Source organism: Zingiber officinale, chromosome 6B (genome assembly GCF_018446385.1).
Source record: "Zingiber officinale cultivar Zhangliang chromosome 6B, Zo_v1.1, whole genome shotgun sequence".
Lineage (NCBI taxonomy): Eukaryota > Viridiplantae > Streptophyta > Magnoliopsida > Zingiberales > Zingiberaceae > Zingiber > Zingiber officinale.
The window spans coordinates 56,535,196-56,607,284 of record NC_055996.1 but is presented as its reverse complement, the minus strand read 5'-3'; the positions used below and the strand labels follow the sequence as shown (position 1 = coordinate 56,607,284).

General features: G+C 38.6%; 5 protein-coding genes across 6 annotated transcripts; 3 read left to right on the top strand and 2 right to left on the bottom strand.

Annotated features, from left to right (window-relative positions):
• Window positions 1-23,643: 23,643 nt before the first annotated feature.
• LOC121992465 (nuclear transport factor 2-like) lies at window positions 23,644-32,284 on the top strand. 2 transcript variants are annotated; one of them, XM_042546876.1, is made up of 9 exons: window positions 23,644-23,855; window positions 23,949-24,086; window positions 24,199-24,484; window positions 24,569-24,801; window positions 27,484-27,658; window positions 27,750-27,871; window positions 27,971-28,036; window positions 31,514-31,580; window positions 31,676-32,284. In XM_042546876.1, the coding sequence occupies exons 1-9, from the start codon at window positions 23,805-23,807 to the stop codon at window positions 31,933-31,935; spliced, it is 1,398 nt and encodes a 465-aa protein (XP_042402810.1). In that variant the 5' UTR covers window positions 23,644-23,804; the 3' UTR covers window positions 31,936-32,284. The 2 variants fall into 2 exon arrangements, with proteins under 2 accessions (XP_042402810.1, XP_042402809.1); XM_042546875.1 differs by having other exon boundaries at window positions 27,484-27,661.
• A 1,714-nt stretch (window positions 32,285-33,998) lies between these two features.
• Window positions 33,999-36,618, bottom strand: LOC121990992 (cation/H(+) antiporter 15-like). Its single transcript, XM_042545028.1, has 2 exons — window positions 36,400-36,618; window positions 33,999-36,308 (listed from the first exon to the last, which is right to left on the bottom strand). Exons 1-2 carry the CDS (start codon window positions 36,616-36,618, stop codon window positions 33,999-34,001), a joined length of 2,529 nt encoding a protein of 842 aa, XP_042400962.1.
• A 282-nt stretch (window positions 36,619-36,900) lies between these two features.
• On the top strand, window positions 36,901-39,405 carry LOC121992464 (60S ribosomal protein L32-1-like). Its single transcript, XM_042546874.1, has 4 exons — window positions 36,901-37,029; window positions 37,303-37,397; window positions 38,793-38,974; window positions 39,085-39,405. The coding sequence occupies exons 2-4, from the start codon at window positions 37,308-37,310 to the stop codon at window positions 39,212-39,214; spliced, it is 402 nt and encodes a 133-aa protein (XP_042402808.1). The 5' UTR covers window positions 36,901-37,029; window positions 37,303-37,307; the 3' UTR covers window positions 39,215-39,405.
• A 21,460-nt stretch (window positions 39,406-60,865) lies between these two features.
• Window positions 60,866-61,373, top strand: LOC121990201. The gene has a single exon (XM_042544395.1). It carries the CDS (start codon window positions 60,973-60,975, stop codon window positions 61,360-61,362), a length of 390 nt encoding a protein of 129 aa, XP_042400329.1. The 5' UTR covers window positions 60,866-60,972; the 3' UTR covers window positions 61,363-61,373.
• Window positions 61,374-62,273: 900 nt separating this feature from the next.
• LOC121990200 (GDSL esterase/lipase At5g45910-like) lies at window positions 62,274-71,556 on the bottom strand. The gene is made up of 5 exons (XM_042544393.1): window positions 71,295-71,556; window positions 70,999-71,211; window positions 70,776-70,924; window positions 70,412-70,688; window positions 62,274-62,762 (listed from the first exon to the last, which is right to left on the bottom strand). Exons 1-5 carry the CDS (start codon window positions 71,548-71,550, stop codon window positions 62,533-62,535), a joined length of 1,125 nt encoding a protein of 374 aa, XP_042400327.1. The 5' UTR covers window positions 71,551-71,556; the 3' UTR covers window positions 62,274-62,532.
• Window positions 71,557-72,089: the final 533 nt, after the last annotated feature.

Sequence of the window (72,089 nt, the reverse complement as noted above, 5' to 3'; positions counted from 1 at the left end):
CCAAATGCCCCTCTAACCCTCCACCTCCTAAATGACGCATATGCCCCCTCTTTTCTCCCTAATCCCCTCTATGCCCTCTCCTGTGATCCGGATCACAAGCCTCCCCCTCAAGTCCAGTCGAAGGAGGCGTGAGTCCGACTGACTGGACAGTCAATCGCAAAGAGCTGAACCGCTCTCGATGTCAAAGCCAAATCGCTGAATATAATATCCCTTGAGCGATCGCTATAATAATGGTGTCATAGGAGATGGTAATGATACAGAGCGGACCAAGTCTGTAATCACACTGATGTTGAGTGCACAGCCGCGAAGATACTGACCGGACGATCGAAGTGATGACGATCGGGTGGATAGACGATCAAGCGTGTGGCCGAACGGACGATCGGAAAGATGTCGATCGAGTGAGTAGATGGCGAGCGGACAATACCGAACGGGCGACAGAGAAAATGACGATCAGTCGCTCATGAAATGCTGGCCTGACATGCTGAATGAGCAGCATCGAGAATGGTCAACGTGCGAACATAAAATGCTGGACCGGCAGTCGAGTAGCGAGGAGTTGGCCATGCTGAACGAGCGATCGGAATGATGCTGAACGAGCGATCGGAATGATGCCGATCGGATGGATAGATGTCGGACGAATGCTGTCGTGCGAACGATCGTAATGTTGCCGATTGGATGTATAGATGTCGGACGGACGATGCCATGTCTGGTGACGTCGATCGGTCAGATAGATGCCGGGCGGACGATGCCGCGCATGCGACCGTGGTGACGCCGATCGGTCAGATAGATGCCGGACGGACAATGCCATGCGTGGTGACGTCGATCGGTCAGATAGATGCCGGGCCGCGAGGACTGCTCGACCCCGAACGGGGGAGATAGATGCTCGCGACGGCTACTCGACCCCAAACGGGGGAGATAGATGTATGATATACTGGTCCGATATACTGGTCCTCCCGGCCGAACGGCTCGGGGGCCTTCGGTGATAACTCGACCCCGAACGGGGGAGATAGAATATATGATATGCTGGTCCGTGCAGAGGTCTTCAGCCCGGGAGGTTTATAGTCGCCGGCCCGACTCTCGATTTTTAACGACGGTGCTCGTCGGTCTCCAAGTGAGACTACACACCCGGCCGAACGGCTCGGGCCTTCGTCGTCGAGCGCTTGGCTCGGAAAACCATATACCCGGCCGACCGGCTCGGGCCTTCACATCGAGCGCTTGGCTCGCATATCATCCTCCCCGAGGTAGTCTCGGCTATAATGTACCTGGCCGAGCGGCTCAGGCCTTCGCTCCCTGAGGTAGTACTCAGCTAAAATGTACCTGGCCGAGCGGCTCAGGCCTTCGCTCCCTGAGGTAGTACTCAGCTATAATGTACCTGGCCGAGCGGCTCAGGCCTTCGCTCCCTGAGGTAGTACTCAGCTATAATGTACCTGGCCGAGCGGCTCAGGCCTTCGCTCCCTGAGGTAGTACTCAGCTATAATGTACCTGGCCGAGCGGCTCAGGCCTTCGGGTACTCGAGCCCCTGGCTCAGGCCTTCGCTCCCTGAGGTAGTACTCAGCTATAATGTACCTGGCCGAGCGGCTCAGGCCTTCGCTCCCTGAGGTAGTACTCATCTATAATGTACCTGGCCGAGCGGCTCAGGCCTTCGCTCCTAGGCAATAACCTCCCTCTATCATCCTGAACAGCGCAGGGGTTTGGTTTCCCATCCTGCCATAATAGTATGCAGCCCCGCCGAACGGCTCGGGGTCTTTGTGTTCGAGCCTGTGGCTCGGATATAAACCTCCCGGCCGATCGGCACGGGGGCCTTCATCTTCGAGCATGTGGCTCGGATATAAACCTCCCTGCCGATCGGCTCGGGGGCCTTCGTCTTCGAGCCCGTGGCTCGGGTATAAACCTCTTCGAGCCCGTGGCTCGGATATAAACCTCTTCGAGCCTGTGGCTCGGATATAAACCTCCCGGGCGATCAGCTCGGGGGCCTTCGGCTGTGGCCCGGTCGAACGGCTCGGGGCCTTCGTTCGAGCCTGTGGCTCGGATATAAACCTCTTCGAGCCTGTGGCTCGGATATAAACCTCCCGGCCGATCGGCTCAGGGGCCTTCGTCATCGAGCCCGTGGCTCGGATATAAACCTCTTCGAGCCTGTGGCTCGGATATAAACCTCTTCGAGCCTGTGGCTCGGATATAAACCTCCCGGCCGATCGGCACGGGGGCCTTCGTCATCGAGCCCCTGGCTCGGATATAAACCTCCCGGCCGAACGGCTCGGGGGCCTTCATCTTCGAGCCTGTGGCTCGGATATAAACCTCCCGGCCGATCGGCTCGGGGCCGCCGAGCCCTTGGCTCGCTATAAACCTCCCCGATCGGCTGGGGCCTTGACCGAGCCCTTGGCTCGGCTATAAACCTCCGACCGATCGGCTTGACCGAGCCCTTGGCTGGATATAAACCTCTTGAGCGTGGCTCGGATATAAACCTCCGGCCGATCGGCTCGGGGCCTTGACCGAGCCCTTGGCTCGCTATAAACCTCCGATCGACTGGGGCCGAGCCCTTGGCTCGGATATAAACCTCCCATCGGGGGGCCTCACCGAGCCCTTGGCTCAGATATAAACCTCCCGGCCGATCGGCTCGGGGCCCTTGACCGAGCCCTTGGCTCGGATATAAACCTCCCGATCGGCTTGGGCTTCGAGCCCTTGGCTCGGATATAAACCTCCCGGCCGATCGGCTCGGGGGCCTTCGGCTTCGAGCCCTTGGCTCGGATATAAACCTCTTCGAGCCTGTGGCTCGGATATAAACCTCCCGGCCGATCGGCTCGGGGGCCTTCGGCTTCGAGCCCTTGGCTCGGATATAAACCTCCCGGCCGATCGGCTCGGGGGCCTTCGGCTTCGAGCCCTTGGCTCGGATATAAACCTCCCGGCCGATCGGCTCGGGGGCTTCGGCTTCGAGCCCTTGGCTCGGATATAAACCTCCCGGTCGATCGGCTCGGGGGCCTTCGGCTTCGAGCCCTTGGCTCGGCTATAAACCTCCCGGCCGATCGGCTCGGGGGCCTTCGGCTTCGAGCCCTTGGCTCGGCTATAAACCTCCCGGCCAATCGACTTGGGGGCCTTCGGCTTTGAGCCCTTGGCTCGGCTATAAACCTCCCGGTCGATCGGCTCGGGGGCCTTCGGCTTCGAGCCCTTGGCTCGGCTATAAACCTCCCGGCCGATCAGCTCGGGGGCCTTCGGCTTCGAGCCCGTGGCTCGGATATAAACCTCTTCGAGCCTGTGGCTCAGATATAAACCTCCCGGCCGATCGGCACGGGGGCTTTCGGGACTAATACAGATCATATAACTGACAGGATAAATACCAGAAAAACTGACCGTGATCATGAGGATGGCAGAACTATCTGGCGTCGTTCATCTTCACGTTCCAGATCAGGCGCGTTCCCACAGACGGCGCCATTTTGATCCTGTCTGGAAGCTGAGAAAACGAACCTGCCGGTATGACGTGTCTGGAAGGTTGACCGCATCCCCATGACCTGGTGGATGATCTGTCCGCTACGTTGACCGAGTCGTCTGGAGTCCTCCTCCGGTCAACTGTACCTGTATCCATCGACCGGGTTGCCCCGGCCTCTGGTACCTCGGTGCTCGAGGCGAATTCCACAAATATATGAGTATCCAGATAATAATAGAAGAGTGCAACAAATGCAAGAAGAACGAGCAGGATGACGTACCCTGGCCCAGGGGGGCGCCCTCGGATGGATGAGTGAGCTGGTCGTGAAACTGACCGAGTCGTCGTGACCCGGAAGGGTGGATGCCTCTGAACCGACCGAAGAGGAGCTGGGTCCGGAGGTGACAACGCGGAGCCGAATGTGGCATGGATCTGAAAGGTGACACACAATCGGAATACAACGGCGACACGACCGGCGTACGACATCGGCTCGCAGGCCGGAATGTGACAACGGCGCGTAGGCCGGAACACTAGGCAAAGTCGGCACCAGGACTGCCGGTAAGTGCCGGAGGAGGGCTGCTCTGCGCGCGGAGGCTGCCGGCGAGGGGGGCGCTGTGCGCGCGGAGGCTGCCGGCGAGGGGGCTGCTATGCGCGCGGAGGCTGCCGGCGCGAGCCAAGCCGCCGTCGGCGGAGGCCCGTTGCCGCCGCGAGGAAGGCACCTCATGTCCTCCTCCTTTGCCGGTCGTCACCTGCCGGCGAGGGAGGCGCTGTGCGCGCGGAGGCTGCCGGCGAGGGAGCTGCTGTGCGCGCGGAGGCTGCCGGCGAGGGAGGCGCTGTGCGCGCGGAGGCTGCCGGCGAGGGAGGCGCTGTGCGCGCGGAGGCTGCCGGCGAGGGAGGCGCTGTGCGCGCGGAGGCTGCCGGCGAGGGAGGAGAGGAGGAGAAGAAGGGAGCGCCGGCGGCTTCGTCGGCGCCGGCGGAGAGCTGGAGAAGGAGAGAGAGTCTCCTTGATGGCTGGCTGCGGCAAAAATCACGAACCCCCCTCCCCCGTTTCTCTCTAGCGGCGCCCCCCCTACAAACGCGAGCCCTCTTGCCTTTTTCACGAACCGGCTCCCAAATGCCCCTCTAACCCTCCACCTCCTAAATGACGCATATGCCCCCTCTTTTCTCCCTAATCCCCTCTATGCCCTCTCCTGTGATCCGGATCAGACGATATATTGCTTGGGAGCAATAATAAGGATCTACTGTTTCAAATTAAGTCATTTCTATCTGATAATTTTGAAATGAAAGATTTTGGTGAAGCATCATTTGTTTTAGGCATACAGATCTATCGTGATCGTTCAAGAGGTATTCTTGGACTTTCACAATATGCCTATATTGAAAAGGTGCTTATAAGGTATGGTATGTAGAACTTTACACCCGGTGACACACCTGTGTTAAGAGGTAACAAATTCAGTTTGCAGCAGTGTCCACAGCTTGAACTTGAAATAAAGGAGATGGAGCAATTCCCATATGCGTCAGCATTGGGAAGTCTCATGTATGCACAAATTTATACTCGACTAGATATAGCATTTATAGTGAGGATGTTAGGCAGATATATTAGTAACCCATGATCATTACACTGGAAAGCGGTAAAGAGAGTGATGCAGTATTTGCAAAGAACTAAAGGACATATGCTCACGTATCGGAGATCAGATCATCTGGAGGTATTGGATATTCAGACTCTGATTTATTGAATACTTGGATAGTAGAAGATCTACTTTAGGCTATATTTCATGCTTGTTGGAGGGGCTATATCTTGGAAGAGCATCAAGCAGACGCTAGTAGCTATTTCTACTATGGAGGTAGAGTTGGTAGCATGATATGAAACATCCAATCACGGGATTTGGCTGTGGAACTTTATCACAGCATTACAGATAGTTGATGGCATTAACAGACCACTGAGGATCTACTGTAATAATAAAGCCGTAGAACTTTATGCCAAAAACAACCGCAGTTCGTCGAAATCCAAGTACATCGACATCAAGTTTCTAGTGGTTAAAGAAAGAGTTCAGAGTTGTCAGATTATGATAGAGCACATCAACACAGATTCCATGTTGGTCGATCCACTCACCAAAGGCTTGGTGCCTAAGGTGTTTCATGCGTAGGTTGTGGATATGGGAGTCCTTCTTATGGAAGAAGAACTCATCTAGTGATAGTCTATATTTATCTTATTGCTCTATATTTGATAATAAAGACAAACATTTTGTTTTGATTATTGTACGTACTTAAAGTACAAAACATTAATGGGAATTTATATATTTGTTTGACACTCTAATTGTGATATCATCATTTACTACTGTTGTTTAGCATTTAGTGTTTGTAAATATGATACAGATTTCTTTTGGAATCATAAAGTGGATCATGATTTGCTATTACAGTTTAGCATAAAGTATTTTACAAATATGATCTGACCTCTTTTGAGATCATCTTAGGACCAGTTGAAAATTAACATGTACTAATCACATTTCATGTAAATTTTACTCTACACATCTACATCTTTATCTATGTCATTAATGACATTGGTATTGTGATTACTGTTGGAGCTTGTTATGATCATATATAGTAGTCATGACTTCTTTAGTCTTATACTAATAAAGTTAATAGACCAGATTATTTGCAAGGGTATCTTATACCCATAAAATTTGATATCAACTAAAGTTTACTTGTATTTCACATACAACTCATATATAGCTCAAGTGGGAGATTGTTGGATATAATTATCTCTATCAGGTGGGCTTATTTGTAAGTTGCATATGTGAATACTATCTGAACCCTTTAAAGTGATCTAACTTATGCTTATTGGGTTCGATTGTTGGATGTAGATCTTGTATGTGTAGAACCTTTAGTCCCGCATCTATTATCATCTATATGCTGATAATAGATGTTCAGTATATATGTAGACTTATAGTTTCACATCTATGATTATCTATGGGTTGATAATAGATGTGCACTATATAATAGGTTGATCCCCAAAGGATTAAGGAATCTTTGAGACGTCTCTTTGTTCCCCATTGACGAAGAAGACTCGACACCGTCAACCCTAACTCCTCCGGAAGGACAACCTTCTTCTCCTTCTTCTTCTTCCGCAGGATTGTTGGATCGACGAGCTCTACACGAAGAACAATGACAATTCTGTCGCATTCATGTTCTTTATAATTACAGTATTTACTTTCTTATGTCATGTTCTTGATGAAACGAAGATCCATTCTCATATGTTCTTTTTTTTCCTATTCGAATTCTTATTTTGATTGTCTAGAATTCATGCGGCTTAGGTTTTTACAAGAACAATCAAATCACCCTTCTACTATGGAACCACTCCTTCTCGGAACTATGCCGAAGGTGGAGAAACCTTACAAGATTTGCAACTCTCTCTCTTAAAAGAAATAGCTCACAACAAGGAAGAAGAAGAAGAAGAGAAGATTACAAACTTTGAAATAGCTTCTTCTTCTTTGAGTAGCTTGAAAATCTAGAAAGGAGGAGAGCTTGAGTTGATCTTGAGCACTTGAGAGCAATAAAACAATATTCGCAAGAGTGATGCATGTTTTTCCGTTGAAAAGCTCTTTTAAACGTCTTCAAAATATAATTGTTTCTCACGGAGATGTCGTCTCCAATCGATTTTGAATTATTTGTTGAGCGCCACCAACTACAGATTATTTTATTTGAATCCTAATCGATTGGGCTAAAGCCTTAATCGATTGAACTCATCAATCGATCCACTAATCGATTAGAGCTTCATTTTCATTTTACGAAGAAGGCTGCACAATCGATCGACTAATCGATCCAAGAGTACACTTTGCTTTCGCGTAAAAGTCTGGTCAATCAATCGGTTGATCGATTGGTTACCCCCAATTGATTAGTTGATCGATCCAGGAGTGCACTGTGCTTTCACGTAAAAGCTTGTTCAATCGATTAGCTAATCGATTGGTTACCCCTAATCGATTAGCTGATTGATCCAGGAGCGCTATGTGCTTTCAAGTAAAAGTCTAGTCAATCGATCGACTGATCGATTAGTTACCCCCTAATCGATTGGCTGATTTATCCAGGAGCACTCTATTCTTATAAAGGTGCTTCTCAATTGATTAAACAATCAATTATTGGCTTCCCAATCAATCAGTCAATTGATTGATACATATTTTAGCTCACAATTCAATTTATACCTAAACCCAAATCATTTCAAGTACCTTATGTCAGGCGAACCTTCTATCCCCTAGACTTTGTGCCTGGAGCTTCCTCATCTCCAGGTCTTCATGTCAAGAATTCGGTTCTCAACCTTCTTGGATTTCTATTACCTTGCATATGATCTTCCGACCTACAAGAGCTTCTCTTGCCAAGAATCTGGTCCTCGACCTCCTTGTGTTTGTATAGTTGGCACAAATAATCAAACCTGAGTTTTGATAAATGACAAGTGGATTAAAGTTAGATATTTTGTTGGTGCATGATGCACCAGAATCAACCTAAGTGTTGATGTTGTTAAAAGTTCAAGTTAAGTCTTGTTGTGATCTAATAAGTTGACTGAGTGTGCAGGCTGCTTACTCAACCGAAAAAGCCCTAGTCGTGATTAGGTAGGAAAGACTTAGCATATTATGGAAGGCAGGCGGAAAGACCAAGTGGGTTGAGAGGACTCGATACTTGGCAGGGAAGCTCGATAGCTTTGGAGGACCGAAGATCGAGGGAAAGTCCTAGTGGGCCGATCCGATGCTGAGAGGCAAAGTACAAACAGGTTTGGAGGACCAAGGTTTGACAGGTAGATTGAGGTAAGCACCCGAAGGAACGACAGTAAGGTCATGTTTCGAGAAGGAACAAACCCTAGGTTGCTGATCCTGTTGAATCGTGGAAGTCGCTAGAGGGGGGAGTGAATAGCGATCGAAAATTCGTAGCGAGTATGTAGCGGAAAAATAGAAATCACAATGCTAACACGAATCAGTTTTACTTGGTTCGGAACCTTCGTCGACCCCTACTCCAAGGCCCGCACTCATTGAGTGCTTTCGTTGGGTAATCACTAATAGTTCACAAACAAGATTACACCAGTAGGTACAAGAACTATAAAAATGAAATACCGACAACAATAAAAAAAACTTGAACCTCAAGTTGTCGGAGTAGCTTCGCAGCGTTGCAGGGGCAGAGCACAACAGAGCAGTCGTAGCAAGAGGTGTTGTTTTGATGCTCCATGGAGGCCTTCTTTTATAGGCATGTTCCGAGCGCCCGGATCCCTTTCGTGCGCTCGGACCGTGACGTAGGTCCGGTGATAACCATGATTTTGCTATATTATTTTGAATCATAATGCATGTTTTTATTGGCCTATTCATAACTTAAACTCATATTTACATTACATTTCATAATTGCATTTGATTTTGAACACAATTACAAATTAACCTATTTTCATGGTATTTGATACTAATATTTGTTTATTATTTTGTATGCATCAAAAGGGTCATTGACCCGATCATATCAGGCCACATTTGGGCTCAAATCTAGGGCTAAACGAAGCGATGAAGCCTTGAAGTGTTTTGGACCATCCATTGAAGATTAAGTAGATCTGAGCCATCCGTCAAGCATCTGGCCCATCCGACCTAATGAGGAGTACATCTGGATCGTAGATGAAGATCAGTACTGTTGGATCGGATTTTAGGCTATTTTCCACCGTTGATCAAGCTCCAATGATTCTCAGCCATTCGATCGGATTTGGGAGGATTTAAAAGCCGTGTGAGGAACTACAGTGTTCTCTGAGCTCGGTTCGCGATTTATGCTACAGTGTGTGTGTCTTCTTCTTCGCGGCTGCAGCTCCCATTCCTCAAATCAAATCCAGTTCTTCTTCTTCTTCAACGACAACGATCTCCAGCTGCCGGCATTCAACCTCCGGTGATCAGAGAGCGATCGAGGGAGGTTTCCAGATCGCGACTTGGGTTCTGCTTCATCGTCGCATACCCGATCGAGGGAGGTTCCAGATCGTCGTTATTCGCTTCCACCAGAGCTTCAAGGGAGGTTTCCGGGAGTTACTGATCTCTTTTCGATCTTCATTCCATAGTAAGGCTGTGTCGATTTGGCCATTCGATCCGGTTTGCAAATTCACAAATTCTCCTCTGTTCTTCGGATGGTGAGGTTACCAGTCGAATGTGAGCTTTGAGGGAGGTTTCCAAGAGCTATGGGCATCCCCTGGTAATAGAAGGAAGCTTGGTTGATTGTAGTTGGATGCTTGAAGGGAGGTTTCCAATGGCATCACTGTTCACAGCAGATTGAGGGGAGTTGAGCTTGGATCCAGATTGTGGAATGTTCTAGGTTTTGGTTTTTCTTTATCTTTGATTTGGTTTTATCCTTGAATTTGCTCAGATCTGAAGATCTGATAGATAATTTGCTTATGATTCCTTGTTTAGCAATTCTTATTTCAGTTTCAGTTTTCATTTAAATCTCTACAATCCGAATCTTGTGCAGCTACTTAATTGTTGCAATTTATATTTAGTTTGAATCTGAAATTCTGTTCATCGCTAGATAGTTAGTTTGTCTATTTAGTTAGAAATTCCTTGCTCTATATAAAATTGATCTAGTGACTGTTAACTTGTTAGTGTGATGAATGCTCAACTTGTGATTTAAATTGCTACTGTGAATGAGAGCTTTGAATGTTTGAATGCTTTGTACTGTGAATTTGAATGAAAGGTATATTCATTGACTCATTTTATTAGATGAAGTTTAATAACAAATTTACTTGTGGATAATTTGATGAAGTGAAATTTAATCATGTTCAGATGAGAATGACTTTCTTTGTTATTAATTCTGATTGAAGAATGATTTAATTTGCAATGTGAGTCAAATGGAGAAGTTTCATTGATCTTATTAAGGTAAGAATTTGATTGGAACCCCTTCTAGAATTTTCACACATTTATTAGTTAACCTTGGAAAAATACGACTTGGGACTCCTTACTATAACACTTGTCTTAATTTTAATGAGTTTCAATCTTTATTAATTTGGAGTGCCTCGTGACATGTGAAAAGGCCGACACCAAATTTTGACGTCGTTGCCGGAGAACAACTAATTAGTAGTGTGTGTTTAATTTTAGATTGACATTGATTGGTTTATTTTGTTAGCATGTTGATTGATTTGATTGCTTATTTCTTTTTGTATTTTCATGTTGGTTTGTTCTTGAATTATTAAATGTTTTTACTGTTCATATTTTCATGTGATGGAAACTTTATGCTCTTGAGTCTTCTAATCTTGATTTTAAGTGTTGTAGTGAAGAACAGGAGATTTCTTTAGCATGGATCCATATTTTCAGAATTTTGGAGGTGGAATGGAGAATCAGTATTTTCAGCTTGAGAATCAATATTACCCAAACATGGATCAACAAAATTGGTATGAGTCATTTTCAAATGGTTTTAATTCTAATTGGGTGGATAATTCATGTTTCATGTATGAAAGTGCACAAGGACCATTTATTGAGCCATATCCAGCTTACTAGAGTTCATATGAGTTCCAAGAGGTTTCAACATCTTTTATGCAACAACCTTTTCAACAGAACAATTCTCAAATGGATGAGTCAACATGGAAACTCAGAGAGATTATGCAACAAATGAGTGAGTATCAAGAGCAACAATTTTCAAGGATACAGAACATACAGTTACAATTAGATCAAATTGCATCATCCATTAATCAGTTGCAAGCACGAAATTCCAGTGGAGAGATGGAAAGTAGTGATTCTGTCAGGCCTGGCCCTACTCCCATTACTTCACATGATTTTTCTAGTATTTTTTGTGATAATGATGTAATTATGCAAATTTCTGATCCTAATGATTTTGTTGTTGAAGATGTTGATCGTGATTCAGGTTCTGAACATGTTTTTGAAGATGATTTAAGTGTAGGGGAATGCTTACTGGAAGCATTACCTCAAGAATCACCAAGAATTGAAGATGTAAGTGTAGGGACTTGTGCTATGGAGCCAAACACCCAAGAATCACTACATGAGGATGTACAGTCAACAGAACCAGAGCTTGAGCCATATCTTGATGAAGAGGAGGTAACAATCACCACTCCAGGTACCTTTCAAAATGACAAGGTGAGTATTTCTTGTGATTTATCAAAAAATTCAATAGAGGTACCATTTGTTGATTTTATTAGTTGTGATTCATTTCTTGACAAATCTTCTATCAAAACTAATATTCTCCTATTTTCTTTTAATTCCACATGTGTATGGGAGTTCTTGTCTTTTATTGATGTTGTAGGAGTATACAAGCTTCCGGAGTGGATGCTTGAACTGAACTGCCTAAGACCTCCAGAAAGAATTTGCAATGGAAAAATGGTCAATAAAAATAAGTTAATCGCAATCAAGGATACTCCACTTCCGGCGTGGATTCTTTTACTAAATCTTCTTCAACCACCCGAAGTTAAGGAGAGTTTGTTCCTTGCTTTTATTTCTTTTTGCTTTATACATTTCTTTAGTTTCATTTTCCTATATTTGCATTTTACTTCCACACTTTGCTTCCACACTTTTGCATTTAGTTTGGTATACATGGCATGTCATTTGAATAAAATTCTCCATGGAATTGTTTTAGTAATACTTTTAAGATGGTAAAAGTTTCTTAAATTTGATCATCAAGTTTAGGTCACTTGGCATGATTGGATGTTCTACTTACATGATATTGGTTAACATAGTGTTGGATTTCAATTTGATCAATTGAGCTTCGTTGCATGAAAATACCTAGTAAGGACCACCACAAGCCTAAACTCTATTATTTTCTTTGTGTGGCATGCACTTACAACAATTGAAACTCTAGAACTTGCTTAGCTTATTTTCAAGGTCACAATAGCATATGTATGCGTGGACATAAAGGATATTCGTCATTCTTATTCTCTCACAATTTCCAATTCCTTTCTCCATAATTTTCTTAAAAGATTCTTATCTAGCATTTTAATTCTTGATCACTTTGCCTTGCCTTCATTCCATTAGAAGTTTTGGTTGAATTCTTGATGAGTTGGGTTGACTAGATGAACAAAGATTGAAGTGTGGGGGAGGTGCTGAGTGTGAGTTGGGCAAATGGATGAATTTTCAAATTTTGTCCTTGTTAAAGGAAACCTTTCAAGATCAAAACTTACATTTTTGAATTCAATTAGCTGTACAAATTGGTGATGTGTTTGTGAACAGTACGTTTCTGAATTCAAGTTCTCAAGATTGCAGTGTCAAACAAAATGCAAGAAGCAAGATGGAATTGTTGTAGATTTTGAGAATTGTAACTATTGGATGGTTGGAAAATCTGTACACAATAGATTTGTTCAGAATTGGAAAGTAGTGCTGAATTTGTAATGCAAGAGGAGAATGAACAAGGTCTATATTTGAATATTTCTTTGGTTCACGAACATGTCAGTGAGCTTGGAGTCAAGATATATCAGTTGCAAGGATGTCAAAGGAGCTGAAAATTTTAGTAATTTTAATGGAAGCTAAGATCATTTCTGTGCAAAAGTGGAAAATTATATGAAATGCTATTTTTATTGAATCCACTAATGAAACAGTCAGATTGAGACATTAGTTATGAAGGAATGAAGACAATTTCGGCTACTTGATACCATAGCAATCATCAAGAAAGGGAGAAGCTCAGATGAAATTTTGTAAAGTGAAGAAACAAATGGTATTCTTGCATTATTGACCTCTATAAATTCTGATTCCAATTACTGGAAGATGAAACAATGAACTTCAGTGCAGCTTAAGGAAATCAGTTTTGAAGAATGTTGGAACTTTATATAATCTGTAGAACCCAATCTGAAACTAAGGAGCTACTGATTTCTGGAATTGCTGCAAATTCTTTACATCTGATACTTGAATTAATTTCTTAAGATTACTGGAAATTCTGGAAGTTTAAGAAGAAAATAAATATAAGGGAAGAGATGCTGAAGTGTGCAGAAGTGGGACTCAACAACAGTGACAAGTCTGGGAAATGTGTGTTAGGGCAGTTTGTGCCAAGTTTCTTGTGCAACTCCCTAATTAATGAAGGATTCAGGTTAAAGTCTCATTTAATCATTGACAAATGTGGTTTTTAATTGTCTAAGTGTTTCACAGATTTAAAATTGAATCAACTTAAATTCTGAAATATAGAAATTGCAGCTAAATCAAATTGCAGGAGTTGAAATTCAAGAGCTGCAACCAATTGTCATTGAAATATTTGATAACAATAACTTCAAGAGGATGCTCTTACACTTCTATACGACGTAAAGTCACTAAACTCCTTCAGGAAGTATCCATAGGAATTATGGAATATGATACATAATTTGGACAGTTATAAATTGCTCAGAAATTAAAACTGATTTCAAAATTAATTGAGGAGTTGAATTATGTGTTGGATTGTAATTGTTGTGTGCCTTATGTTTGTTACAAGTTATTGATTATTATGAATTTGAATGAGAATTTGCTTGCTGATTGCAACTAAATTTTAGAATCCAGAATACAGTCTAGTTGAATCTGATGTTGGGTATTTTGAAACTTTGTACAACTACAAATTGGATTGGAATTCTTGAAAATTTTAATTTCTAAATTGCTGAAATACAGAAACTTGAATTAAGGTGTCCTGGAATTGCAAATTTTAATTTCTGCACGAATAAGATTAGGATCTTCATCAATGTAGTACTGGGAATTGCAGTATTCAAATCTGTGTGTTGGTTCACAATTTCTGTGATTAGAATTTAAAGCAATAGATTTCAGAAGTCAATTTCAGAATTTGAAATTCTGAAGTACATTCATACTCAACCTCAAATCTGATATCAACCTCAAATTGCAAATAATAGGAGTTGATTTCTGAATTTCTAGCTTCCACACTAATTCAATTTGTTTCCCAGTAACTTCTTTCATTTTTGCATTCTTCTTTTGTCCAAGTAACTGAGGGCTTCTTATTGATCACTGAATTAACAAGGGTTAAACTTAAGTTGCTATTGTCTAGAAATTGCTTGAACTGTACAGAATGCAGGAATGGAAAGGAATGAGCAGAGTACAGAAATTCAGAATTACAGAATTCTGCAAAATAAGAAATGTTGCATTGTTGTGCCAAGTTAGGAAATGAATTATAACTAGCTAGAGTTGTTTAAATCTGAAAGCCTTTGAGTATGCATTGATAAGGTTCTTAAGTAGCAAGATGAAGAAGCAATGAGATCTTTGGTGGTTAAACAATGCAAAGTTGATACAAAGGCAGGATTTTGTATAAGAATCTAAATTTGAATTTAGCTGTGCTACATGGTTTTAGACTCATGCCATTGAATGGAAATGTGATTAAGCCTTTCTTTAGATCAAATATCAATTGAACTAATTTCCAAGGTTTACTTGCTGAAGAATTTTGCTAAAATATCATGGTGGAAAGATCTGAAAAATTAAAGGACAGATTCATGTTTTCACTTTACAGAATATGAAAAGTGGTCAGTGATGAGCTGTTATCTATCAAACTGAAACTTAAACACTGAGTTAGATGTGAGAATTAGAAGAAAGGAAATAGGATTGGGATTGTAATTGAAGAAGTACAAGTGCATTCGAAGAGTATCAAAATGTATTTTAAGCTTTAGAAGATAGTGATGAAGATAAAGGTGATCATTTGGCACAAGGAAATAGTAGTAATGAAGGTAGATTTGCTGAATCTGGTTTGATGAAAAAGAGTGCTGAACTTGAATTCTAAATTCATATTGCTGGAAATGAATTCTGGGCTACTGAAATTGGATTTCTTGAGCTGAATGTAATATCTGTAATTCTGTGAAATGTTTTGGGGGTAGCTACAATGTTCTGGAATCAAATTTTGAATACAAACTGTGAAGCAGAATTGAGAAGTGTAACTTTGAATTGTTGTTGCGGGTTAGCATGAATTTTAATTGGTTTTTCACTAGTATAGAACTGGAACATTGCAGTATCAATGCTGAAACTTAAGCCTTAATTCTAAAATTCTGATTTTGAATTTTGAGTTCTGAAGCTTGAAATTGTAGATATACTGTAAGATTTTTGGAACTAATCTATGGAATATGGAAATGCATCAATTCTTTGCGCTGGAGCCAAAGAATCTGAAACCCTAGAATTCTGGGAGCTGCAACTCTTTAATTTCTTACTGAATTCTGATTCATATTCCAGCAACTGAATTCTGAAACTGCTGCTATGCTTGGAGTTGTTGGAGAGATTGAAGCAATGATAGGAAGCAATAATTGACAAGACTGCACTATTTAGTGCCAAGCTTATTTGCTGATTTTGAAGAGCAGGAATTTTTGCATCTTAGAGGCTGAGGGGAGCAAGAAATTTGTTCTCCCTGTTGATGCAGTGTCGAATGATGTTCGTGTTTATGCTTAGTTTTTCATGATTCCGGGCTAGATTTTTTTTGAAAACCAGATTCTGAACTAAGGTTCAGAAATCCAGAATTCAAAAAGGGCACCACAGAAAAATTCTGAGCTATGACAAGAGAAAAAATTTTCGTGCCAACTGGAGTTCACTTTCTAAATGAAGTTGTAATACATTGGACTGAAGTTATAGTAGAATTCCATTTCTGAAATTAAAAACTAGAGTGAAAGAATTCAGAACTGGCTTCATTTGGTTTTAAACTTGTATTTGCAGAAATTTGTAGAAGTTGAGTTCTGAGGTTCTGAGATAATGGTTGCTTGATACAAACACTTTAGCATTCAGTTTTTGTAGCAACAGCAATTTCAGAAACCAGGGCTTTCTGTGCTGTTGTCACTGCCCCATGATTCAGAAGTTAGTCAACCTTTCAACCATTTGCTGATCAGGATCAAGGAGAAATGCAAGAAGCAGAATGTTGCTGAACTGTACTCTACTTCTGGATTGTTGCAAACATGTGAGAGCTGGGATAAGATAGAAACTTTTCTTCCAATGAAGGATACTTTATAAGCAAAGTACAATCAGCTATATTTCTGAGTTGCTGATATTTGAGCTGAAATTCTGCTATTAACAGAACAACAGTTTCTACTCTGCTGTTACTAGTGCATAAAGTTTGAATTGGTACTTCGTGGATTATGTGACAATGTGTGTCTCAAAAGCTGCATTGATACATTACCTTGACAGTAACAATACTGCACAGATTTGAGTTTCAGAAAAGCTGAGAGATGTGCAAAATGATTCTTTGGAAGTTTCAGCTGATAGCTGTAAATTATTGAGAAGGAATTGGATGATGGCTATGGAATTCTAGATAGAAATTGGATGATCTCTATTTACAATGAATTTGAATATGACAATTTAGAAATAGAGAATGGAAGAAAAATAAATTCTGCAAAAAGGGAAACAGTGACTAGAAGAAAATTAAGCATTTTGATTCCATGAGGAGTTGCATTGTCCGAGACGGCCAAGATTTTAAGTGTGGGGGAGGGAACTCTTCTCCATCTTGGTAATTCAAGATTGTTTTAGCTTCTAAGTGATAGAATTAATGTGGAAAAATAGTGAAACAGGAAAAAAAAAATGGCACATCAAGAGAGTATCAAGTGTGGAGATAGAGTATCAAGAATCTTGGATTTTCATTAAATTGAAGGAGATGTTAGCTTGATATGTTAAATTGGTAATGACAAATGGTATTCATTTCTTTTTACATCAAAATGGTCAACTCATCAAGTATATTCCTCCAATACTCTCATCTTCTCATTTTCTTCATTAATGCCTTTTCTTTTGCTACTACATTCATTTCAATTGCTCTTTTTGCTTCCATTTCAATTCTTCATGATAAAATCCTTTTGATTCATGTATACTATGTTTTATAGTGGTAGAGAATTAGAAAATAAGTAAGTTTATGGTAGTGAAATGTTGTGAGTGACATTGAATGAGCCCCACTAATATATATTTTGAGTGTGAGAGCTAGAATAGGTAAATCTTTTGTGAGATTGCATCTTGCTTAAATTTTCAATTGGATTGAAACCATCATACTTACTGATTATTGTTTGAATTGTATTCATGATTGTTTGTGATCTTTAAGATGACCTTAGTTAATTACCTTTTACTATCTTCTAGGTATTGCTAGGGAAATTGTGTGGAGATGATTTTTAGTTTTTCTTGACTTGAACGGGACGTCCAAGACTAAATGTGGGGGATTTGATAACCATGATTTTTCTATATTATTTTGAATCATAATGCATGTTTTTATTGGTCTATTCATAGTTTAAACTCATATTTGCATTACATTTCATAATTACATTTAATTTTGGACCTAATTACAAATTAGCCTATTTTCATGGTATTTGATGCTAATATTTGATTATTATTTTGTAGGCATCAAAAGGGTCATTGACCTGATTAGATCATGCCACATTTGGGCTCAAATCTAGGGCTAAACGAAGCGATCAAGCCTTGAAGTGTTTTGGACCGCCCATTGAAGATTAAGTAGATCTGAGTTATCCGTCAAGCATCTGGCCCATCCGACCTAATGAGGAGTACATTTGGACCGTAGATGAAGATTAGTACTGTTGGATCGGATTTTAGGTTATTTTCCACCGCTGATCAAGCTCCAATGATTCTTAGCCGTCCGATCAGATTTGGGAGGATTTAAAAGCCGTGTGAGGAACTATTGTGTTCTCTGAGCTCGATTTGCAATTTGTGCTACAGTGCGTGCGTCTTCTTCTTCGCGGCTGCAGCTCCCATTCCTCAAATCAAATCCAGTTCTTCTTCTTCTTCAATGACAACGATCTCCAGCTGCCGGCATTTAACCTCCGGTGATCAGAGGGCGATCGAGAGAGGTTTCCAGATCGTGACTTGGGTTCTGCTTCATCACTACATACCCGATCGAGGGAGGTTCTAGATCGGCGTTATTCGCTTCCACCAGAGCTTCAAGGGAGGTTTTCGGGAGTTACTGATCTCTTTCCGATCTTCATTCCATAGCAAGGTTGTGTCGATTTGGCCATTCGATCTGATTTGCAAATTCACAGAATTATCCTCTGTTCTTCGGATGGTGAGGTTACCAGTCAGATGTGAGCTTTGAGAGAGGTTTCCAAGAGCTGTGGGCATCCCCTGGTAATAGAAGGAAGCTTGGTTGATTATAGTTGGATGCTTGAAGGGAGGTTTCCAATGGCATCACTGTTCACAGCAGATTGAGGGGAGTTGAGCTTGGATCCGGATTGTGGAATGTTCTAGGTTTTGGTTTTTCTTTATATTTGATTTGGTTTTATCCTTGAATTTGCTTAGATCTGAAGATCTGATAGATAGTTTGCATATGATTCATGATTCCTTGTTTAGCAATTCTTATTTCAGTTTCACTTTTCATTTAAGTCTCTACAATCCGAATCTTGTGCAGCTACTTAATTGTTGCAATTTATGTCCAGTTTGAATCTGAAATTCTGTTCATCGCTAGATAGTTAGTTTGTCTATTTAGTTAGAAACTCCTTGCTCTATATAAAATTGATCTAGTGACTGTTAACTTGTTAGTGTGATGAATGCTCAACTTGTGATTTAAATTGCTATTGTGAATGAGAGCTTTGAATGTTTGAATGCTTTGCACTGTGAATTTGAATGAAAGGTATATTCTTTGACTCATTTTATTAGATGAAGTTTAATAACAAATTTACTTGTGGATAATTTGATGAAGTGAAATTTAATCATGTTCAGATGAGAATGACTTTCTTTGTTATTAATTCTGATTAAAGAAGGATTTAATGTGCAATGTGAGTCAAATGGAGAAGTTTCATTGATCTTGTTAAGGTAAGAATTTGATTGGAACCACTTCTAGAATTTTCACACATTTATTAGTTAACCTTGGAAAAATACGACTTGGGACTCCTTACTACAACACTTGCCTTAATTTTAATGAGTTTCAATATTTATTAATTTGGAGTGCCTCGTGACATGTGAAAAGGCCGACACCATCCGGCCAGTCAACGCGCTCCTTATCTGCGACGAGATGAGTTTTGCCTTCCGAGGGCCTGAACCACCTCCGGGCGCTCGGACCACCATTTTCCAGAAATTCCTTTTCCTGCAAGAAAATGTTAGTCTAAGGTAAAATAAATATTAAACTATCCTGCAAAACAAAAGTTAGCACAAATATAATAAAACAGGGTAATAATTAGATTCCGTCTCATCGAGACTGGAATCTAGTCACGATTTCAACTTAGACTTTCGAAATGGATTTAAGTTGGATTGACGCCTAAGTTCCCTAACTAGGAACACGTCCTCACCAAGTCACTCGCTCCAGTGACTTACCTTAACTTACCTGCCAGACGTCCGGTCTTCCCGTTGACCCGTCTGGACTTCGTGCCAACTATCAGGTCAGCCCGTCGACCTAGCTGGACTTCGTGCCAGACATCCGATCATCCCGTCGACTAGTCTGGACTTCATGTTAGCTATCAGGTCAGCCAATCAACCTAGCTGGGCTTTGTACCAGCTATCCACTCGGTTCATAGACCTAGTTGGGCTTCGTGCCAACTATCCGGTCGGTCCGTCGACCTAGCTGAGCTTCTCTTGTACACTTCATCAAAGTGTTAGATCACAACGAAACTAACTTAATCTATTTTATCATTCATCAAAACCTGAGTTAGACTGTCAGTGCTAACCACACCAACAGATCCAACTGAAGAAACCGGGAAGGTTTCTAAGTTGAGATCAAGACAGTTCTACTGTCAAATACTACTCATACATCTTACTATATTATTGTGCTAACCTTTGTTTTACAAGGATATATTGTTTAACTCTGTTTTGCAGGAAATGACTTTATCAGACGACCAAACCCGAGGATCGCTCGACAAAACAAGGCTAACTCAGACCAGAGACTAGTTCAGACCAAAGCAGGGTAGAGTTTGATCGAAGCCTAATCAATCGACCGAACTAGAAGATCGGTCGACAGAACCTTGATGATGTGCCACAGATCAGACCAAACAAAAGAAGAGAAGGAAATCTGGCAGATCAGTCGACTGAACCAGAGGATTAGTTGATCAAAAAATCATCTCATTAAAGCAACATTAAGTGTGAATCTCGATGAACAGGGAAATTCATTGTTCGGTCAACCGAACAAGGTGATCGGTCAACCGAACAAGGTGATCGGTCGACTGAACCATTAAAGATCATAAATGTTCAAAGATTGGATCTTAGCGTAGAAGGAAGGGAGATATTCAGTCGACCCAACCCGAGGATCGGTCGACTGAACGGTGACGATGCTTATAAAAAGGGAGCTCGAGATCCGAGGCGGGATAGAAGTTTCCAGTTCACCTCTATACTAAATCCTTATTCATGCAACTGCTTTGCAACACTTCTTCAAGCAAGCTACTACTCTGATAAAGTGCCAACGATTTGCAACGCTTCTTAATTGTTTAGTATATTTTTTATTAGCTTGCATTGTACTAATTTACTAGTAAGATAGTGGGCTGTTACTATCTTACATCTTTCATTATATGAATTGCTTCTTTCTGGATATTTTAGAAAGAAGAATTATAGTGGATTGTCCAACGGTGTGATCAAGAGATCACGGGTCTTGGAGTAGGAGTCGACCTAGACTCTGAACCAAGTAACTAAAATGAGTCATTTATTTTTTGCTGCACTGCTCTCATTTTTACGTTATGAAAAGAAAAGTTTTTAACGTGCAATATTCACCCCCCCCCCCCCTCTATTGTATCTTTTGATCTTTCAATTTGTTGATCTAACCTTATTACCGAGTGCATAAAGTTGACTAACTTGATGAGTCAAGAGGACTAAATACCAGACACGAAGTCCAGATGTGAGATTTTGATAGGAGATCGGGATGTTTGATTCCCGATGGGTTAATGTCCGGATGTGCGATTCCAGTAAGAGATTAGTATGTACGATTCCAGATTGGTGAAGTCCGGATGTGCGATTCCGACAGGAAGACCTAGTGGGTCAGATTGATGTCAAGAAGGTAACTTAACACTTGGTAAGTGAAGGTAAGTCACTAAATGAGAGTGACTCAGTGAGAACACGTCCTAGTTGAGGGAACAATAGACATCGATCCAATTTAGGTCTATTTCAGAAACCTAAATTGAGACCTTGATTAGTTCCTGGTCTTGGAAGAACAGGAACTAATTATTACTACTTATTTTATTGTATTAACTTTGTCTTGCAGAGTATATTTTGTTTGTGTTGGACTAACATATTTTGGCAAAAGAGCACAGCATGCCTCGGGTGAACAGTACCTGAGGCACCTTTCAAGCGATGGAAGGCGCCTTGAGTATTGTTCATGGAAGACGCTTTCGAGAGCTTGAAAAGCACCTTTAGTTGAATAAGGCAGAAGGCTTCGTTGACGATAATGAGTAAATTTGTTGGGATAAAAGCTTGCCTATGGAAGGCGTCATCCATCCCTTATAAAAGAGGCATTCGACCAAGGCTTTCATATCATTTCTTCTACAAGCTTCTATGTGTTCGTTTGGCATTCCGACTGCTCCGGGTTCCTACTGTTGTGCTCGATCACTGCTAAAGAGTCATCCAACATCGAGCCTAATCTGATCATCTATGAAGGTGTTGGGTAACGAACTTTAATGTTGTATTTAAATTGTTGTATAAAAGAAAGTGTAGCGTGTTACACTTTTCTGATTCTTCTTTTGTACTCGATCCCCTCTTCTGACAGTTCCGGAAGAAGCTATTAGTTGATTACCTATCGATAGGTCCGCGGGATCTTGGTATTAGAGTAGGAGTCCCCGAAGACTCTGAACCAAATAAAACTGCTTGCGTTCTTGTACCTTTCTATTTTTGTTTTTTTCTGCTGCGCATACATACTTTGTTTTTAAAAGAAAATTTTGAAAACCACGTGATTCACCCTCTTCCCCTCATGTGCGTCTCGATCCAACACCATATACTTCTTTTGCCTTGCATTCGATCTTCCGACCTACAAGGACTTCTCCTATAAATTTGTAACTCATGTTCGATCCAACGTATTAATCTAAACTTAAATAATTGTCAACACATTGAAACCTCCAATGCATGATTGCACTAACAATTAATACATATTCTTGCATAAACAACATAAAAGTTGCAACTCTAAAAAGATAACCGCCAAAACTCATTTTACCACCCTCACCAAACCAAAAAAGGGTTAGAATTTTAAATTGATGAACTAAAATCACTCTTACTTTATTGTATTGCACATTTGATGATGATGATGATGATGATGATGATGAGATTTTTAATGATGAACTTTATTCTATTTTCATTTAATTTTGATTCATCAATTTAGAATTTTGTTTTTTTTTAGTTTGGTGAGGATGATAGAATGAGTTTTTGGTTGATATCCTTTTCAGAGTTACTATTTTTTTTATTATTTATGCCCATGTGTGTATAATTTTATGAGGATTTTTATTGAAAAATATAATAGTCATTTTAATATATTTTCTCTTTTATTATTATTAAAAAATAATTCAAAAAAAGATAAGAATATAATTATCTTTTATAAAATTTATCACATATGACTTTTAATTAAAGAGGAGTTAAATATTATTTTTTAGATAGAGGAGAGTAAAATATTACTTGATAAAAAATAGGATTAATATAATAGTTAATTTAATATACCTTTTTTCTTTATTATTATTATTAAAAAATAATAAAAGAGTCCTTTTATAAGTTTTTCACATCTAACTTTTAATAAGGAAGATTAAATATTTTTTTTAAATATAGGAGAATAAAATATTACTGGATTACAGACTTTGTCATATCAATTCTAATTAAACTGATGACATGCATATGATTTTAGAAATTAGTTTTTTATTCACTCAAAAAAATATATTTTATAATCTTCCACGTATTAAATTTGAAATAAATAAGATTTTCTAACATATATTTGATATTATCAAAACATATAATATATTTTAACGAATCAACAATCACGCAATGCACACTATTTATTATTAAAATGCTGTCCTATTTAATATTCGTCATGCTATAAATTCATTATGACATATTGATTCTCTTCTACTGCATTTACACCTTTCTTAATTTAAAATTATCTGCATACAGTAACTATTTTTTCTAAATATTTATTTCTATAATTATTATATCATAAACTTATAGTATTTATGATGTCATCATATCAACAGTAATTTTCTAATTATGTTGAATTTGTAGTATGTTACCGGCCAATAATAGAAATACATATTTACTACAATGAAAATAAATATCTCTTTTTAACGTAATCTCGGATCGTAAATAGACCACGTGTCGTGCTTGGCATGAAGGTAAATAATAGCTCCACCGCGTGCGTGGGAGTAGCATGTGATTTCGCACGTGCCTATTTTCGTCCCGTCGTGTTAAAACTCCGCGACCCTCGGTTTGCTTCCCCTTCGGTCCTAGATCGCGAGCTCCAGATCAAAACCCTAGAACAGGGAGGCAGCCACCAACTGATCTCTTCCGACCACCTGAGTCGTCCTCGGCTTGGCTTCCCTTCGGATCCGTTTCTAGGGCTTTACCGGACCTCCGCCTCAAGCCAAATGGCAGCACAGCCGACCGGTGTTGAAAGATCTCCGCTTCCTGCTGAAGTGGTAGCGGATTCGTTTGCGCCGTTCTGTCTCTTTTGATTTTTTCGATTTTCTTTTTGTTGTTGCGATCGTCTGATATGATGGCTGGTGATCCAGGTGGGCAACGCGTTCGTGGATCAGTACTATCATATCCTTCAGCATTCGCCTGATATGCTGCACCGGTTCTACCAGGAAAGCAGCAAGCTTGGCAGGCTAGATTCTCATGGCGCCATGGTTTTGGTCACCACCACTGAGGTGATTGCATCCAACTCAATTTTTTTCTTCTTCCCGTTATGCTCACCTTAGATTCTTTTCTTCTTCTAATAAACTTTTTCTTCTCTTGTATTTATTGTTGAACGGGATGCAGGCGATCAACCAGAAGCTGTTGTTGTCGACTGGTCATGTTGGAGCTGAGATGAAGACTGTGGATGCACAAGAATCTCTTGGTGATGGGGTGTCTGTTCTTGTGACTGGGTACCTCACAGGGGAGGACAATGTCAAGAGAAGCTTCATCCAGTCTTTCTTCCTTGCTCCCCAGGATAATGGCTTTTTTGTGCTGAACGACATATTCAGATTTGTGGAAGAGGCTGAACACCAGCAGGTGAATCAGGGCCTGGCGAATGGTAATGCTGAACCTCATGCTGCAGAGGAAGGTCTATCTTGATAACTCTCTAGTCTTGCTGTAGATTTTATCGGTTTATTAAAACAAAAATCTTGCTGTTGCTTTTGACCTGCAGCTTTACCTCCACAACAAGAGGAACAAGCTCTAGATCAAACTGTCTCAGTAGAGGATGAGGTGTTGAACAAGGAGGAAGTCTATAAGCCTTCAGAAAATGGCCTCGTTGTGGAAGAGGAAGAACCTATTGCAAAGGTGATTAACGAAGTTCCATCTGTTAGCCCGGTGGTGGTAGTTGAATCAAGTCCTGTCACTGCCCAAGAAGACATGCCAAAGAAATCATATGCTTCCATTGTGAGTACTAAAGGTCAACCTTATTGTTGATCTTTTTGTCATAACCTCATTTCATGTTTTTTTTAGAATTATACATTCTATTTGCTACATTGATTCTATGTTTGCCATTCATTTTGTGCTAGGCATGTTTTCCCTAGTTATTTGTTCCACCACATTGAACTTATCCTTCATTGATCTCTATTGAGGCATTATTACTAGTAATGTTCAAAATATATGAATGTTTTTTAAATGCATTATCTAGAAAGTATTCTTTTTATTTTCCTTAATGCATCTCACTTCCACTCTAATATTCAACTCTTATAATTAGTGTCTATTAATTGCTTTGCTCATATCTTTGCCATTTTATTTATTTTGTCATCTATTTGCTTTCAAATGTTTATTTTTCTAGTTGTATCGTATCGTGTAACGTCACCTTTCATTTAATATCATTGAACATGTATAGCTGATGTTTTCTAGCACATTTCCCACTTATGAATTAAACTAAATAAATAGATATAATGGTCTTTTTTATTTGTTAAACAATATTCTTTAGCAATGTAATTTTGTGATAATTCTTTTTAGAAGCTAATTGGTAACTTGCGAGACTTCCCATTTGATGAACAATTTTAGTAGCAATTTATCCCATCTTTCATTGTCATTCACTTTTTAGTTTTAACTCACAGCATCATAAATTGATAGAAAGTAGATTAACTTGATGATTGGTTAGTAGATTAACTTGATGATTGACAAGCCAAATGGTAATAATATAAAATTTAAGCAAGCAGGTCTTGGGTTTTAGGGTTTTTAGTGTTTAGGGCTGATATAAATGCTTGAAAATTTTCTATTGTGAGCTTGTTCACGTAATTTTAGAACTTACAAAACAATTTAAATAAAATAGATTAGTTCCAAGATCCCAATTATCATAATTTTGTTTGCTAATTTTAATTAAATTTGGTCTATATTTGCCTAAGCATTAGTAATAGTCATGATTCCAAGTCTTAACTAGATTGGGTTTATTATAAAACCTATACAAGGGATTTAGGGTTGTTGTAAGGGTTATAATTTGATAACCAGTAACAATTCTCTTTGATTATATGCGAGGTGTTTGATTGAAATATGTGCCTTTATCATGAAATTGATAAAAGTAGAGAATGATCTTATATCCTCGTTTGTTTTTGTTATATGTAACCTGTTTTATGTCTGGTGGTATCATCTATAGCTCGAAACATATTTTTTTTATTTATACCAACTGGTTTTATTTTATAGTATTCTATCTGCATCGACGAGTTTGATTTTGACAAGTTGAAATGGAATATCTTTTTGGTTGAAACAAATAGGGAAGTTGTGGTGGAAAGCAGTAGTGGAGGAAGTTGTAGTAGGGATCAGATATGTAGAAGGCCTTTTAGCTCTGACACCACTGGGTGATACCAGATGGGATGAAGTAGAATATGAGATAGCATTGTTAGCCTTGGTCATTCTAATTGAAACTTATGCAAAGTAGACTAAAAATAATCAGAAAATCAATAAAATTAAAATGTTGTGTTGGATCTTCTAATCACATTGAATTATTTTATATGAACCATTTTCTAGCTCCAGAGTTTTATATTATTTTATTTTCTGTACATTTTTTTTTCAATTTACCTTATGTATCTTGACTGAGCCTAAATTAGGTTGATTTTTTGTTTTTATTTATTTATTTATTTAAAACCTATATCATTGTTACTTTTATTACTGAAGAGTCCTCAAAATTTTATTTTCCCATAGTGAATAAAAGTTCCATTTGCTTTTCCTTGAGACCATCAATTGAGCTGCTCTCTTCTGCCTTGAGATAGTCAAACTAGGCCCACAATCTTGTCTCATCTACTTTCTTATTCTATTTTGATTTGCATCAAGAAACATGAAATCTGAAAAATTAGCTCTAAATTTGGATGCTACTTTTGCAGCATCCACCAACATTGTCTTTCGCTGTGCCTTGTTCATGAACTGTTTTTCATCCAATGACCATCACCATCATCCCAATACTTGTCATTATTTGTCCATCCCACATGCCCTCATCATTCGCCTCCCTGTGGTATCACCCTGACACTTATCACCCACTGTGTCAAAGGTCTGAAAATTTAGATCTCGTCTAACACATTGCATAATAAATAGTATAAGCTGTTGTACAAAATCCAATATAAGGACAATTTAAAAATTACAGAGAAGAAAGAAGTATTGGAATCTGGTATATCAATTAAGCACTATTTCTATATAAAAACTATGCTTAACTGATTAATTAGCTATTGATAAGTCCTTAAGAGGTCCTAGAGCTGAGTACATCTCTTAACAAGTTGTGTCTTTTCAATATATTTGAACCAGTTTTAGAGGAGTGTTAGGCACTTATGTATAATATTATACAGAGACTTAGATGTGAATATATAGCCTCCATGAGTGTAATTGTAAAGTTATAAGAAGAACAATGCATTTACATAGTAGAGGGGACTATCTAGGGATTAATACATTTCCCTAAAACATACTTATTGAAAAAAGGAAAAGAAAAAAGGACTATGTTTGATATCAAATGGCCATTTTTTGAATACAAATATATGTATGTATGTTGTCTTTCTATGGATCAAAAGTTCCAATGAAACTACATATGTAAATGCCTGTTAGCTTACCTGTATCTTAGCATACCTCTTGTAAGGATCTAGAGTGTGGATGCAGGTAAAGATTATGAAAGATAGTACTGCTGTATCAGTCCCGGCACGCATTCCTCATAGGCAACCAACAGTTAAAGCAGAACCAGTGCCTGTCCCTGCTCCTTCAGCAGTTCCTACAACTGATGCACCTACTACCAATTCTAGTACTGCAGAAAGAAGCAATGTTATTGAGGCAGAAGGTGGTAATGATCTTTTCATTTAGCTAAAATTTCCTTTTGCGAGTAACTTCAGAAATTCTCTTGATACTTATACATGGTATGCTTTTTTTAGCTGATGGCCATTCCATATTTGTGAAAAGTTTGCCATTGGATGCAACACCTGAGCAACTTGAACAAGAGTTTAATAAATTTGGTCCAATTAAGGCTGATGGAATACAAGTTAGAAGTCACAAGGTTTGTTTTTTTTTAAAGCCTTCCAGTATTTAATTTTTGATTTCCTTTGACTTTTGGTTTACCCTAATACAGAAGTATACATTTTGATTTTGTCCATAGCTACAAGGTTTCTGTTATGGATTTGTAGAGTTTGAGGCTGCGAATTCTGTCCAGAAAGCACTAGAGGTACTTCTATTATACTTGATCTTACTTGTTGCATGCTGCTCAAATTTAGAGTGGGTTTATAGTCAAATTAGATTGAGCTTTCATCCATGCAATATCAGAAATCCAAATCCCAAATCTAAATCTCTGAGTATATCCAAGTTTAATCTTATATTAGGGTGTTTTTTCATCTGTATGCTTTATGTGAAATTGTTGATTGTAGAACTTGATCTGAACTAGGACCAGCTTACCAACCTAACTGAAATTTGTCTAGATTTTGAAAACTACTGCCAGTTTCATATGCACTGATACAAAAGAGGACTCATTATCAAACTAGTAGAATTGATTAGCTTCGAAAGTTGGAATTGAATAAAAATAAAATTTTTGAAAAAGAACTATCGAAAGGACAAGGGGAAAAGGAAATTAAGTTTTTGTGGTTTTGAATGTACAAGGTAACAATATTGTTCTAAACAGTGACCTTGGTGATCCAAATGGTTTTTCTAGGTGGTCCAAACTCCAAACAACCCTAAGATTGTGTTTGAAGATGTTAGTTCATTTGATATTAGAAAATAATTATAATTCTTTCTATTTGCTTGAGCCTCACACCCCACATGATTTTTGCCTCTTGTTTTCACTCAACACTAGTGGCTTGCAACCATTTCCATCCATTTGATATTTTAACTCAATGAGATTTTTCTAATAGTTTTTTCTCCTCTTAGAGGTTTGAACTTCCTTCATTGCACTATGATGATAGATAGTTATCCTGTTTATGCTATACTAATTATGAACTGGCATTTTATGCAATTTGGATTCATGACAATGAATTACTGATTTTTTTTTTTTGTTGTGATCAATTTGAAATATAATATGTTTCATTGTTATCATATTCTTAGTGCTTATTTAGCAATTATAATTTGTGTATTTATGATTGTAAACTTACTTTGATTGATTAGGGATACGTATATCACATATGTACATTAATATTAGTCATTCTTATTCCTTAATATTTTTTCTATGTTAATATTGTTTTCATGTTGATCACTGGAGTCCACTAATACTGCCTAGGTGCTAGGCAATTGTTGGCTGGATTTTATTATATATGCTCATATTCATTTAGTATAGGCAGGTAATCTTACACAAGAACTGAAAGAGAGAAAGAGTAGGCATATTCAAGTAGTACTCCAACTACTTCTAAAAGAATATTTATAATGACATGCCATCACTTTCCATCATCTAGTTGACATTGGTCATAAACAAATCATTATCCTCGGATTTTATTTGTGAACCACTATCGGCATGATTGGAGCATGGCCAAACCATTATCTCTCCTAGATCCAATGTTTGAAATGTCGAGCAGTGTCAATCGACACTAGTGAAACTTATCGTTTCACCCCATCGACCAATACATGAAACCCTTAGCACCAGCACACCAAAGGGGATATAGACATAAAGAGGAGAGGAAGAAATTATCGGTGTGAGATAGGGCGCATGTGTTTAATTGCAGTTGTTGTTGCAATCAGTGAGTGATCATGGGTGTTTGTGAATGCAAGGCCATTTATAGCCCACGGGTGGCCACAAACGTAAGGCGGATGTAAGTGGCCATAGGACACGCATGTGGGTTATGGCGAGATAGGGCGTGTGTGTTGGATTACGATCGCTGTTGCAAGCAATGGGTGATAATGGGTGTTTGCGGATGGTGGCCGTTGATAGCCACGTGTGGCCATAAACGACATGTGAATGCAAGTGGCCACGGGATGCGTGTGTGGGTTGTGGGGACTGAAGAAAAGAAATACAAACCTAAATAATATTAGATCTGATTTGGTTTGAATTCAACTGAGCCTATGGTTTGTAGGATTGCGATCCTACGCGCGATCGATTTCGAGTCAAAATCGGATTAGAGAATCATACAATCCTACCAAAAACCCTTAAAATTTAAATTAGTATTTAATAGGATGATCAAATTGATCAATGAAAATTAAAATATGATATTTGAATATCAATTAATAATAATAATAATAATAATATTAATGATACTAATAACAAGGTTGGAAAAATATATAATAAATAAATATAATTAATTTATATTTTTTAAATTTTAAAATAAATTTATATATATTTTAATAGGATAATTCGATTAGGCTTCTGTTTAAACTAAACTATCATATTTAAGTTAGGAATTGATTGAATTAATTAAATAAAGTTTTAATAAAAAACCAAAAGTTAAAATCAATGTACTGTGTCGTATCCTCTCCCGATCAATTCATTGTCGCTCTCCTCTTCCCTCACCGCGCGAGGTGCTCGCCGCCGTTGCTCCCCTCAGCCTCACTCGCACAAGGCCTCACCACTGCTCCCCTCTTCCCCATCGAGCAATCGGAAAATAGCCGTTAGCGGTGTCTCCTCATGCATCTCCGACGTCTCCTCGCTCATCCCCCTCCGCAAGCCGCAAGAAACTAGAGACGTCGTTCGCGCCAAGCCGTTGGTGCCGCCTCACGCACGCTCACGTAATTGTGTGTCCCCTCTGTTGCTGCTGCTAGACGCTAACGAGGACGGTTGGTTCCAGTGCCACATTCGGATCGTTTATAACGTAAGATCATCGATCGATTCCACACGATATTGTACGATTCAAGTGATTCATTTCCGATTCTATTATAAAATTCGATCCCAATCGATCTCGGATCGATTTAGGGCTTCTATGATCTGGATCACGATTTTACAAACCATGGTTGAACCTTGGATGACCTAGAACCGTGAGAAACTATTGATACCGAGATGGGATATGATTCTATAGTCAATTTAGTTGTACTTGCGGATAGTTCCAATTGAGTAATTTGGAGAGTATGAACTGTGGAATTTTTTTCCTTCTCTTTTAAGGTAAAATTTAGAAAATAATAATAATTTCCCTGATTTGTTCCTGATTACCCATCCTTCCCTTTTGGTTTTCATTTTTCATCTCCCCCTCATCTCACTTTTGTCACCGCTTCATTCCCTTGCCTCCTTAGCTCATCCAAATTCCCATAATTTCTAGGTCAATTGCCCACCATAATGGTAGCTGTTTAATATTATTGGAGCTATGCGGTAGTCATGCTTAAGATCTAAAGGGCTGCAAAATGCTAGTGTAACTTTATTTCACTTAGATGATTCATATCTATGTGCATAAGTTATTTTTATCTGAGCATCATTTCCCATGTATCTGGATTTCACCATCAAGCCCTAATAGAATAAACCTCGTTTCTTTTTTACTTTGAAGTTTATACCAAATTACAATTCATTGAATCTGTTCTCTGACCTCATGTCAGAATATATAAATTGGAGTTGGTTGCAGATCATGGCTTTGTTGAAGTCAGTTGTGAGCTTCAAAATTGATTAGTATATGAATAAAATGCCACTACCGCTTGAATTTTACAACTTCCTAATTGTTTTAGTCATTAAATGAAAACAATTTGCATGCTTCTATCCTAGCAAATAAACTTTCATTTTTGAGTTTGTTTTCTTTAAATGTAGGCCTCGCCTGTAATGATTGGCGGTCGCCAAGCTTATGTTGAAGAAAAAAGGGCCACAGGTTCACGAGGTTACGGGTTTTATACTCTCAATTTTAAACTTCCACCCACTTGTATGTATTTTTTTTTTCCAATGGCCTAATTGTTTAAAATTTGATTTCTCCAGTTGGTAGCAGAGGTAGATTTGATGCAAGAGGTGGGTTCCGCAATGATGCAAGAGGGCGTGGAAGCTTTTATGGTGGCGGTCGTGGTTATGGCAGAAGGGACTTTGATACTAAACCTGATTTTGGAGGAAGAGGTGGTGGTAGGGGGAGATATCCAAATCGAGGTGATGTCGGTTACCAGAGAGTTGACGGCATGGACTTTGTCGGTGGCCGTGGAAACAGTAGTGCTGGCTCTGCAATCAGAGCATCTGCCAGAAACTAAACAAACAGGTTAGCAGTGGGATTATGATCTCAAAGGTTCATTATCTGGATCCACGGATTGGTCACCCTACATACTTAAAATTGATATCTTAGTTCCTATTAATTTAGTAACACATTTTTAAAGAGTTTTTCTATTGAACCAACCTGAGAATTTTTTTGTTTTTGTTTTTTTTTTTGCACTCTTTTTAAAAAAATTTCACGCTTACTAGTGTTATTAATCCTTTTTTTAGTGTTAAGTTAATTGTGTCTGTTTAATTATGAATTTTGTTTATTTCTCTTTGCTCTTTGTGATCGGCAGGCTGCCTATGTTATTGAATTTAATTCAAATTAATCTAAATTTGTTTTTGATATGTAGGAGTAACATTAGTAGGTGTTTTTGCTATTGGTTTTGTTCTGCCTCTTTCTTCCCTCGACACATCTCTTATTGCAACCCTGAAAATGCATTGTTCAGTAGGCTTCCTAGGGCTTGAAACAAGGAAACACAGTTAAGTTTTGCCGCTTGGGGATTTCCTTCGAGATTTAGTCACTGTTTTTTTTTTTTGTTAATGAAAAGATAAATGCACAATGGACAATCTTGGTCAAAGATAGCTAGCTATTCATTTCTGATATCAAAATCCGAGTAGATATTCAAAGATTGGTACCACCGTAAATCCTCAAATGTGCTTTGATTTTATCATATATACATGAATTATAATCTACATGGCAAGGTGGTGAATCTTCATCAAGCTGGTTGTTCCTCGTTAATGAATCTTGATCTCCTACTGTATTTGTGATCACCATCTAATCCTCCTCTATAATCGGTTGATTGGCTCACATCTTTAAACACATGCTCTTTCAAGCCACAAAAAGTGCATCTGGTCTTCTAAATAATCACATCAGTCTATAACAGGTAGACAGTCTCGTGCGCAAGCATTCAGATGAATGTATGACTCAGTTGTAAATAGCTCACTGGCTTACCATCTCTAAAATACCAATTATGATTATAAGTGAGTTATTTGTATGTTTGACTTGTCACTTCCATGTGTGCTCATTTGATCTATCATGTATCTTGCGTATCTTGGATCATTCATTGGCAATAAAAAGGTGAAATCGTCATCTCGGCGGTTCCTTCATGATGCACTCACTATCTAGAAGGGAGGTAAATTATAGGGGGCTTTGTATAGTAACGACAGCATATGCAAAAAGATATTGGGACAATTATTTGGAATTGATCCTAAAGGTATTGGTGGCAACATTCTAATGTTGTATGAATATGCCAACCATTGAAGACATCTTGGATCCTTCATATGTGGTAAAAAAAAGACGATCCACTCGTCTCCCGTGTCCTTGTCATATGTCTTTAGATAAATATGAAGGAGGTAAATTACGGATGGTTATTAGTCATTAATACAGACGGTTAAGACATGGGGGAAGATATATTCGGATATGTCGAAATTTAACCTTAAGATTTCATATGATAAAATTGTATATTTTAAATATCGCACCGTCCGAGAAGACCTCTTGTATCTTTCCTAACACTTTGACTAGGGGTAAGATTCCAAGTATTTAGATATCTGAATACCAAACCACTCTCCTCTTTATGTTTACACGTCTTCGATTATGCGGTGGCGGTGCTTAATCGTCTACATGAAATACATTAGATTCTTCCATTTGCTTGATTGTAGTAATTATTGCATTGTTTTTGCCACTATCCTAAACAAAATTGAGTCCTAAAAGAGGTAAGCTCCAAGGATTAGTGTATCAGCATCTATAGCTAATGACCTCTACAAATAGAGGTTTTTAGGTTTAAATAAGTTTTGGACTCATGGTATAACAGACGGTGTGCATATGATATCTTTAATATAATGATCGATTATTAGGAATTGACGATATAGGGTTTATCCCTAACACATGATAGCAGATCTATTTTTTAAAAATTTATTTTAGAGGTCTAAATAAGTTTTATAGACTAAATAATTGTGTGTAAAATTTGATTAATTTAACAAACAAAAGCAGAAATTTATCACACAATTAGTCCTAGCTAATTAATCTTATTTTTACTATACCAATTAAACTACAACTTAATTAAATTCTGGCGGCAGCCTGCGGCATCCCTGCATCGGCGGCCGTCGCCAATGACCTCGGATTGACATGGCTCATCAACCGTTGCAACGGCGTCCGATGCCCCCCGTCATCTCCCGCCGCATGCCCTCCGGCAGGCGGCGGCCTTGCCACGTATTGATTCACCACCAGCACGGACACTGACATGGCGAAGTCTGACGACGCCAACAAATCCCCGATAGGCCCTAGCTCCGGGCACTCTGCCCACTCCGTCAGCCCCGACGTGAGCGCCGCCGCCTCCTCCGACTGGCTCCGCCCAACCACGTACAGGTCGTGCGTGTCCCCCATCTCCCTGATTACCGAGACCGTCTCCACTGCGTTGCTCGTCACGTGCTCAGCGTACACCACCGACTCGTTGCCGGCGTACCGCACCCGGAACTCGTTCAAGTACTCCTCGTCCAGTTTCCCCTCCTCCCCGTCGCCCGTCACGATTGAGATCGTTGCTGGCGAATGAGCCGGCGACCCTGCCGGTTTGTCTGCCGGCACGAACCTCACGACAGTGAGGCCGACGGTGGGGTTCTCGATCACACGCCGGCAGTAGGAGAGCGCCTCCCTGTCGTCTGCACCGCCGAAGAAGAGCAGTGCAATGTGGTGGGAGAAGCGTTCGTCGCGGGACAGGCGGCTCCTGCTGCTCAGCCCGCGGTCGATTAGGATGCAAACGGAGCAGGGCGAGGCGGCGAGGATGTTCTCGTTCATCATCTTGAGGGAGGCGTTGATGGGCTCCAGCCCGCCGTCGACGGTCTGCTGCTTGTGGAAGGGAAGGATGATGACGGTCACGTGCTTGTCCTCCGCCAGGTTGCAGATGTCCTCGTGCATGCTCGAGTACGGTGAGATGATGCTCAGCGTCTGCACCGACACACCGCCGGCCTGCTTCTCGTAGTTGTCGAAGGCGTGGAAGACGTGGTCGGCCTGCCCCTGCGGATCGGAGATCCCCATCGGCCTTCTCCTATCGCCTTCTGAGCTGTGGCCGATCAGCAAGGTGGGGGTGCGGCCGGCGAGCTCAACGAGGTGGGCGGCGTAGATGAAAATGGGCGATCGCTTGGTGGGGCAAGAGATTTCGAGCAGCGTGATGATGGCCGGCACGTTGCGGGTGTTGTGGACGCACACCAGCACACGGAGCTCCGTGTCCGGCTTTGATCGTTGCAAATTGCGCCGCTTGTACCCGACGATGCGCCTAAACGGCCGTTGCAAGTACGTTATCACCGGTGTGGCCACCGCCGTCATGAACAGAGAAATCATTATCATCAGCGCGAACGATTCCTCGCTGATCACTCCCTTGCGGCGTCCGATGTTCAGGATGAGCAACGCGATGATGCCTCTGGTGTTCATTAGGAAGCCGAGCGTGAGGGCGTCGCTCAGCGGCATGGTGTACATGACGGCGATGATGAAGGTGGAGACGACTTTAGCGAAGGCGGCGAGAACAGAGATTAGAACGAGAACGCCGGCCAATTTCCAGTCTTCATTGATCGTTCTCAAATCGGTCTTGAGCCCGCTGGTGACGCAGTAGAGCGGCAGCATAATGCCGGCGACAATGTCTTGCATCTTGTCTCTCAGGGCCACTCGAATGGGGCCGTCGGGAACCATGAGGCCGAAGAAGACGGCGCCGGAAACAGAGTAAAACCCGATGGCCTCCGTCAATACTCCGGCGAGCATCATAATGCTGAGGAGGAGGCAGACGTCGAAGTCGCTCGCCGGTTGGCCTTCGGGGATCCTCTGCAGCTGCCAGAGCACGATTGGCCGGAGGCAGACGAAGCAGAAAATGAGGAAGGCAACGTAGGAGAGAGTGATCCAGAGAGACGACAGCGGATCGGCTTCCGGCTCCGCGACGCTAAGCGTGATGATGAATATGAACCACATGATGCCGTTGCTGACGAAGGAGGCGGAGACGCAGATGCGACCGATCTCGGAGTTGAGGAGCTTGGTCTTGGCGAGGATGTGAGCGAGGACGGGGAAGGCGGTGACAGAGTTGGCGACGCCAAAGAAGAGGAAGAACGGCACGCTGTCCATGGCCTCGGAGACGAGGCTCCGCAGCGCGAAGGCGGTGGCGGAGCCGACGCCGAAGGGAAGAACCACGCCGACCACTCCGATCGCCATGGACTTCTGCCCCGCGCGCCGTAGCAACGCGACGTCCATCTCGACGCCGACGAGGAAGATGAAGTACGTGAGGCCAATATGAGCCGCCGTCTCGAGCGTCAAGATGCTCTGCGGCGGAAAGATGGTGCGGCCGAAGCCATGCTCCTGGCCGAGCAACGTCGGTCCCAAAATAATGCCGGCCTATCGACGGAGATAATAGATCACGGAACTCATTAGATCTACCACAATCGGCCACCACAGACGTCGCAAACACGGACGGCGGATGACTTACGATGATCTCAGCGAAGGCGCGTGGCTGGCGGAGGGGCCGGAGGAGGAAGTCAAGAGCGCGGCTGGCGACGACGATGATAATGATTTGGATCATGAAAAGCGGCAGGTCGTAGTCGAGGGGGTCGACATTTTGCCAGACACCTTCGATGGCGAGCAACTTCGGGGAGTAGCAGACGACGTCGTCTCCAGTGAGACTGCTGGGCAGTGGTCGAATCGCCATGATCACAGAATACTCCTGCAGGAAACGGAGATCGCGAGAGAAAGATGGCGATTCGAAATGCCAAGGAGCTTTCATCTCCACGAGGAGCGCTATTATTTCATCGGTGGAGCGGACTATGCGACCTGTTCTTGATCCATACAAGAACAATAAATATTTTATTAATATTTTTTGTTTTTGTTTTTGTTCTTTTTAATTGATCGGTGAAAGGGCGGAAGTGTAATATAATTGTTAGTTTACTTAATGGGTCCAGCCGAGTACGGCCCATTAACAGCTTAGCCGCACTGCATTGCAGCCTGCTAGGGTTTTTTCATAGTTCAGTCCTTTGTTCACCTCACACTAGACGTCACTCCTATTTAAGGTCGCCTGCTAGGGTTGGAGTTGCCACGCCGAGTCGCGGATCAGACGCAGCGGGTAAGCCCCATGCCTTTCCCCTTTTTCATTGTTTCAATTCGGAGATTAATTTGCCCATACTTCTTCACTTTGATTCTCCTGCCTGCATCTTGTCCTGTTATCTGGTTTCTTCCTAATGACTCTGAGCTATTTGCGTTCGATTCTTCTTTTTGTTTATTCGTCTAGTTTTGCTTTCATCGATATAATTTTTTCTTTATTTTCGGGATTTATAATGGTTGTTGGCTATATTTCTATTACAAAAATGTGTGGTTTACGTCGTTTGTCATTGTGCAGAAGAAATGGCGGTTCCTCTGCTTGCGAAGAAGATCGTGAAGAAGCGCGTCAAGAAATTCAAGAGGCCCCAAAGTGACCGCAAGATCTGCGTGAAGGTAAGTTTAATTCGTTTGTTGTGCTCGATCTAATGCTTACTCTGCTTCATAGGATGCGTTTGAAATTTGTAATTTTCATTTCTGATCTAGGAAATTCTTATGATATGTAAACATAATAGATGAATGGTTCTAGAACTGTTCTTTTTAGTCGTTTAATTAGATTGCTTAATGAAAGTAACGTTTTTGATAAATGGCGAATTCCATTACTAAGTTTGGAGGAAACTAAGATTCCATTTCATGGCTATGGCTCCGTGTGTAGTCTGCATTTCTTATGCTGCCTGTTGGTGTAGCTATCAAAATTTCTCCTCCTTAGTCCCAAGCAACCCACAAGTTAATCAAGGTGTAATGTGATTGTCCTCTTACATTAGCTGATAGTAAACCTTTGTTCCTTCCCTTTCTAAAATAAAATTTGAAATTTTCCATGTTACTGTTTCCTTTTTGTCTTCTTAGTTCCAAACAACTCACAAGTTAGCTAAAAAAATGAGAATCCTATACATGTTACACTTAAACTAAGTAATATAGAGGTTCAAACTGATTTATGTAAAATGTTAATAGTTGAATGAACTGGTGAAATGCAAAATAGATATGCTTGATTGTTTTTGTTTGGTAAATATACACTTAGTGTGTGCTTTCTTGTTACTTGTAATTGCTTAACTCTTGATTCCAGAGAACTAGAATATCTATATTGCATCTTGCTACTTAGTGACTACATCAGGTTATCAATTTGTTTGTTGATCCTTTTTTTACTTCATACTTCATAAGCTTTTCTTTCTATTTGTAAAATTGAAAACGATGCCCTTTATTTTTAAAATCATTTTATGGGCAGACTCTTTTTTATTATTATCAGAAGGGCTCCATATATGCCTATTATACCCATTTATTGTAAAACAAATAGTTATAATGAAGCTATTCAATTTTATTAATTTGCAACAAAAAATCATTTTAATTTTTCATGTATCTCTAGACCTGCTATGAGAGGTTTTCTACATATGAAATCTTTTAAAGTAATTAAAAAAACAATTTCCATGAAACTATTCACTTTGGCTAATTTGAGTTAAGAATCTTTATAATTCTACCTATGAATTGTAAATAATAAAGTGATATTTCAGATATATTTTTTGGAATTAGGATGATTTTTTACCTTAAACCTTCAAGATACAGGAGGGGTATAATAAATATCTTATTAATAGGCAATTGGATGCCCCTTTGATAATAGTTAAAATACTATTTTGATGATTTAAGCAGTGACTTCAACAAGGCATTATTATCGCTGCCTATTCTTCAACTGTTCGTTTGCTTTAATATATTGCACATCTACTAATGTTCTTTTCTGCGCTGATGTTCTTTAAGAAAATGAAAGATCAGTTTCCTCATGGTTGAATGTTCTTGCAATAGACAAATTGGCGCAGACCAAAGGGTATTGATTCTCGCGTAAGAAGAAAGTTTAAAGGATGTACCTTGATGCCAAATATTGGGTATGGTACTGACAAAAAGACACGCCACTACTTGCCAAACCGATTCAAGAAATTTGTGGTCCACAATGTTGCTGATTTGGAGTTGCTTATGATGCACAACAGGTTTTTAGCATTTCGCTACATTCTTCTTCCACTGATATGTATTTGTATACAGCTACCTAGATGCAAACATAGTTTGACAATGACAAGCTTTGTCTCTAATTTTTTTTCAGAACCTACTGCGCCGAAATTGCTCATGATGTATCTACAAGGAAGCGCAAGTTGATTGTTGAGCGAGCTGCACAACTTGACATTGTTGTGACCAACAAGCTTGCGAGGTTGCGCACCCAAGAAGATGAGTGACCTGTCTGTTACTGTCGTAGGGATATCCTTCTCTTCAAGTTGGCTTCGTATATCTTTAGTTTGCTATTTGTGATTTCAACTTAGCCTGTTTGAGATTACCTTCTTAATTTGATGAAGACTGAAAGTTTAGTAAGGAAGTTTCGTTGCTTGTACCTTAAAACATGTTTTAAGATGGTTTGTTTCTTGATCTATGTGATTTTTAAATGCTGAAACATGTAGAAGGATCTAGATTTAAGTGAATGTAACCGTTCTTTCTCATCTATTAGCACATAGTAGACTATCATTGCTCGCTATCCATCTAAACGACTCTTTTTCATTTTTCAATTCCTATGATATTTTTTTATCAACCATTATTAAACTTATTTTTATTTCAAGTATTATACATTTGACACACTTATACCGTAAACAATGGTTAACTTCATGGAGGAAACACCTTTTTCATATAAAAATCATGGTGATCAGATAAAATATTTTTATGATTTATCTACTTGCATAAATAAAATATAATTTATATCGTTTGATTTAATTATAAATAATATAATAAAAATTTATTTGTTTAGATGTTTTAATGTATAATTTAATTTAATATTTATTGTATTACCGTTTATTCAATCTTACATATTTTTATAATTAAATTAATTTAATATTTAGTTAATTTTTAAAATAAAATAAATAAATTATTAACATTAATATTATTAATAGGTTGCTGATATATTTAATAAATAAATATAATTGATTTATAAATTTTAAAATACACCCTAGAATTTATTCAATGTCACACAATCAATCATCTTTTCTTTAGTACAGGCAACAACAACAATTTATTAAAAAAAATCCATTGGTCCATAATTAATTATCTTTTATTTTAAAAAGAACTTACAATATTAATTTCTATTAGAGATCATAATGTTTAAAATACATGGTGTAGAAGTGGGAGGCCAAGCTCACATCGACAATTTAACTCCATTTTTTTTCCATAAGTCAAGCAGTGAGCTTTTATATTTCTGAATAACAAAAGAATAAGAAAACATGTATAAAAATATGATAATTTATCAAATGATGGATCTAGAAATCTTAATTGATCAAAAGATGTATGTTATTTTAGTATTTGTGATCTAAAAATTTTAATTGACCAAAAAGTATATGTTACTTTGGTATTTATCAAAGGACATATTTTTTCAAATGCATTTCTCTTTTTATTCTTCTGACAAATCTAATTTCTTTTGTCGTTTTTCTTTTCTCCCTCTTCTCTTTCCTATCTCCTCTCTCATCTCTCCTATGTATGCTGCTTCTTTTATTTTTTCCTTTCCTTTCTTTCCTTTTTTTATTTGCATGCATAGCATAGGCTAGATATACAAATTATATCAGTTCAACGACATTTAAGATTTAGTTAATTTTTTGATAACATTTTAATATATTTAGAGAAGCTAAAATAAATCATGAATAGCAAATTTGAACTCCTTGTAATATCAGAAATTCACAGGAATTGAAATAAGTGCAATCAGAGCTCTCTAGGTCTATCAGTAGGTTTCGGTCAAAATCCACTGATGGACGTAGGAGCTCCGATTGCACCTATTTCAGTTCCTGTGGATTCTTGATGTTGTAAGAAGTTCAAATATGTTATCCATTATTTATTTTAACTTTTAAAAAGTGTTAAGATATAAGAAGAAAGAATCAGCTACCAGTCGACTGCTACAGTGCTGCTATAGTATTGTAAATAGTACTTTTGCAGTGTCGATATAGTACTACTACGGTAAATCCTAAACATGTAGGGTTTTGCCCTGAGTACAATCACTCAGCACGCTCGTCCTTGCCCGACCAACCTAGACCTAGCCTTCTAGCCTCCTCTATCAGCCTTGCGTCCCTCGGATGTCTCCCCATCCTTCACATCTTGTCTTCTGGAGCTTCCTTCGGCCTTGTCCATATTGTCGAGTCTTCCTTTGCCAAGAGGCTCCTCACCTCCGAGACTTCATCCATTGCCAAGTCACACTTGGACTTACGTTGCCAAGATTACATGCTTGGACTTACACCGCCAAGACTCATCCTTGAACTTTCCTCCTTTGCCAAGATCACACTTGGACTTTCTTTATTGTACCTGTATCCTGCACACTCACAATGCATATCACATAAAACAATAAACCTAACTTAAACCTTTGCCCAAACATCAAAACCTAGGGCAACTAGATTGCTCCAACAATCTCTCCCTTTTTGATGTTTGACAATCTGTTTAAGTTAAGGAAACATAAATGCAATAACAATGTGAATAAACATAAAATCTATGCATGCATAAGTCATGGAACCTAACCCTAGCCTCTCCCTTCACCTAAGCTCCCCCTTGAGCTAGAATTTCCCGTAAAGGTAAACTTCTCCCCCTTTGCCTGAACAATCGCTCCTCCTTCACCTAAGCTCCTCCTTGAGCTAGGATTTCTTGTAAAGGTGTGTAGGTTTCCCACTTAAACCTAAATTTCTCCCCCTTTGTCATACATCAAAAAAAGCTCCAACAATATCCCAATTGTTGAAAACTTGTCATCCAAACTGACCCTAAACTCATGTATTTATCCTCCATGGATCTCATACATCTAAACAAGTTGACACGATCAAGAACAGTGTTGAAAAACACTTTCAGGCTGGTATCAGTCGACTGCACTAGGTACCAGTCGACTGCTCCCTTCGATTTCAACTCACAGAGCCCTCTGTGTTTAAATTACACTATTACCAGTCGACTGGTAATGACACTAGTCGACTGCCCTCATTAAAATGAGCTTGCAGAGATATTCTATGCTAAAAAAAATTGTTACCAGTCGACTGGTATCCTATTTCTGTAAAAATTAACTTTTTTCTGACCAACTTCATAAATGCACCAAAAATTCTACAAACCTCCAAAAATTCCCAACTTTTGTGGAGAAGTCTATTTTAACCTTGTCTATTTGGAAAAAATATATATATAAAAATATATTTATCACAGATCCCAAGAATAACATAAAATTCAAAACTATCTAAATGGTTCAATTGAACCCTTGACCTAAAGTCCTAGTTTTGGCTTCCTCTTGATGTATCTGCTCATACTAAACCATAATACTTTCCTAGCATGAGTTTATATGGTATCTATACATCAAAAATTAATTATCATGTAATATGACCCCAATGTCATATTTTTATGCATGAAACTTAATCTAATTGTGCCAACCAACTACAGTAGTGACTCAAATCCATCTCTAATCCCTTTGGCACATATTGGTTCATTTGAGATCATTTATCATATGTCCCAAATACTCCTTGAGCTCCCCCTTGAGTTCTTAATCTTATCCACCTCCCTAGGTGACTCATTCACTATGGCTATGCCACTTCGGTGCACCTCGGGTGACATTTGACCTACAAAACTCACCTTTTTAACCTTAGACACCTTGTCTTTGGTTAGCTTCTTCTTGTCCTTCACCTTGGACACCTCACCCTTGCCATAATTATATGTCACCCTAGCATATTCCTTCTTATTAGCCTTGGATGACTCTCCCTTGTCCTTGGTCACATCTCTCTTATTAATGTCATGTGCTACCTTAGCACTTGACCTCCTTTTGGTCTTGGAGGGACCTAATTTGACATTTTTGGGTCTTTGACCACCCAAATATATGTCAAGTCCTTTAGGTCTAATAATAAACCTCTCTAGGACTTTCTCCATTTCCTCAAGATTTGCCTTCAAGGCTTGATTTTCCAATTCTAGAGTTTTAACCCTAGAATCAACATGCCCACCTTGAACATCCCTAGACCTACCCACCTTCCTAGGCATATGTCTCCCTTTCTTGGGATTAATGCTTAGGTTTTCATCTACTTTCTTTCCCTTTGGCAAAGTTTTTTGGGACTTATTAGGTCTACTCTTACTAGATTTAGCATGAATAGGTCTCCTAGGGTTATCTCCTATATTAACCATATTCCTATCATTATATTTAAATCCATGATTATGCTTGGGTAAATAATGAAAATTACTTCTAGCATGCATGGAAGAATTTAAATTTGAACTTGAATTCAAATTAAGGTTTACCTCCCTTACCCTTGAAGCTCTCTTCTTCTCCCACTTCCTTAAGTGCGTCAATTTCTTGAGCTCTCCTCTTCTTGGGCACTTTGTGTGGTAGTGACCCCACTCACCACATGTGAAGCATCGAATATGCGTCTTCTCCTTCTTCTTCCTACAACTCATATTAATTTCTAAATTAACTTTAGTGAGTTTAGAGTTTACCTTCTTGAACAAAGGACACCTACTCTTGTAGTGTCTCATCTTACCACACTCAAAGCATTTGATGTGGCTCTTCTCGCTCTTCTTGGTAGTTGAGGTTGAGGGTTGAGCTTTCAAGACCTCCTCATCCTTGGATTACTCTTTTTCTTCTTCACTTGAAGATGTGGATGGTTCCACTTCGTCCTCCCTTAAAGATGTGGATGATACCTTCTAATCTTCCTTCTCCTTCTCGGATGTTGAACCCGTGTCAACATCTGATTGGTCCTTCTCTTCTTGGACCAATAAGTCCTTCTCTTTGGGCTCCTCCTTTTCTTGGATTTGTGTAGGACTCTCATGAAGTGCAATTACCTTTTTCCAAAGGTCGCTTGCATTCTTGTATTCACCTACATTCAATATCGCATTAGGAGATAATAAATTAATTAAAATTCTAGTTACCTCCTTGTCCGTCTCTAATTGCTCCCTTTGCTCCTCGGTCCAATATCGAGGTCGGAGATGCTTTCCCTTCTTATCCGTTGGAGCTTTAAACTGTTCCTCTAACACAATCCATTGGTTCCAATTCATTTGGAACTACATCTCCATGTGCTTCCTCCAATAGTCAAAGTCCTCGCGCTCGTATGAAGGTGGGATTCAGATGTCCCATCCGAGAGGTCCCTCCGACTCCATCTTCTTCCTCTAGCTGCTCTCTTAGTGATTAATCCAACAAGAGCTAACCTAGCTCTGATACCACTTGTTGGGACCTTGAGGTACGCTAGAAGGGGGGAGGGGGGTGAATAGCGTCTCACCAAATCGTCACTTCCTACACTTGTTAGTACGCATCGGAAAATAAAATACAAAATAACAAGAAGAAAGCTAAACCCTATAAGCAATAAGGAAAGACAATAAGCCAAAACAAACCATAAGACAAGGCATTTACGTGGTTCGGAGATTAGGGCTCCTACTCCACGGCTGCCCATAAGGAGGGCGATCCCAATCCGTTGGTTGATGACTCCCCGAAAACCTCCAGCTAACTCAAACCTCCTTCTCGGTGTTGAAACTTCACCACAACCTTGATCCAAATACTCTTAGATCACAAGAAGAGCTTAGAGGCTTTAAAAGACTACTAACAGGGGTTAACCATCTCTATTTCGTCAACCATGCCCAAGCAACCCGAGCTCTATTAAATAGAGTTCGAGAGGAAAATACTAAGTTGTTTTCCCTCTATCAGTCGACTGATGTATGCACCAATTGACTGGTCCTATAAGTGAAGCTGACCGTTACCCAACGGTCGGCTACCAGTCGACTGCTATAGTACTGCTACAGTGTCACAAACCAGTACTTCTGCTATGTCACTACAGTATCGCTACAGTACTGCTACATTAAATCCTAAACGCGTAGGGTTTTGCCCTGAGTACAATCACTCAACACGCTCGTCCTCGTCCGACCAACCTAGACCTAGCCTTCTAGCCTCCTCCATCAGCCTTGCGTCCCTCGGATGTCTCCCCATCCTTCATGTCTTGTCTTCTGGAGCTTCCTTCGGCCTTGTCCATATTGTCGAGTCTTCCTTTGCCAAGAGGCTCCTCACCTCCGAGACTTCATCCATTGCCAAGTCACACTTGGACTTACGTTGCCAAGACTACATGCTTGGACTTACACCACCAAGACTCATCCTTAGACTTTCCTCCTTTGCCAAGATCACACTTGGATTTTCCTTATTGTACCTGTATCCTGCACATTCACAATGCATATCACATAAAACAATAAACCTGACTTAAACCTTTGCCCAAACATCAAAACCTAGGGCACCTAGATTGCTCCAACAAGTGTCACTATGCAGGGTTATCTCAGGAGCCGACTTCCGCTTAATGGCGAAAGATACATCTATACAGGAAATGGAAAGAAGGCTAAAGTCGAGTCCATTGGTGTTTTTAGGCTTTGTTTAGGAACCGATATTTTTCTAGATTTAGAAAATATATTTATTGTACCATCTTTTTAACGGAATTTAATTTCAATTTCTTGTTTGGATAAATCAGGTTATTCTTGTTCATTTATAAATAGAATTTTCAGTATTTTCTTTAATTCAGTGTTGGTTGGCAATGGTTCCTTGATTAATAAGCTTTATAAATTGAACATCTTTATTCATACGGTTAACAAAGTAATAATGCATAGTATATGTATAAAACGTAAATTGAACGACGAGAATTCTTCCATGTTGTGGTATCGGCGTTTATGACATATATTCAAATAACGCCTAGAAAGGTTAATATTACATGGAATTCTTGATTTCCTTGATATGTCAGACTTTGATATCTACATAAAGTGTGTTAAGGGGAAGACCACTAACAAAAGGAACAAGGGGGCTAGCTGTTGTAGTAACGTTTTAGACATAATACATATAGACATTTGTGGACCATTACCTAAGGCATCTTGGAATGAACACACATTTTATTATCTTCATAGACTGCTATTTCAGATTTGGCTATCTGTACCTTATTCATAAGAGATCTTAATTTTGGACATGTTCAAAATTTTCAAAGCCGAAGTTGAACTTCAACTAGGTAAGAAAATTCAAGTCGTCCGATCTGACCGTGGAGGTGAGTATTACGATCGATATGATGGATCAGGTGAATAACATCCAGGACCTTTTATAAACTACCTTGTTGAGTGTGAGATTGTGCCTCAATATACCATGCTTGGTACACTGAGTCAGAATGGTGTAGTTGAGAGTCACAATCGATCCCTAAAAGACATGGTAAGAAGTATAATGAATTTTACTTCTCTACCAGAGTCTTTATGGGGTGAAGCACTCAAGATTGCAATTTACCTACTCAATAGAGTACTTAGTAAGGCAGTAACTAAAACCTCATTCGAGATGTGGATAGATAGAAAGCCTAGCATTAGGCATTTTACACGTTTGGGGTTGTCCAGCTGAAGCTAGGCCTTACAGGCCTAATGAAAGGAACTGGACTCAATAACAGTTAGCTGTAATTTTATAGATTATTCTGAAAAGTCAAGAGAATATAAATTTTATGATCTCTCTAATAAATCCTTTTTCGAAACGAGAAATGTCAAGTTCATTGAGGACAATAGGAGTGATAAGGTAAAAGAAATATCTTTTGGAGAAATGCATTGGCAATCCTCCTGTGGTCACTACTAGTGCGATCAGTAGCGGCGTGGTTATCATATCGCACATTATGAGCATTACACATCCATGAGCGTAGTGAACTAAGATATTTTCATGACATCTCCAATGCAATTGGAGGAGCATGCCACTGAAATTGAAGTATTGTCTCATATTGATGAGCAAGTACCTCAACCACCTCAAACACAAATGCCTTTAAGGCGATCCACAAGGGAACGTAGAACCACGAATTCTCGTGATTATGTTTATCTCCAAGAGCATGACTTTGACATAGGCTTGGAAGATGATCCTACATCTTTCCAAGAAGTCAAACAATGCTCTAACCCTGAAAGGTGGATTAATGTCATGCAAGAAGAGTTGAAGTCTATAGCAGATAATGACATTTGGGAATTTGTCGAATTATCTAAAGGAAAAAGCTCGTTGGTTGCAAATGGATATTTAAAACCAAGCGGGATTCAAAGGGCAATGTCGAAAAGTATAAGGCTCGTCTTGTTGCCAAGTGATTCACTCAGAAAGAAGACATTGATTACAAGGAGATTTTCTCACCTATGTCGACGAAAAACTCCCTTAGAATAATCATGGAACTTGTAGCTCATTATGATTTAGAGCTACATCAAATGGACGTAAAGACTATATTTCTCAATGGAGACATAGAGGAGTCTATATTGTTGGTGCAATATTCCCTAGGTCAAGGTTGACCTGGTTAACCAAGCCTGAGTCTTGGTTTGAGTTTCGATGTTTGACAATATATTGAGTTTAGATGATATGGACAATGCAGGTGCAGTTGTTCATTTGGGGAGATTGTTGATACAATTCCCGTTTGGTCAAAGTTGACCAGTTAAGATTGTGAAGGAAAGTCAAGTAGGTCAAGGTTGACTAGATACTTGACTGAAAGTCCTGGTGAGTGAAGCTAGGCAGAAGGAAGTCCTGGTGAGTGAAGCCAGGCAGAAGGAAGTCCTAGTGAGTGAAGCTAGGCAGGAAGAAAATCCTGGTGAGTGAAGCCAGGTGAAAGACCTAGTGAGTGAAGCTAGGCAATTGGGAAAGTCCTGGTGAGTGAAGCCAGGCAGGAGAAATCCATATGGGTCAAGGTTGATCAGACATCTGGTGAGAGTCCAAGTAGGTCAAAGGGATTGACCGGATACTTGGCACGAGGAAGAAAAGTCCAAGTAGATCAGAGGGATTGACCGGATATTTGGCAAGAGGAGAAAAGTCCAAGTAGGTCAAAGGGATTGACCGGATACTTGACAAGAAGAGAAAAGTCCAAGAGGGTCAAAGGGATTGACCAGACACTTGGTGAGAAAGTCCTAGCTGGTCAAGGGTGACTGGATGCTAGGTCTTATGTACCAACAAGTCATGGTTGACTAGATATTGGTTTAGGGGGCTTTGGACTTGGTTTTGGGCAAAAACCAAGATCTGGATTGATCAGCCGATTGATCCAGCAGATTTGGATTGATCAGCCGATTGATCCAGCAGATATGATCGATCCAGAAGATCTGGATCGATCGGCCGATAGATCCGGTGAGTCCCCGCGAACAGAACCCCTCTGGATCGATCGGTGGATCGATCCAGAGGTCCCAATCGATCAGTGGATCGATTGGGAGCTGCTGTTTATGCGCGATAAGCCCTGGATCGATCCACCGATCGATCCAGGCTATTCCAGAGAGCACAGAGGCGCTCTGGATCGATCCGTGGATCGATCCAGAGCCTCCCCGATCGATTGGGAGCAATCCAATCGATCGGGATCCGACCGTTGGCGTCGATTTAAGCCGGAGGCGTTCATTTCCTTCGGCAGAACTTCACCGATTCACTCCAGATACTCTCCAGCACCTCCATAGCTCTCTCCAAGCTCCAGATCGCCAGTTCTTGAAGATTCTTGGTGGCTTTTCCAAGTCAAGAGGCGGATCAAAAACAAGAAGAAGAAGTTAGGGTTAGGGTTTTTATTGTACATCTTGTAAGCTTTTGCTTATCTTGTATTTCCCTTTCTTCTTCTTGTATTGAGAGTGTTGTAGGGCTTCTCCGCCTTTGGTAGTTACCATAAAGGAGTGTTATTCATAGTGGAGGGTGCGTGAGTAGGTGTGGATCCTTGGACTAGTCACCTCTTGTGAGGTGGATACCAAGTAAACCATCCTTGTTAGCGTTGTATGCTTTTGTTTCTTATATTTCCGCTGCATACCATCAAAGAAACGAGCAACGCCAACGACGAGCACGCGAAGAGCTATTCACCCCCCCCCCCTCTAGCTACTTTTCGGTCCCAACATATATATATGGTGTAACCAAAGAACTTTGAATCAAACACTCAAAGCATCTAGTATGTAGATTAAATAAGTCCATTTATGGTTTAAAGCAGGTGCCCCGTCAGTGGTACCAGAAATTTGATTAAGCGGTTACCTCATTTGGATATAAAAAGAACCCCGTTGATCAGTGCGCACATATATGTCAAGTTCAGTGGGAGCAAGCTTGTTATACATATTTTGTATGTGGATGATATATTGTTTGCAAGCAATAATAAGGGTATGCTGCATCAAACCAAGTCATTTCTATCTGATAATTTTGAAATGAAAGATCTTGGTGAAGCATCCTTTGTTTTAGGCATACAAGATCTATCATGATCGTTCAAGAGACATTCTCGGACTTTCACAATAGGCCTATATTGAAAAGGTACTTATAAGGTATGGTATGCAGAATTGTACACCTGCTGACACACCTGTGTCAAGAGGTGACAAATTTAGCTTGCAGCAGTGTCCACAGCTTGAACTTGAAATAAAGGAGATGGAACAATTCTTATATGCGTCAGCAGTGGGAAGTCTCATGTATGCACAAGTTTGTACTCGACCAGATATAACATTTATAGTGGGGATGTTAGGCAAATATGTAAGTAAGCCAAGGCCATCGCACTGGAAAGCGGTAAAGAGAGTGATGCAGTATTTACAAAGAACTAAAGGGCATATGCTCATGTATCATAGATCATATCATCTGGAGGTGATTGGATATTTAGACTCTGATTTTACTGGATGCTTGGATAGTAGGAGATATACTTCAGGTTATATTTTCATACTTGTTGGAGGGGCTATATTTTGGAAGAGCGTCAGGAAAACACTAGTAGTCACTTCTACTATAGAGGCAAAGTTGGTAACATGCTATGAAGTATCCCATCATGGGATTTGACTGCGAAACTTCATCACAACATTACAGATCGTTGATGGCATTGACAGACCACTAAGGATCTACTGTGATAATAAAGTCGCAGAACTTTATGCCAAGAACAACCGCAGTTCGTCGAAGTCCAAGCATATCGACATCAAGTTTCTAGCAGTTAAAGAAAAAGTTCAGAGTAGTCAAATTATGGTAGAGCGTATTAGCACAGATTCCATGTTGGCTAATCCACTCACCAAAGACTTGGTGTCTAAGGTGTTTCATGCGTATGTTGTGGATATGAGAATCTTTCTTATGGAAGAAGAACTCATTTAGTGGGAGTCTGTATTTATCTTATTGTTCTATATTTGATAATAAAGATAAAAATTTTGTTTTGATTATTGTACATGCTTAAAGTTTAAAACATTAATGAGAATTTATATTTGTTTGACACTCTAACTATGATATCATCATTTATTACTGTTGTTTAGCATTTGATGTTTGTAAATATGATATAGATTACTTTTGGAATCATAAAGTTGATCATGATTTACTATTGCAATTTAGCATAATGTATTTCGCAAATATGATATGACCTCTTTGGAGGTCATATTAGGACCAATTGAAGTTGATATGTACTGATCATATTTCATGTAATTTTCACTCTACAGATCTATATTTTGATCTATGTCATTAATAATATTGGTATTGTGATTACTGTTGGGGCTTGTTATGATCATATACAGTAGCTACGACCTCTTTAGTCCTGTACCAATAAAGTTAATAGACCAGATTATTTACAGGGTAATTCTATACCCATAAAGTTTGATATCAACTAAAGTTTTACTTATATTTCATATACAACTCACAAATAGCGCAAGTGGGAGATTGTTGGTTATTATCTCTAATTGATGAGCTTAATTGTAAGTTGTGCATATGAGTACAAATCGAACCTATTAAAGTGATTTAACTTAGGCTTATTGGATTTCGATTATTGAATGCACACTTTATATGTGTAGAACCTATAGTCTCGCATCTATTATCATCTATGAGTTGATAATAGATGTCCACTATATATAAGATTGGTCCCCAAGGGTTTAGGATTTAATCTTGACAAATCTTTTGGTTCCCTATTGACCTAAAGCTTTTCAGCGCCGTCACGCCTAAGCCCCTTGGAAGTCCTTCCTTTTCTTTCTGCTGTATCTTCTTCCACAGAGATTATTTCTAGACGACGCTAAAGACAAGGATGACTCTTCAATCAAAATCTTTATCATATTTGTTTATATATTTATTTTTCTTATGTCATATTTTTGATGAAACGAAAATTCAGACTCATATATTCTTATTTTTTCTATTCAAATTTTTATTTTAATTGTCTAGAATTCATACGATTTAGATTTTATAATAACTATCAATTTATACTTTCCATCCGTGATGCAGGCAGAACCTATACTCCATCCTCTAGCAGCAGTTGTCAACCTACCACCCTTGCTAACCAATCTGAGACCAACTTGTCCTGCCTCAGTACCTTGCTCAGAACCAGCAGCAAGAATTTCCAACAGTGTGCCAAAATGGTTGGCAAAAAATATTAAATTTACATAAATTAATGTATACTATTATAATTATTTCCCAAAATTTCATATATTCTTCACTGGCAGTCAAATCAACGTGTGAAGAATTTACACAAGTTCACACGTGATGCAGGTAAATTTGTAATGATGCATTAACAAAATGATTAAAATCCATTGCATTCAACATCTCTCAAAACTGAAACTGAGTACAACAAAACGATTAAAATCCATGGTTATTGGAGCCAAGCCCTCCTGGTGCTGAAAGGGAAGGCTTGATCATTCAACACAATCAATTAACAGGCCACACAGAAGTTACAATCATCTATTTCAGTATCCAATTTAACCTGCAGCAATTAAAAAGAAAATGATATACGATCATTAAAACTTAATAAAAATTTTATTTTTAGCTAATTCAATTATCAATTTTGATAAACATCCAATCATCTATTAACCGGCCATAGAAATTACAAACATCTATTTCAGTATCCGATTTAACCAACAATACAAACAGAAAAAAGATATATTATCAAAACTTAATAAAAATTTTATTTTTAACTAATTTAATCAACAATTTTGATAAACATAAAATAAAATATCATCCAAGCTCAATCCAAAATCCAAAATGACATTCATCTAATAAATTGTGCAAAATAATATCATGACTGTCAAAAAGTCTATCAAAATATAAGTACTAACAACCTAATTCAAATGTTTAATTCATTTTGGATGGATCTTATTGAGCTACTTCACCACATAATTTTTCCCAGATAGAAATTCTGAATATAACTAAATAGCAAGAACTAAATAGAACCTACAACAAAAGGGTAATAAGATAATGCTAAAACAAACAAGTCCAACCAGAAAATTCATCGGAGATTTCTAATAAAGAAAACAAAGAGAAATGCTCAACTTAAAAACACAGTCTTTCATGGAAAAAAAAATAGGTCAAGATCGGATTCCACGATGACCAACCAGATAAAAAAATCTCGAAACCTTGCTGTTAATCGAATATATACATGTGAAGAATGCCGCTAGGGTTCTTCACGATCGCGAGTCGAGAAAGCCGCTCTTTCGCAAGTGGGACGCCTTCGCGAGTGGAACGTTGCTAGGTTCTTCACGGATGGGGACGCTTTTGAACACCGAAGTAGGTTTCGTTGGACGACGACGGCTCTACTAAGGTTTCGCGAGTTCAACACTTCACGATCTTGACTTCATGAATCAGCGAAGTTGGGAATAAAATTGTCATTTAATAAATTCTTACAGGTATTTTTGTCCCAAATAGTAAATATCGGATGATAAATTTAGAAAGAAAATTTTGTTAACTTTAGAATAAAAAAAAAATCTTATTTTTTCTATGATTTTTTGATTTCGAGTTGTATAACCCTTTTACTGATATGAATTATTACTCAGGAATCACCTATTACCTTAACTCCCAACTAAACTCACGCAAAGAGTTTATATATTTTTTATATTTTAATTCTTAAGCTTAGCTTATTAACTTCATGTAACTAACACTACAAAAAATACTGCATTCTGGGACGAATTTATAAAAAAATTTCGTTGCAAAATATTTTGGGACAAATTCTAAGACGAAAAAATTCTCGTCCCAAAAATCTTGTTGCCAACTTTTGGAACAAATTGTAAACTATTTTGGAACGAATATATATTTTGTTGCAAATTTAACAACGAATTTCGGGACGAATTAGGTGACGAATTATTTTTTTGTTGCCATGTTTGTCCCTAATTTGGCTACAAAATTTTGCAACAAATTATATTTTCGTTGCCAAATTCGGAAACCTTTGCAACAAATATTTTTTTGTTGCAAAATTTGCGACAAATTTGACAACGAAAATCAAATTGAATTTGCAACAAAATAATTTTTGTTCCAAATTTCGTCCCAAATTCTAGGATTAAATTTAGAACAAAAATTATTTTGTTGTTGTCATAATTTGACAACAAATTATTTTCGTTGTCAAATTCATTCCTAAATAAATAATTTTTGCCATTTTTTGTCCCAAATTCTGGGACTAATCTGTGGATTCGTCCCAAATTCTGGGACGAATCTGTAGATTCATCCCAGAATTTGGGACGAAATTTGGAACAAAAATTAGATTCGTCCCAAATTCTGGGACGAATATGTGGATTCGTCCCTGATTTTGGGACGAAATTTGGAACGAAAATTATTTTGTTGCGAAATTATCGTTGTACAGTAGTTACGATAATTTGGTGACAAATTTTTTTCGTTGCCAAATTCGTTCCTAAATCCCAAAAACTTTTCCAGCAACAATTTATTTCTACAATTCAATCCATACATACATATATACAACAAATTCAAATAACCATATACATTCAACACATCCTAATTAACAATATCACATCCTATTTCACATACATCACATCCTAATTAACAATATCAAATCCTATTTCAAATACATCTATTAATAATGGAAATCAAATCAAATTGATTTGATACAACAAATTCAAAGGTCTTAACAAGATATAGAAGTTTTTTTCTTCAAGCTACTCCAAAATATTATACAAATTCAACACTCCAAAAAGTTATACAAGTCCAACAATCCAAGAAGTTAAACAAAGATTTAAATTAAAAAAACAACAAAATTACATCAACTCATCTTCTTGTGCCACAAAAACTTTCTTCCCCATCAAATATTCTTTTCCTGTATAAAAAAAACAAATATACTAGATCATTGGTAACTAGAAAGATAATTACTTAAATTCTAATATGCTCATAATTAGTTTGCTTGCAGATTCTTTGCAGTACCTTGAAGCTAACTACAAGTATCCTAAATATGATACAATCTATTTTACCATATCAAATTATTATGATATAAAAAAATCACCATATCAAACAATAGCTACAAATATACTATTTCCATCTGACATGGAGAGCATGAGATGTATTGTTAAAATTCCTATCATATGAAAAATATCTCAAATGAAGAAAACACAAACTAGTCAAGATCAATTAGTTGATACTAGTTTTTTAATACTTATGGTTACTTGGTTGCTAGGCAAACTCTAATCATAATTCGGAATTTGAACTAATAATGAGTAGTATCAAATTTCAACAAATTTATAAAAAGAATGATGCATTTATTTAACTTTGCAAATGCAATTGATAAAAAAATAACTAAAATTAAAAGTATAAAATGTTACTTAATACTTATTTTTTTCTCCGACATTTATTTCGCTTCACCAACCTTGTTAAAAATAAAGTAACAATATTAATTAAAATAAAAATTAGAAAAGTTAAACATGGATTAATGTTTAAAACACTAACTATAAGATAAATAATCATCATACATAATTAAAATCATGAACAACCATCACCACAATCATCGTCGTCGTCATTATCATCGTTATGCGGAGGAATCTGACTTAGAGCGGAGCTCAACTAAAGGTGTCGCATGATAAAATCTTGTTGCCGGTGCAACTCTCTCATATCTTGCACCATTTGCGCTCTTTCTAGGTCTCTTTGCACCCTTTCTTGGTTTCTTTGAGATAATGTTTCCTTCAAATTGCTAATATCTTCAGTCAAGTTATTTACTTGGTTTGTAAGTACTGATGAGGAGGAAGATGGTCCAATTAATCTTTGGGTTCTGCTCAAGGAACTCATCCCTAATATCCTTCCCCTTTTGGTCCTCCATTGACCTCCAACCATAGACTCAAATTATTGCCAACAGAGTCCTCAGCCCCTGAGTATCGACACCAGATTGTGAGCATGTTTGGACTAGCTCGAGTTCATCATATTTTTCCTATTTTTTAAAACATATAAGATATTGATCAGATATAATAAAATCACATATAATATTAAGATGAATCCAGAATTCGTCATAGAATTTGAGACGAATCTAGGAATTCGTCCCAGATTTAAAAAATTTTAAAAATAAAAAAATCATTCGGAGTCCTAAAAATTGACCTAGGAATGTTGGAATTTCATGAAACAAGTTTATATGGATTCCTAATTTTTTAGTGATCTTAAAAATATCTTCATCCATATTTTAACCTAATATATTTAGTGTCGTAATTTTTTACCCCGAATTACAACCTAATTCAAGGTTAAAAAAATCACTACACTCAATATATTCAGTCAAAATTATGGATGAGAATATTTTTATGATTAAGGGAATGATACGAATATATAAAAACTTGTATCATGATATTCTGATGTCTCTAGGTTCATATTTAATGTTTTTGATTATTTTTTTTAAAAAAAAAATTTGATTTTGGGACGAATTCAGATTCGTCCCAGAATTTAGGACAAATTATGAATTCGTCCCAGATTTGGGGACAAATCCAAAATTCGTCCTAGAATTTGAGACGAATTCTGAATTCGTCCCAGATTTGGGGACGAATCCAGAATTCGTCCCAGATTTTGGGACGAATCTTTTATTCAGAATCTGTGACGCATTTTGAGACGAAAATACTTTCGTTGGGAATTTGTGATGAAAATATTTTGTTGTAGATTTTGTTTCTAATTTGGATCGAATTTGTTTTTTGTCGTCAAACTTTTACAATTTTAGGACGAAAATTATTCGTCCTAAAACTTAGTCCCTAAATTATTATTTTTTTTATTAGTGTAAACCATTATCCAATTCATTGTACGGTGTGATATTTTTGAAAAAAAAATAGAAAATTATAATGTTTCAAATATGATAAAATTTTGGAGGAAAGTCCATAAAAGTAAACAATAATTATGTATATTTAAAGGAAAAGGAATAAATACAAAAGACAAAATTAAATAAAAGGGTGCCTTTATTTATTTATATCGTGATAAACTTTATAGCACTTTGGAGCTTAGTTTAAATTCGGTTTTTATTTTTTATTTTTAATTTATTTAGTTGGTATTATATATTTAGTTTATGTTGCTTAATTTTGAAATGATGAAATCAATTCTATAGAAATTTTTTATGGGTCATCCAGATAAATTAAAAAGTGCTTAGTATTTTTAGATTAATCATCAATGAAAAAAAATTGATCCATCTAAAATATTAAGAAGCACCCTACAACTATTTCATTATCCTTGGACAACTTAAATTGCTTTATCAATCTAGTTAGGTTTATTAAGTATCCTTGAGATGTTGACTCGGTTTCACGAAAGTTAATCGAAAAACATGTGAAGTGGCCAAACACAACATCCTTTAGTTGTGTTTTTTATTTATAGGAAATTTTTTTGTATATACGCTATATGCTAGTTATCGAAACGTCGTGAATACATAGATGACAACTTGAATATCCTACTATGATACTTGCGATACTATCCGGTGACATTATAATCCTGGGACAACTTAAAATGCTTTATGACAGTGCACATAGGAGTATTTTAGGTATCAAATTATAAAAGGAAAATATTATTTTGATAAATTTTAAAAGAAATGTTTTTTTTATAATATATTTAAAAGCGCAACCTTTTTCTTTTTCTTTTAAAAAAATCATTTTTAATATAATAGTTGTCCTAATTCTTAAGGATATCAAATCTGATGGATTGGATCGTATCAGGGGCGAAGCAATTTTCTTTTAAAATCTTAACTTGAACTCAAATTCAAACCGAACTGTCTAAATTTGAATCCGATCTATCCAAATTCGACTCAAATAATTAAAAATCTGTTTCCAAATAACTTTATTTTTATTATTATTTTTTATACAATTTTTTATGTTTATTTCAATACTCTTTATTATCATACATTGGTATTAATATATATATAATATTTTAATTTTTAAAATAATATTTAATTTAATCTAAATAAATTCACTATACCTTAACTTCAGTGGGACCGAATTTGATCCGAATCCCATCCTCAAAATTTTAATATGAAATTCTTCAAGTCAAATCTGATCTGAATTTAAAAATTTTCAAGTCAAATCTGAATTTTTTTAGAATCGACTCGGATCGAATTTATTTTTTAAAGCCTATTAATTCTTAAGTCATGAATCTCCTTCTTTTTTTTTTTTTTATTTAGTTTAGTGAATGCTAAATACTATAGTGTTTCAATTCACAATTTATTTAGCATTATAATTATCTCAATTTTTTTATCGTATAAAACTAAATAACTAAATATACATTTTAGTTGTTAAATGCTAATAAACAATGCAATTTGTATACGTTATTATTTTTATTTATTGCACAATGTGGACTACTTAAATCTATTACCTCCAGCATGTTAGCGATAAATTTCTGCAATTTTATATATTTCATTACAGGGAGTTGTAAAAAAAATCCTCCTTTTTTTACTTCCTTTTTATTTTATTTTTTAAAAAAGAAAAGTAATTCAACATTTTTATTTTCTACCATGATAATTTTATTATAATATTTCCTAAAATTATATGATTTTAGCAATTATAATTTTATTCATCTAATCCTGCAGCTGATTCCATTTGCATACAGCCGAACCGAGTCAAACCTGTTCGACTCACTCCGCGCCGGCCGGAGAGCCCAAGACGTCTGCTCTTGCCACATCCCCACGCAGTTCGAATCACCGTCATCCACCTGGCGAACCCAAAAACGATCTCCATCAGTGGGACCCAAATCTTCCAATCAATAGAAGGATTGCATTTGCATACATCCGTGTCGTGATCGACTCACCAGACACTCACCACGCGCTCGACGACGACAAGTCCCCATCGAACTAACCGGTCCAAACAAAAAACCGGCGTCCCGGTTGGTTGTCCACTCTTGACTCATTCACGGTTGAGGTCATGGTTAAAACCGTAAATAAGTCATGTAGATCTAATTTTTATAATTTTTTAATTTATTTGATAAGGTAAGTTAAACGGAGTTGAGTTTAACATGAATTAATCTATTAAATTAATTATTTAAATTTATTTTAATTTTTTTATATAAATTTGATTTAAGTTAATTTGATTATTTAAATTTTTTATATTTTTATATTTTAAATTAGTTTAAACTACTATAAATTTATTTATTCATTTTAAAAATTTCTTTATTTATTTAGTAAGGTAATAAAAATTTTATTAATAAATATAATTTATAAATATTCTTCATGAATAATATTTATTAATAAATTATATATATATATATATATATATATATATATATATATATATATATTCAAATTTATTAATTTAAGTTAAGAACGAACATAAATAAAATTTATTTAAATTAAACACCAACTTTATTGATAAACATTCAGGGGGCGCTTGGTTTAGGGTAATAGGAGTGAGGAATGGGAATGAGAATCATTGATTCCCATTGTTAATATTTGGATTATAGGAATAGGAATACAAATAAGTGAATGAATCCTTGAAATTAGGTAATAAGTCATTCCCATGTACCCCCTTCAATGAGCCATTACCTTATTTTCATCAATCAAAATATTCCCTTATTCCAAAAATACCCTTGACTTAAAACTAAAATTTTCTCCATTAATATCAAATATCAAAATATATTTATTTATTTTTTCTTTCATATCACTTATCTCTCCTTATTCTCTCTCATTATATTTTCTCTCTCATCATAGTTTCTCTCTCATCATTTTATCACACACTTTCTCTCTCCTTAATCTCTCCTAAGTCTTATCACACTCTCTTTCCTCTTTTTTTTTCATTACACTTTCTCTCTCATCATACTTTCTCTCTCCTCAATCTCTTCCATCGCATTCTCTTCTTTTTTTTCCCTCATCACACTTTCTCTCTCATCCTGCTTTCTCTCTCCTCAATCTCTTCCATCGCATTCTCTTCTTTTTTTTCCCTCATCACACTTTCTCTCTCATCCTGCTTTCTCTCTCCTCAATCTCTTCCATCGCATTCTCTTCTTTTTTTTCCTCATCACACTTTCTCTTTCATCATGCTTTCTCTCTCCTCAATCTCTTCCATCACACTCTTTTTTTTCTCATCATACTTTCTCTCTCATCATACTTTCTCTCTCCTCAATCTCTCTTATCACACTTCCTCCTTTTTTCCTCAACACACTTTTTCTCTCATCATACTTTCTCTCTCCTCAATCTCTCTTATCACACTTACTCCTTTTTTCCTCAACACACTTTCTCTCTCATTATACTTTCTCTCTCCTCAATCTTTCCCATCATATTCATTGTTTTCTTTTTCTCTCACCATACTTTCTCTCTCCTCAATCTCTCTCATGACACACTCTCTACTCATTTTTTCTCACTATATTTTCTCTCTCTTCATCCTCTCCTATCATACTTTCTCTCACATCATATTTTTTCTCATCATGCTCTCTTCAATCACACTCTTTTTTTTCATTTTCTCTCATCACACTTTCTATCTCTTCATTCTTTCTTATCACACTTTCTCTCTCATAATACTTTCTCTCTCATCATTCTCTTTCATTATATTTTTCTCTCACATTCATCTTTCTCTCACATCTAATTTTTTTCTCTTATTTTCTTTTAAGGGTAAAAAAGGAAACTTTGATTTATTCCGATAGAAGATATACAACTAACCAAACATTGCTTTTAAGAGTGATATCCATGCTCATATCCATTTCCATTCCATAATACAATGATTTCCATTCCGATTCCTATTCCTAGGAAAAAATTAAACGCCCCCATAATTTATTTATCATGTTAGTCCAGGACTGACTTAGCGGAATAAGCGAACTGAGGTCGGATTATGAACTGACCGACTAATAAATCAGATCAAACCGGCGGGCCGAAACGGAGGCGTGAGCATGCGCCCCCATACCCCCAGGCTTGATGTCAAACAGGAAACAGGATCTTACACTACACCGAAGTCTGTGCAAATTCATCGTCCAATATGCTGATGTGAGACACTGTTTCCTGCCGAGCAATGGACAGGAAGTTTTTCGGATTGGATGTCGTTTCACGGGCAAGGGAAGCTGCCCACTGCTCTATAAATCCAATCGGGCAGTGTAACGCAGTTGGCAGTTTTGGGTGCCTTTTTTACGTCCGTTTCTTTCTTCTTCATTTTTTTTTCTCTCTAAATAATAATAATAATAATAATAATAATAAATAAATAAATAAATAAATAAATAAATAAATCTTTTTAATTAATTTGAATGAGTTGAGTTCTTAAATTTAAGATGTATAATGAAAATAATTTTTAATTGATTTTAATTAATTAAAATTTATTATATTTGATATGAATTAAATAGGAAAAATAGTATTTCCAAATTTATTATATTATTATGTTTATAATTTTTTGATTGTATACCTTATTTAATTTTTTCATTATTATTTTAGATAATTTGTATAAATAAATCTATAGACTTTAGTAATAAGATTATAAAAAAAATCTTTTTTTCCAAATTTTTGTTACAGCAGCTAAGGTTTGATATTTTCTGAATTTTTGTTTTTGATATCATCTACAGATTTTTCTTCTTCTTTCATAATAACTTTTTTTATCGACGGTAACCAAGATAACTTTTTTTACATCGAAATTTGATATCATCTATAGATTTTTCTTCTTCTTTCATAATAACTTTTTTTTTTATTGACGGTAACCGTTTCGATAATATTAATTATAGCAAGATAAGTTTTTTTACCTGAGGTTTGATATCATCTACAGATTTTTCTCTAACTTTTTTTACATCGAAGTTTGATATTATCTACATATTTTTCTTCTTCTTTTATAATAACTTTTTTTTTTATCGATGGTAATCGTTTTGATAATATTAATTATAGCAAAGTAAAGTTATTATTTGTTATTTGTGTGTGTAATTTTCGACTTCAGACTCTAAAAGAGAGAGATGGCGTCCAATTTCATCGCCAATGGCGACGATTTGAAAGAATCTAAAAGAGAGATGGCGTCCAATTTCATCGCCAATGGCGACGATTTGAAGGAGGAGGAGCACCACCACCACTACAGCCACCATCAACAAGGGCCGTCGCCGCGGGGCGCAAGGCGGACTTTGTCCACCAACTCCTCCTCCTCTGCTTGCGGCGCCGTGACGGCGATCCCCAAGTGCCTGTGTGCTCCGACTACGCACGCCGGTTCCTTCAAGTGCCGCCTTCACAGGGCGAACTCCCACGGCCACGCGCCGCCCTCTCAGACCTCGATCCCTCCCCCTCGGCCTCCCGTGAACTCCTCCACCACCCCCCGACCGTGGAGGCGCAGTAACAGCAACACGACGAAATGAACCCTAATAAGGTGATTCCAAATGCCTATTTTGCCCCCTCCCCTGCTTCGATTTCCCTCTTTTTCATGTTCGATCTGGAGAAAATTTCATCCTTCTTGTAGAAGCTTGCGACCCCGATCATCATCTGATTATACTTGCAAATTCTAAATTAAAAGGGGCAAAAAAAAAAATCTCTGTTTCTGATCTGAATTACCTTAGCAATTAAACACGAATAACTTTTTCGTCGACTTGTCTTTGCAGGTTCTATCAGCTTTAATTGATGACTACTTGTGGATCAGGCTGTGATTGAAGTTCGAAAATCTATGAAATCATTACACTTTTTTTTTTATTTCTATTTTCTTTTTTCGACGACTGTTAGAGATGCTTGTGCTTAGATTATGTTATCTTAGTTGACAATGATGTATCCACTTGCATCTGACTTTATCTTAATTTCTCTCAGTTGGTTTGATTCATAGAATGGAATTTCAAAAAAAAAAAAATATATATATATATATATATATATATATATATATATAGATGGAATGATTTTTCTTATGTTTTATTCAAAGGAATATTATACAGTGATTAGATAAAACTATTTTTTTTATATGAAATATTTCTAACTCACTTTGGCTTGACAAATTACCAACCTTAATTCAATCAATCTATTTTAATTTGTCGATTGGCCAAATTGTTTGTATGAGTTTGATCAATTCCAACCAATATTCACGTACACGCTTTAATTTACCACTTGATTTATTTGGTAGACTCGACTACTTCACTTTCTTGGCACAAATTAATGAAGGGCTTGATTGGCTCACCTACTTGATAAATTAGACTAATCTATACCTATCCACCTTATTTTATTAACCTACGTAGTTGGCCTAACCTACTTGATTACTCTACTAAGTATGCTTTATTAGCTCAAAATGTTTACTTTTCGATGGATTAATGAGTTAAACGCATGGTACACCAGCAAATAATTAGTAGGCCTCTCTCATACTACATTGTATGTCAAACTAAACGCTAGCAAAACTAATTACAGATCAAGTCAAAAGAACCACTGCTTAAACAATAACAATCACTATATTTTCGTCGACCCCTAAACATGAATTGTGTGGTTGGATCCAAGTTGTACTGCCCGGAAAATGGATGTGATCAAGTTTTCAACTCTAACTTCTGCTAGTTAATTTAACTCGAGCTCGAGCTCAAGAGGGGCGGGTCGACATAGGGGCCATGTAACCAGCCGTTGGCTATGACACGATGCGCGGCCTCTGTCATGTGAATTCCGTCCCAATTAACGTACGTCGACACATCAGTGCACACGGTGTAGTTCTTCTCGTTGCACCTACGTTTTTGATCAAAGTTGTAGATGTTGTCACCACCTCCACAGCAAGTCCTCAGAGCTCCGCCAGTGAATCCTGATGTAGAATGATTAATTTAATTTTATTCTTTCTAAGATAAAATGAGCAATTAATGAAATAATTTAAAATGGTGTATTAACAATTTTTTATTTGCCCTCTTGTTTAAAAAAAAAATACAGATTATGAAACGGGGTAGTGTAGAGGATTATATTTCAATTTTTTTTATCAATTTAGAAATAATTATTATATTGTTGTTGCATTAAAAAATAATTAAATTGTTAAGCTCTTTAAATTTGAAATGCAATTAACTTTGCACAGCTTATTTTATTTTGTAATTATAATAGTTCTGGAGTATGCAAACCACCTGCTCATCCTGGGCTAAGGGAGCACCTGTCCTTTTATTTTTGTGTTGACTCCATTAACACATCTTCATTAATAAGTAGAGAATACACATCGAGAATTTCCGATGTGGGACTATTCTCCCTTGCACTTTATTAATGAATAATAAATGTTATTTTGGGCCGACTTTAAACATTAATTTCTCATTCACCCTTAATCGGTTTTGAGCAAATTAATAGTCTAAATCTATCTACGCGAATCGTAGATTTCAATTTTGAAGTTAATTACGACTTTCAACAATTGATGGCTTCCTTCCTCAAAATCGTTTTGGTCCATTTAAGGCCCGAATATCCAACAATCCCCCACATGAATGGAAATTAATGCAATGCGTGTATGCATGCTGACACTTTACAAGAGTCCAATCGATAATTCATTGCATCGGGAGAGGTAGCTTGTGGCTTTCAACCTTCCGTAGTGAAATGCTATCGAGTATACTAGGCTGCGCAGTGAACGTGATGTCTTGAACTACTCAGCTGTTGGTGTATACTTAGACAATAACACCCACACAGAGATCTATCTCACCTACTTTAGGTTCTCATGATTGGTTCCGTTTCGGCCATGGATACCATCTTGGATTCATGAGTGTTTCATTGAAGCGGTCTGTCTTCACACTCACATAGGTGACACTTCTATCAAGAGTATCCTACCATACTCCACCTTATCAGATATAGAAGTCACTAAAAGCATAAGCTTAACCTCACTACATGAGGTAGGACAGCACAAATTCATCCTAGGATTGGGATAGAGATAAACTATCTAATGTGCTGGACCACAACTTTTGTAACTTCGTTGTCCCATTGAACCAAGATCTTGGGATCTCCAGTCAACAAGGTTGGGTTACCGCTACAGTCGTTTTCAGTTGTAGATTTTTAATCTAATTCCTCTTGATGAGCAGTATACTTGATCTCGACTCAACCCCTTCGTTAGAGGATCTGCCAAATTATCTTTGGACTTAACATAGTCGATTGCAATCACTCCATTCGAGATCAACTGCCTAATGGTATTATGTCTACGACGTATATGTCGTGACTTCCCATTATACATATTACTCTGTGCCCTTCCAATCGCCGATTGACTATCACAGTACGGTAGGCACAGGTTTCATCCAACTTGGAATATCTTCCAAGAAATTTCGCAGTCATTCAGCTTCCTCAGCTGCTTTGTCTAGTGCTATAAACTCGGATTCCATAGTTGACCGAGCAATGCAAGTCTGCTTAGTGGATTTCCAAGATACTGCTCCCCCACCGATCGTGAATACATATCCACTAGTGGATTTGGAGTCTTTTGTATCTGATATCCAATTAACATCACAATATCCTTCCAACACATCGGGATATTTTCCATAATGTAATCCATAGTTCATAGTATATTTCAAATATCTAAGAACTCGCATCAATGCTTTCCAATGGGTGTCGTTTGGATTACTCGTAAAACGACTCAGTTTGTTGACCGTACAGGCAATATCTGGACGTGTGCAGTTTGTGAGATACATCAAACTGCCTATTATCTGAGAATATTCCAACTGCGATATGGTCTCACCATGGTTTTTCGCTAAGTGTTGACTTAGATCCATAGGTGTTTTCACTGTAGAGAGATCGTACGCATTGAATTTTTTCAATACAGATTCTACATAATGGGATTGTGTTAAAACTATCCCTTTTGATGTCCTGAGAATTTTAATTCTCAATATAACATCTGTTTGACCCATATCTTTCATATCAAAATTTCTGGTCAACATTTTCTTTGTAGTCATGATTACATCATGATTACTGCCCATTATTAGCATGTCGTCTACGTATAGACAGACAATTACATAGCCTTCAGGTGTGTTTTTGACATAAATGCATTTGTCACATTCATTTATTCTGAATTCGTTTGACAGCATTACTTTGTCAAATTTTTTGTGCCATTGTTTAGGCGCTTGCTTAAGTCCGTACAATGACTTAACAAGTCGACACACCTTTTTCTCATTTCCAGGAGCCATGAACCCTTCGGGTTGCTCCATATAAATTTCTTCTTCCAACTCACCATTTAAGAACACAGTCTTAACATCCATTTGATGTATTTCAAGGTCATACAGTGCTGCAATGGCTATTAGCACTCGTATGGACGTAATCCTTCTCACCGGTGAGTATGTATCGAAGTAATTAAGGTCTTCCTCTTGCTTGTACCCCTTGGCTACAAGTTTGGCCTTATACTTGTCAATTGATCCATCAGCTTTATACTTACGTTTTAGTATCCACTTACAACCTAATGGTTTATTACCAGAAGGAAGGTCTACTAATTCCCAAGTATGATTATTCATGATAGACTCAATTTCACTATTGACAGCTTCTTTCCACATTGAAGCATCAGGTCTAGAGAGAGCTTCACTTAATGTTCTTGGTTCCATTTCTGACATGAAAGTCATGAAATCTGGGTCGAACGATTTCTCAACTCTAGCCCGTTTGCTACGACGTGGCTCTTCACTTTGATCGTCAATAGTCCTTTTATAACAGCTAAGTTCGGTAACGTCATTTTTGTTTGAACTTTCGTTGTTATCACTTTCAACGTTTCCCTTTTTATTTGGGAATACGTTTTCAAAGAATATCGCATTCCGAGATTCTATGGTTGTTCCCACATGTATATCAGGAATGTCTGATTTGTGAACAAGGAAACGATATGCACTACTATTATGGCCATATCCGACAAATACCGCATCGAACGTTTTAGGTCCGATCTTTACTTGCTTTGGTTTAGGTACTTCGACCTTTGCCAAGCACCCCCACACTTTCAGGTATTTGTACGATGACTCGCCGCCTTTCCATAGTTCATATGGAGTTTTATCATTTTTCTTATGAGGGATTCTGTTGAGAATGTGATTTGCCGATAATATTGCTTCCCCCCATAACTTTTGAGGTAAACCTAGATTTATCAACAAGGCATTCATCATTTCTTTTAGTGTCCGATTTTTATGTTCGGCAACACCGTTTGATTGAGGTGAGTAAGGCGCCGTTGTTTGATGGATAATGCCAGATTCTGTACAAAATTCATCAAACGGTACACCATATTCTCCACCTCTATCACTTCGAATTATTTTAATTCGTTTGTCAAGTTGGTTTTCAACTTCTGTTTTATAGGTTCTGAACGCCTCTAGGGCTTCGTCTTTACTTCTTAAAAGAAAGACATAACAGAACTTTGTGCAGTCATCGATAAAAGTAATAAAATATTTTTTACCTCCTCTAGTTTGCACAAATTTCTAGTCACATAGATCACTATGTATTAACTCTAGAGGAGTTTTTGTCCTTTCCACCGAATGAAAAGGTAGTTTCGTCATTTTCGCTTTCACGCACACTTCACATTTGTGTGTTCCGTCAACATTGACGTTTGGTAATAAATTTAATTTGACGAGACGTTTGAGAGTATTATTATGCACATGTCCGAGTCGATCATGCCATAAATTAAAACACTCAACAACATAGCTGGAAGCATTTATTTTATTACCATCAAAATTTCGGAGTACAGGCATTACAACCATTTTGAATAGACCCTTTTCTAGGTACCCTTTCCTACGAAGACACCATTCTTTGTAAGTACAAAGTTGTCTGACTGGAACACTAGCCTAAATCCGGCCTTGACCAATGCCGCTCCAGAAACTAGGTTCTTACTGATGTCGGGAACATGGAGTACATCAATGAGTGTTAGCTCCTTTCCGGACGTCATCTTCAGAACAACCTTTCCGAGTCCAACAATTGGCGACGTCGTGGAATTACCCATATAGAGCTTCCTGCCATTTATCGGAGTATACTTGGAGAACATCGCCTTATCGGAACAGATATGACAAGTTGCTCCAGTATCAATGAACCACTGCTTCGGGTTAGTATCCACCAAGTTGGCTTCAAATACAACTGCAGTGAGATCCAAGTCCTCAAGAGAGGTTGCGACATGATTCGCAGCATCCTTTGGCCCATTGGTTGGCTTCTTTGGGCGTCTGCAGTCCTTGGACAGGTGTCCTGCCTTTCCACAGTTGTAGCAGGAGCCTTTGAACTTCTTTGCTTGAGCCTTCTTTTTGAACTACTTCGGCTTTTTAGCGTTCGGCTCGACCAGGTTGGACATTTCGTCTATAGTCCGCTTGGTTCCTCTAGAGTCGGATAACTTTCGATTATCCTTCTCTATTCGTAGCCTCAGGATCAGGTCTTGCAGCCCTATCTCCTTTTGCTTGTGCTTTAGGTAATTCTTGAAATCCTTCCATGACGGAGGGAGCTTCTCAATTACCGCAGCAACTGCGAATGTCTCGTTCAGCTTCATGTCTTCGGCGTCCAGATCATGCAGTATTAATTGCATATCTTGGACTTGAGATGAGACGCTTTTTGAGTCCACCATATTGAAATCCAGAAACCGACCGACGATGAATTTCTTCAATCCAGCATTTTCGGTCTTGTATTTCTTCTCAAGGGATTCCCACAAAGATTTTGCCGTCTCCAGAGAACAATATACGTTATATAACGTGTTGTCCAAGGCGTTGAGTATATAATTGCGGCACAGAAAATCTCCGTGAGACCACGCATCGCTAGCAGCCTTACTACCTTCCGTAGCGGCTGGCGTGTCTTCGTGCAAAAACCGTACAAGGTTTAGCGTTGTTAGATAAAACAACATCTTCTGCTGCCATCTTTTGAAGTCGGTTCCGGTGAATTTCTCCGGCTTTTCTCCGTGCGGAATGGTTGTGGAATGGCGGTCGGAACGACGGTCGGTACGGCCGTCGGAATGTCGTTGGTAGCCATATCAGTTTGCACGAAATATCGTTTACGACTGTTATTCCCGGGTAGCTTCTGGAGTATGCAAACTGATCGTCGAGGCTAGTGTTCGACACTATCTCCGTAAACGATATTGCTCCGCTACGGTGCTTAACAGATTGTTGCAATTCGTTCCCAAGATACAATGACGACGAACGTCTCGGAATCGTAGCACTCCGACTTCCGAGACCAGCGAACCTTCTAGTAGACTTCTTGGACTCTTGAATGCACAAGATGAGATGAATGCTTGAGGAAGAGAAGAGAGGATTGAGTGAGTGGATGTGTTCCTTGGGCTGGATCGATCTAGATCATCCATTATGAAGGGTTGTAACCCTTCTCCAAGCCCACTTCAATCTCATCCATCAGATCTGAGGAGTTGTGACCCTCAGATCCCGCCTATTGTCATCGGCCATCGGATCTGGATCCATTGATTCGATGCTTCAGATCAAGTCTCATCCCAAGCCGTCAGATCGTTACTCTTTGCGATCCAACGCTCTAGATCGCATCACAAGCGATCCATCATACCTATTTGATCAACGTTGATCAATGGTAGCCATCCATTCCCTAAGTCAACTGTCCAGTCATCTCCCTTTGCCCACGAGGATGCCGCATAGGTGCTTCCACGTCAGGTACGAGCCTGACACGTCACCCGAGTGCCACGTAGGCAATGCAATGTCACCTGGAGCATAAATTTAAGCTCCTTGCGACGATGCGTACGTGCGAAGTGCAAAGTGCGCCTACAAAGCGCCCATTGCGCACGTGGCGGGCTTACAGGTGCGAGCACCTGCTCGCCCTGGGCTAAGTGCAAAGTGCGCCTACAAAGCGCCCATTGCGCACGTGCGCACTTGGCGGGCTCACAGGTGCGAGCACCTGCTCGCCCTGGGCTAAGGGAGCACCTGTCCTTTTATTTTTGTGTTGACTCCATTAACACATCTTCATTAATAAGTAGAGAATACACATCGAGAATTTCCGATGTGGGATTATTCTCCCTTGCACTTTATTAATGAATAATAAATGTTATTTTGGGCCGACTTTAAACATTAATTTCTCATTCACCCTTAATCGGTTTTGAGCAAATTAATAGTCTAAATCTATCTACGCGAATCGTAGATTTCAATTTTGAAGTCAATTACGACTTTCAACAATTGATGACTTCCTTCTTCAAAATCATTTTGGTCCATTTAAGGCCCCAATATCCAACAATGGTCATGACTACTATCAAGGGTGGAGCCAGGTACTGTCCTATCCAAGCTATAGCCTGGGTGCCCAACCATAGTGAGAAGAGGAAAAAGTCAAATTTTCTATAGAAAAAAAAGGCAAAAAGGAAAGAGAAAGAGAAGGCTAGCCTGGGTGCTAGTGTTGGCATTGGCGTTGGCGCTCGTGGCCCACAGCCCGGGCTAGCTCTGCCATTGACCACTATAGTCGTGTTAAAGCAATTTTGACAAGTTAACCCAAGTGGTAATAATATTTTTTATATTGTGTTTTATGTGTAATAATTTAGAGTAAGTTAAACTGGTTTACTTAACACATGAAAGAATTTTTAAGATAAAAAAAAATATGATAGAGCTCTATTTTGATATTTTTTTTTGAAAAAAAGGACACCCTTTTAATAAATAATAATAATAATAAACGATATCCTTTTAATTTTTACCCTCAAATTATTACTTAGATATTTATATATATTATATACAATCCAACTTAAGCCTAGAACTTGTTAATATCTATACATTAAGTATCATTTTCATTCAAATGACAGTTAAATTATTCCAATTAGCAAAACGGAGAAATGATTATTGCTATACAAATTCAAACCTCATTTTTGATAAAAAAAATTGTTTAAATCTAACTCATCTACCATTAGACCAAACAACTAGATGCAATTCTAACAACTAATACTTAGAAATCTGTTTCCTCACAATTTGAATAAAAGGATCTTCTCTACCTAGCATGTTTTATACCCAAATAACTCAAGAATTTCTATCGGATCCACGAATTAGAGTGGACTCTAGTGGGCTAAGTGAAAAAATTATATAAATAATAAAAAATAATTGAGCTAGGCTAGAGCCCAAGACAACCCTAAGCAAGATCCATCTCTGTATATTTTATTAGTTTACTAACACCACCCTTGAGTTTTAACAAGAACCTTCGTTAGTCTGCGAGAATGACGGCCAAATTGAAAGACTAATTGGTTCAATGATAATGATATATGCTAGTGGCCACAAACAAAGTGTGGTGTTAGTAAACCATCATCTTCATAAGTGGGACTCCAAAATGTACTTCAACTTTGTGGGTGGAAGGAACACTACTCCATCGAATCAAAATCCATAGGGAATCATTATTAATCTTAGGCATAGATTATGCCTCAATTTTAGCTTCGTTATGGAGGAATTTCTTCCTTCGACAAACAATTCGGTGCCAATTTCGAAATACTAAAAGCTATTAATTAATATATTTTTAAATTCTTATATTTTGAGAGTGTAATTAAGACCAAAATTATTGGAAAAATCGAAGCGGAGGTGCGATGAGGACTCGTACCGTATTTTACGGGATCGATGGCGATATTGATGACTTGGGAGTAGTAGTCGGCGTATCTGATGGCGACGCCGGGGTACTTTCGCCGGAGCTGCTCCAGCGCTCGCCGGAGCAGCGTGTTGTGCAGCCAGGAGAGGGCGTTGTACCTCCTGGCGCATCCTGTCCTGGGGCCGTAGTCCTCCGGGTTCGGCGTGTGGTAGTTCGCCAGGTATAACGGGAAGCATCCCACCGGCAACACCCCCGGCACCACCAGGTCCGCCGCCCCCAGCGCAATCAGCCTCTGATCCATTCGCAATCGCTCGAGTTAACTACTCGATCGGCTAATTTGTGCGGATGATTAATTGATTCTTCGGTTGTTAATTATTACCTCGACGCCGTGTTTGAGGGCGTCAATGACATCGGGCACGAAGGCGCTGACTTCGTCGATGGGCCGGGCGAAGAAGAGCGCGGTGCTGTAGTCGTTGCCGCCGAACTCGCCGACGATGAACAGAGACTTGCCGAGGAACTCCTTGCACTCTGCGTAATTCAGTCAGTAATTTAGTCGAGCAGGCGGCGTGCGAGAGGAGGACAGGCGAGAAACGAAGGGGCACCTCGAGCGGCGCCGCAGACGGAGGGGAGGAGGCGCTCGAAGCGGTCGATTTGGAGGCGGAGGGAGGCGTTCACCCAGAGACCCTTGCTGAGGCCGCGCTCGTCGAAGAAGTCGAAGCCGAGGGTGGTGGCGGCGATCACGGCGAAATTGGCGCCGCGCCGGAAGTCGTGCTCCTCTTGCGACGGCGGCAGCAATGGGAAACCTAGCTCTTGAGCTGCGCCGCCATGCATGCGAGACGACTACAATCAGCTAATTGCATGAAGATTCGAAAAAACAGAGGGAGGGGGATCTGCATACCGATGAAGTCGATGACGAGGCGGCCGTCGGAGCAGCGTCCGGTGGCGTTGCCGAAGAAGGTCATGCCGTAGGGGAGGGTGCTGATTTGGACGTTGCCGGTGTCGGACATGGAGTCGCCGAAGTTGAACAGCGCGTTGTACCGCTGAGAGGAAGAAGGATGGAGGAGAAGGATGAAGAAGAAGAGAAGGTGACCAAAGGTGAAGCTGTTCATTGCTACAGGTGATCCTGTGCAGAGGAAGGCACGAGACAAATACATAAGCCCAAGTGATAAAGTTAAATTATGGGTTCGACTGGTTAATACCATATTCCTTTGGAATCCATGTGGAACAGCATTAATTAACTCTCTCACTTGGTAGTTGTGATGCTTAATTATGAGTCTAACAACCTAACACTTTAATCACGATGGTGCTTAATGACTTGTTTAGTCAAAAAGGGATAAAGTTTAGCAAGCTAAAGAAGCAACAAGTTAAAGTACTAATTACGAGGTTTGAATGGAAAAAGCATGATGAATAATCTTCTCACTCCAACAATAAACAGAGCTATGAAGAGACATGCTCAGCATGAAACCCAGAGAGAAAGAGAGAGGAAAGATTGATTAATTAATTAATTAATTAATTAATCATTCCATCACTTAACGTTTGAGTGAAGCTAGCTGAAACATGGACAGGTTCATGCCAAGGAATCCCAGTAGGGTTCTCCTGGTTGGAACAAACCGCAAACACTTAATTTTTTAATGGTGGCATACATCCTCTGAATAAGATGCATTGCTGCAGAACCAACTGACAACTTGTCAAA

Coding starts and splice junctions, on each gene's coding strand:
- LOC121992465 (XM_042546875.1), top strand. CDS start 23,805: ATGGCAGCACAGCCGACCGGTGTTGAAAGATCTCCGCTTCCTGCTGAA. Junction 23,856..23,948: donor CTCCGCTTCCTGCTGAAGTG/GTAGCGGATTCG, acceptor CTGGTGATCCAG/GTGGGCAACGCGTTCGTGGA. Junction 24,802..27,483: donor AGAAATCATATGCTTCCATT/GTGAGTACTAAA, acceptor GTGTGGATGCAG/GTAAAGATTATGAAAGATAG.
- LOC121990992 (XM_042545028.1), bottom strand. CDS start 36,618: ATGGCGATTCGACCACTGCCCAGCAGTCTCACTGGAGACGACGTCGTC. Junction 36,309..36,399: donor GCGCCTTCGCTGAGATCATC/GTAAGTCATCCG, acceptor CTCCGTCGATAG/GCCGGCATTATTTTGGGACC.
- LOC121992464 (XM_042546874.1), top strand. CDS start 37,308: ATGGCGGTTCCTCTGCTTGCGAAGAAGATCGTGAAGAAGCGCGTCAAG. Junction 37,398..38,792: donor ACCGCAAGATCTGCGTGAAG/GTAAGTTTAATT, acceptor TTCTTGCAATAG/ACAAATTGGCGCAGACCAAA. Junction 38,975..39,084: donor TTGCTTATGATGCACAACAG/GTTTTTAGCATT, acceptor ATTTTTTTTCAG/AACCTACTGCGCCGAAATTG.
- LOC121990201 (XM_042544395.1), top strand. CDS start 60,973: ATGGCGTCCAATTTCATCGCCAATGGCGACGATTTGAAAGAATCTAAA.
- LOC121990200 (XM_042544393.1), bottom strand. CDS start 71,550: ATGTATTTGTCTCGTGCCTTCCTCTGCACAGGATCACCTGTAGCAATG. Junction 71,212..71,294: donor CCTCGTCATCGACTTCATCG/GTATGCAGATCC, acceptor ATGGCGGCGCAG/CTCAAGAGCTAGGTTTCCCA. Junction 62,763..70,411: donor CATCGATCCCGTAAAATACG/GTACGAGTCCTC, acceptor ATTCTACATCAG/GATTCACTGGCGGAGCTCTG.